The following is a 59,433-nucleotide window of genomic DNA, read 5'->3' as shown; positions in this document are numbered from 1 at the left end:
TGACACAAAGGCAAAATAAATTATTTCATATTATTTTTTGTGTTAATTAGACTTATGTATACACGATTAAACACTAATTATTGTTCAAATGATGAATATCATTTATGCACTGTCGGCGGTGGAGCATCTTTAAGAAAATTCAGAATTGTTCTACCCGAACAAGACCTGACATCGCGGAGAGCAAGCTCGGTCTCCGTCGTGTTGAGCAGAAATTGATAAGCGAAAACTTCAATTTCTCCATCGACTTATAACGCTACCAAACGATTACCTTACCAAGAAAGTATTCTTAATGAGTGTATATACCTATCTAAACGGCGATGTTCCGGAACAAAAAGGATTCATACCAGACATTTGTGATATCTAACAACTTAATGAATTTATTCTCTCGTTTTATCACTACCAAGACAGAGTTTCCATCAAAACTGAATTGGAAACTATATATTAAACACGCTACTAAAAACCGTGAAATTTATCTCTGGCTTGAAAGAATGAACAATCATAGTGACTTCAACAGATTCAGACACACATACACCAGCAAATATATCCCCATGGATTATGGATCAACGCAACATACACAGCAAATCTCGCTTGTGCGAAATTTGTATCTAATTCATTGACATATCTACCCCTATCTCACGAAAAAATAATAATTGATAATGCCTCAGATGAAGAATTTGTCCAAAATCTCTTTTGAAGACGCGACCCAAACACAGATCCTAGCAAAGACTTTGAGCTGATAGCGACATGCGTCTTCAGAGCAGCGTCCCATGCATTCCTCGCCGCTGAGGACAAGTTCTAACTTAAATGACTGTGTGAATTGTTATTTTGTTTTTGTTTCGCGATAACGTAATGTATTGAACTTTTTTCATTCTCTCTTTGAATTCATTGAACATTTATTGTATCTCTGTAAGAGAAAATAAAGATTGATTGAATGAATGAATGAATGAATGAATGAATGAATGAATGTATGAACATATGAATGAATGAATAATGATGAATGAATGAATGAATGAATGAATGAATCAATCAATCAATCAATCAATCAATCAATCAATACAAAAACAAACCAAGATGGCGGACAAAATAGCTCCAAATTCCTAAAAAAAATGATTATCCTTACATACAAAATAAAGGCATGTTGAATGTCAAATACATGGTTTAAGTAATAATTGGCAATATATATCTATTTTTGTTTTTTTGTTTGTTTTTTTTTTGGGGGTTTTTTTTTTGTTCAATATTGCATATTCACTTGACCTCTGATATCGCGAAGTTGCAAAAGTTTCAAACCTTATAAAACGACTATTTACATTAGCGTTATTTATTAAGATCAACATGGCGGACAAATACGGCCTTAAGCAGCTTAGGATATGTATTGCATATTCATAATAACAGGAGACGAGCCATTGTTGAAGCCTACATAGACGAGCGTCAGTTGGCCACCATTGTTTAGGGCAGCATTCTTTTACGCGAAGTGTTGTATAAAACTTGATACTTAAACAATTACGATAAGCATAAAAAAATACCTATTCTAATTCTTTTGCAAAAATTGTTACCATTTTAGTATCTAAATTGATAGTAGTTTTGATTGTAAGGTTTTGTTTAATTTTCAGCTACCTAGATTGATTTAGGGAATTTGGTATGATTCATAGCTATCTTTGAATATAAATAAGACAGACAGTACATATCGTAAGCTGTTGGTACTCATTTGTATACGTTATCTTTGAATTTCGTATAATTACAACATTAATGGAAATTTTCCATGTAACTATTACATCGATAAAGCGCAAACGTAACCCAGCCATATGTTTTATTTCGATTATTTCATTAGCCATCATTGATATCATTTTGAATATTTCAAAATGTTCTCAAAGATATTGAGTCAGAGCAAAACTCACTTGTTTGTGATATGACTATAAGTTATCATAAATATTGGCGCAATTTTTGTCCGCCATCTTGTTATTAGTAATTATTTTCACAATATAAATAGGTGTGATTCCTTCCATCTATTTCTCAAATTTGTATTTGACATCCAAACTACATGTATTCTTTTTAATTGCTGTTTAGTATTTGACGCTATTTTGTTTATTAATGACTATTTTACTTCCGTTAGTAACATTTGATCCGATAAAGTATATAGAGTTTCAATGATGTTTTATGGGATTTCCGAAGAAACTGTTCCAATATTCGGCCGTCATCTTGAATACTCAACAAACCTGGATCTTATTATATATATACCGATATGTAATAATCAACAAAGAAAGGAAACTATATAAGAGAATTTTGGGTTTAACCCGAGACGTCTAGACTATTAAGTAAATGTGTGTGCTACGTTTATTTCTCTGAAAGAGAAAAAAATCCTGAATATATCTGCATAACCAATTAACTGTTACAAAGAGTTTATATGAAACCAGGAGAAGACAAATAACAGGTTGTTTATCCAGATGTCCGACTTCAAACAAATCGATCAACAAAGCAAACAAATTCAGTGTATCTTTTTATGTTGTCAAACATCATTGTTTTACGAGATTCACAAATGTATCTGGTGGATTATTTGCTCATCCTGATATATTGTGACTGTATGTTTCGATGGCTGGTAAAATCAAAGAGACCGCTTTGTTTTTATTACACTTTTAATACTATTTCATAAATTGTGTCGGTTTTGCACTTGTGCGTCATTCCCTTGATATATACGCGGACCTAGCGATGGATCTAGCTACGACTTGATCCAGAGTAAAGTCTGTTTTCAATATCACAGTATTTAGTTGTTGAAGGAGGACTAACTTATAAGAGAATGTCGCTCTTGCAGTTGATACAGTGTCTTACTGTGGCATATCTTCTACAAACCGGACTTATCGTTGAAGGTAACAATCCCTTTGTATTCTGAACTTTTCAGTTTCAGTAAGAAGTGTTCCGGTTGAAATATCATTTTGGCCTTTTGAAAACTTCCCTTTTAATCGAATGCCAGTTTATAGATTTGTTTCAAACTAACTGAACGGGAGTGTAGTGGTATTTTATCGTAACCAATAATGACACCAGGTGCAAACAGTGCTGTGGTAAACACTTTTAGTTATACAAAATTACCAATAGCGTTCAATGTCAGTTACATTGTATCCACAATGTAGCTAAAATCATTCTAATGATAAAGTAAGTGACAATCCGCTGATGCCATTATTACTGTTTTTGCGCTGGAAGCAGGACAAAACCACATTGAATATGTCTAAATCACAGTAAATATTGATAAAGCTGAGGTTGTAAACATCGATCTGTAATGATTACAACGTCAGTCAAACTGATGACGGCAACTCAAACCCGCCAGGATTACTGCAATGATAAATTACAAATGTATAATTATACAATAGTTCCGTAATGGTACCTACCCGCAGTGCACGGGTTTTTATTGGGTTTTTTAGGTATTGCTTTTTGTGAAAGTGTTGTTGAACAGAAAATTATGTATTTATTGTTGCATGATGTCTGCATAATATAATATGAATTCATAATGTGAGTGGCGTGTTTTCCATGTAATAAAGCCATTTCGTCATAAATATTTATTACATGCGTGTAATATAACCTACAAGCATTGTGATCGGTTGATACAGACATAATGTCAGTCACACGCGTGGAAAATGACGTTTTTATTAAGAATTTTACAACGAAATCAGAACACTTGGAATGAACTTTGGACGATAAAGACTAATAGTTTTAGAATAAAACAATAAAAATACAAAGATTCAGAAAACTTATTTTACAGCAGTATAAGCTGCTAACAATATGTAAAGGTATTCTCTATACCAGTTAGCAAATCAGCCGAGACATAAACAGACAATCAGTAAAAAAGTGTCACCTGATTGATTAGTTAGCTGGTTATCTCCAAACAGGGCAAAACGAAGGCAATTATTAATCTGCTGATAAGTAGAAACTGTCATTCGTTTATTTTTAGATTATAATATGATACTTGCTTCGATTTTTTCTCATTTTTGTCCGCCAAAAGATTAGAAAAAATAAAAATTCTTCACTCAAAAATTTAGTATGAAGGAAAACTCAGGAAAAATATGTGTTTACTGTGTTTTTGTTGGACCCCCGAACGAACTGTTGGCTTCAGCCTGTGACAACAGTTTGATCATATTGTTTAACATGACACATGCATGTTGACTTCAAAGACTGTAAATACAGATATTTGATCCTATTTCTGATTGCTGTTTTTATTTACAGTTTTTCAGACGACCCACGGTAAACCCAATACAGTAGATGTCGTTAAACGGTTTCTAGGTCTGGGTAAGTTTGATCGGGGACAACTCTGATCAAAATGATTTTATATAATAACTAATGTAATGTAAGACTTCAAAACCTGGTTGCTAAATAAAACGTATGTTTAGAATATAATACATTGTAAATTAATGAACTATTGTATATTATACATAAATGTGTACTCGATAACGGTCATCAATTATTACATGATATCGTCCATGAATGTATTAGAAAATTAAAATGACAATTTAATAACTGCATTATTTTCAAACATGTGTAATAAAGCTACATGTATATTGGCGTTCGTGAGTAAAAAATAAAATTAAATTATGATTTGCTGAATTTACAACACACATTTTTGTATATATCTTATTCCTAATCTGACATGTTCTTTATCTGATAACCATGATGTAATCTATTAAACACGTTTTGATAAAAATAACTGTTTTGATTGAAGGTGTTTTCCAGCGAGGCGATTGTCAATTTGAAAACCCTAAACCTGTGCTCGGTAATCATAACCTTTTTACACTTACAAATAAACACATGTCAATGTTGTTTCAGATACTCCATATATTTAGCAGTTTCTGTATTTTGGCACTACACATATTTACATTACATTTTATATCCCCAACGTAACGACAATTATTGAAACATCTGGATGTCTATATTTTGACAAATAAGATGCTTCAGTAACCGTTTCCAAGGAAACATAATGGAGAAACTTTTAGTTGCGATTGTCTGAAACAATGGGATAAGTCATTGACTTAGATTTATCATTGATTTTCTTCTTCATTTTCACCAGATTCTTGTTCGACATGCTTCCCGAAAACTGTCGCATGGATCTTTATGAAACGTTGCACAAATATCCATTGTGGTCTAGATGTTGCATGCTAATTAAGATATTATACAATTATCGACCTATTTCAAGGTGGATACAATGAGTTATCAACCCGAGTAAGTGATATATCCCGAGGCCAGAGGCCGAGGGTTATACATGTATCATATTCGAGGGTTGATAACTCACCATATCCACCTAAAAATAGCTAGGTCAATAACTGTTTTATTATATGACATTTACAGGATACAAACCCTGCTATTCAAAAAGATAATAAACAGGATGATATTTGTAAATGTTCTTTTTACAAAAGTAGTTTATCCATTACATATAGTATATGGTAAATATCCAAATGCTTCTTACTAATGTTTTAGACTGGTAGAACCGGAGTATTTTATCGCTACATCAACTGCCCGTCTGGCACTCTTGAACGTTTTTCATAAATTGAAGTTCGCAGCTGATCACCGTTGATCTCAGTAAACTTGCTATCTTCCGCGATATATATGTTGCCGACTATAATAATGACGTCACAATAGATTATCCCGACAGCATTGAAATCCCGTTACGCTATATTTGGGTACGACTCGACGTCAAAAGCGATTATGACGGCATACCTAAAGGAAGTTTTCCTCGATCATTTTTTGGGCATCCCTTGTTTGTTTGACAATCAACCTTAGTGGATAGATACTGTACTTATTTTGTAAGGATGTTATCAGACTTTACCAAACTCGGCATCCACTGTTTGATTGTTTGACAACCATCCTTAGTGTCTAGATACTGTACTTATTTTGTAAGGATGTTATCAGACTTTATCAAACTCGGTATCCCTTGTTTGATTGTTTTGAAACATTCTTAGTGTCTAGATACTGTACTTATTTTGTAAGGATGTTATCAGACTTTATCAAACTCGGTATCCCTTGTTTGATTGTTTGACAACCATCCTTAGTGTCTAGATACTGTACTTATTTTGTAAGGATGTTATCACACTTTACCAAACTCGGTATCCATTGTTCCATTGTTTGACAACCATCCTTAGTGGCTAGATATCACACTTTATCAAACTCGGCATCCCTTGTTTTTATTGTTTGGCAACCATCCTTAGTGGCTAGATACTGTACTTATTTTGTAAGGATGTTATCACACTTTACCAAACTCGGCATCCATTGTTTGTTTGACAACCAACCTTAGTGGCTAGATACTGTACTTATTTTGTAAGGATGTTATCAGACTTTTTCAAACTCGGCATCCATATATTGTTCCATTGTTTGACAGGTCTGTACCCGACAAATGTCAAGTGTCCTCAGAACTACCATGGTAGGTATACACTGTAGTCAACTGGTGTCCGCTTATAATTAATGTGCTAGTATGTGAATTGATTATCACGGGACTAGAAAAAGTCTATCAATGGCGACTAGGTACCTCAATCGATAGAGAATTTAGCTAGTCGCACTTTAGTTTTATACATTTTTTTAACTTTTATTTCTATCAATGATTTCGATGTGTTTGTATGTGACGACCTTTTTAAATTTTCGTTTTGATACGCATTTCCAAAAGATAAGATCTGTATCCAAAGAACAGTACTTAATATTTGTTGGACTTAGGTAAGATCTACAAATACATGTAAAGGCTAACTCGTTACCAAACTCGGTTTTGTCAGAGTGCAGTAATAAGTATATTTAATTTACTGTAGCAACACTAGAGTAGGTTGATCGGTAATTAGACACCTCAATCGACGGAGGAATCTGACAGTCGCAAATTGTTTATTTTTTGTTTATTTTTCATAGCTTTAATTTCTGTTAATTATTCATATTGGGACATAAAATGAATGGAATGCGGCAAATGCTCCTCTCGTGTTTCAGAAATGATTTGTCATTGTCTCTCGTTATATTTAGGTGACTGTAGAGCTCAGTTATATCGGATTCCCATTGAATATCACGGGACTAGAGTAAGTCTATCATAGGCGACTAGGTACCTCAATCGATAGAGAATTTAGCTAGTCGCACATTATTTTTTATTGTTTATTTTCTTTTCTTTTTTTTTTTATTTTTCTTTATTTTAATCAATAATTTCTATGGGAATTTAAAATACGACACTCTGCTAGTGTTCGAAGGTACCGGTTTCGAATCTTGTTCTAGTCGCTTTAGTTCATCGGAGCTTGCTCCTCTCCTGTCATTATCATTGTGTTCCGTTACAGGTGACTGTAGAGACATCCTAGAGAGTCCTGCTAGTATTAACACACCTAATGGTTTCTACGGTCTGGAGCCGGATTCGGGTGAACCTCCTATATTCGCCTACTGTGACATGGAGGCCGGGGGCTGGACGGTACAATATCATAAATTTGATTTATTGAAGATACAATGGCTATGGTTAAAGATGCTCCACCGCTGAAAAATAGTATTTTTCACTATTAAAAACAGAAGCAGACGATTTAGTATTTTTCCTCAGTTACAAAAGTTACTTACTTTACACCATTACCACCATTGAAAAGTTTGAGCTTCTAATTTTACTTCAAGTTAAAAATAGAAAAAATAATTAATTGCATCCTGAAAAAAATTTCTTGGCACTATATCTTATATAGAATGAAGTAATGATTGCGTATGCACCAAAGGCGAAATACAATATTTTATGTTATTTTTGTGATAATTAGGCATATATATACACGATTAAACACCAATTATTGTTCATATGATGTATATCATTTATGCTCTGTCGGCGGTGGAGCATTTTTAACAATAACCCTTTAAAGCCCTAGATGGCTCTTAAGCAAATATTGTTATTTTGAAAACCAAACTTATCCCTATTATTATCATATTCCTTCTAGATATTTAATAAATCATAAAATGTGTTTTTAGTCAAATGGGTCAAATTAAACAACATAGATACAAACACATACAACAATGAATATACCGAATGATTAATGGAGACGAAATACTGTTTGTTCTTATACATGTGTTTATTCTTTGATAAGGTAATACAACAGCGTGTGAGAGGTAGCATCGACTTCGAGAGAAGAAACTTTAACGAATACAAACTCGGCTTTGGCATAAAGTATGGAAGCAAAGACTTCTGGATAGGTAAATTAACCTCAATTCTAAACATCTGGCAAATTTAGCCTCAATCGTATCAGAAATGTACGGCTGTCTTCTCAGAGAAATAACTTACATATTTGATATTGGTGTTACTTTCTTTTAGCATAAGCACATGTTTTTTCTGGGAAAAAAATAATAATTCCACTAAATCAAAATTATAAAAAATACTTTCAATATGTTTCGATATAATTATATCTATTATTTATTATAGAGTATAGTTAGTCGTATGAGTTGAATGATGTTTCTTATTTATAATATGTAGCATTCTTGATGGTAGTGTCATTGTTTATTCCTTATGTTTACGATATATATCTGTTTACGATATATATGTTTACGGTATATCTGTTTACGATATATCTGTTTACGATATATCTGTTTACGATATATATGTTTACGATATATCTGTTTACGATATATCTGTTTACGATATATCTGTTTACGATATATATGTTTACGATATATCTGTTTACGATATATATGTTTACGGTATATCTGTTTACGATATATCTGTTTACGATATATATGTTTACGATATATCTGTTTACGATATATCTGTTTACGATATATCTGTTTACGATATATCTGTTTACGATATATCTGTTTACGATATATCTGCTGTTTACGATATATCTGTGCACGATATATATGTTTACGATATATCTGTGCACGATATATCTGTTTACGATATATCTGTTTACGATATATCTGTTTACGATATATCTGCTGTTTACGATATATCTGTTTACGATATATCTGTTTACGATATATCTGTTTTCCCTAATGATCTGAACACTCTGAACTACTATTTCCGTGAATCGTAACTATTTGCTGACCTCTGTAGTTTTGATAATGCAATGTCGGCATTTTTACGTGAGCATTGCTAATCTAATTGATATCTAATAAACCTGTATTATGTTCAAAACATCGATTTGCCCTTAGTCTATTTTGTGAAAAGGAATTCCGTAAATTGTATTTGCATATTACAGAGTTATATGCCCTTGTGAGTTTCACTCACAAAATAATTACGTCACAATTGGATACCTACCCGCAAGGTAGGTAACTATGTAATATGCAAAAACGGAATATCTAAACACGATTGATTATTGTCTTTAGGCACAAGGCTCTAGAAACGGTTTTGCGAAAAGAAATTAAAGAAACATGTAACAGTATCTGTTTTAATGTAACACTGGCCAAGACAATAATCAGACCATCAGTTAAAACTAGCTCTTTTCTGTAATAGGACACTATCTTTGTGACATTAAAAGAATTTGTCTTTAATAAAGAGTATGGGTTTCGACAAATCAGGAATAACAGATGTCGACAAATCAGAGGTAAGGAATGTCGACAAATCAGATATAAAGTCGATAAATCAGAGGTAAGGGATGTCGACAAATCAGATATAAAGTCGACAAATCAGAGGCAAGAGATGTCGACAAATCAGAAGTAATGGTTTGTCGACAAAAAAAGTAGATGGTGGCGATAATTCAGGAATAACGGTTGTCAACAAATCAAGTATAAAGGGTGTCGAAAATCAGAAGGAAAATTTGTCGACAATTCAGAGGTAAGGGATGTCGAGAAATCATAAGTAAGAGATGTCGATAAATCAGGAATAACGGGTGAAGACAAATCGGATATGAAGGGTGTCGATAAATCAGAAGTAAAGTTTGTCGACAAATCAGAGGTAAGGTGTGTCGATTAATCAGAATAAGGGGTATCGATAATCATTTGATTCAAACCTGACCCCATAAAGTAGTTGTGTTCATCCAATTGCTTTATGGTATACACTAGTTTGTATTTGCTGGTTTCTTATTTTGGATAAATACATTGAGTTTGATTAACAGGTTTTTGAATATTTTCCATTTGTTTAGGTCTTGATAATATCTACCGGTTGACCGATGCTGTCAATTCGGGAAGCCCATATACCCTCCGGATAGAGCTGGATTACAGTACGGGGAAAACGTGGTTAGCGGAGTATTCGGACTTCAAAATATTAGACGAGAATACTAAATATAAACTTGTCATAGGCACTTATAATGGCACAGCAGGTACGTCCGATGACCGCTGGTGTTTCTACCCTCGAAATAATGTGTAAGGTATAGACTATGAAATCATTTGTTAGATACAGAAAGTGAAATCCTTTGTTATTTGTAAGTACAGACAATGAAATCATGTGTTACATACATGTAGGTACAGACAATGAAATAATGTGTTAGGTACAGACAATGAAATAATGTGTTAGGTACAGATAATGAAATCATTTGTTAGGTACAGCCAATGAAATCATGTGTTACATACATGTAGGTACAGCCAATGAAATCATGTGTTACATACATGTAGGTACAGACAATGAAATCATGTGTTACATACATGTAGGTACAGACAATGAAATCATGTGTTACATACATGTAGGTACAGACAATGAAATCATGTGTTACATACATGTAGGTACAGACAATGAAATCATGTGTTACATACATGTAGGTACAGACAATGAAATCATGTGTTACATACATGTAGGTACAGACAATGAAATCATGTGTTACATACATGTAGGTACAGACAATGAAATTATTTGTTAGGTACAGACAATGAAATCATTTGTTAGGTACAGACAATGAAATCATGTGTTAGGTACAGCCAATGAAATCATGTGTTACATACATGTAGGTACAGCCAATGAAATCATGTGTTAGGTACAGACAATGAAATCATTTGTTAGGTACAGCCAATGAAATCATTTGTTAGGTACAGACAATGAAATCATTTGTTAGGTACAGCCAATGAAATCATGTGTTATTTACAGACAATGAAATCATTTGTTAGGTACAGCCCATGAAATCATTTGTTAGGTACAGCCAATGAAATCATGTGTTAGATACAGCCAATGAAATCATTTGTTAGGTACAGACAATGAAATTATTTGTTAGGTACAGCCAATGAAATTGTTTGTTAGGTACAGACAATGAAAGCATTTGTTAGGTACAGCCAATGAAATCATTTGTTAGGTACTGCCAATGAAATCATTTGTTAGGTACAGACAATGCATTAATTTGTAAGGTACAGACAATGAAATAATTTGTAAGGTACAGACAATGGAATCATTTGTTAGGTACAGACAATGAAATCATGTGTTAGGTACAGACAATAAAATCATTTGTTAGGTACAGACAATAAAACCATTTGTTAGGTACAGACAATGAAATCATCTGTTAAGTACAGACAATGGAATCATTTGTTAGGTACAGACAATGAAATCATCTGTTAAGTACAGCCAATGAAATTATTTGTTAGGTACAGACAATGGAATCATTTGTTAGGTACAGACAATGAAATAATTTGTAAGGTACAGACAATGGAATCATTTGTTAAGTACAGACAATGGAATCATTTGTTAGGTACAGACAATGAAATCATCTGTTAAGTACAGACAATGGAATCATTTGTTAGGTACAGACAATGGAATCATTTGTTAGGTACAGACAATGAAATCATCTGTTAAGTACAGACAATGGAATCATTTGTTAGGTACAGACAATGGAATCATTTGTTAGGTACAGACAATGAAATCATGTGTTAGGTACAGACAATAAAATCATTTGTTAGGTACAGACAATAAAACCATTTGTTAGGTACAGACAATGAAATCATTTGTCATTCATAATCAGAATTGCCATAATTCTATCGACGATTACACGGTAGCCTACCTAGTCTAATTAGGACATTAATTAATCATCTGTTCATCAGTCACGGCCTGTTTTGTGACTTGCTATAAATCATTTTCAGACAGATTCCGTAATTACATGACGAATCTACGGGAATTCTTTGTATATTTATTGGTACTCCACGAGCTTCTTATTCATATTTCATCTCTGGAATGCGATAAGTTTGCTCAATTCTAATGTCCATTGTTCGACACGATATCAATTATACCAAAATGTAATAATAATGATAATAATCATTTTGATTCATCAGCGGAAAATAACTGAGTATAGAATGTAAATTGTATTCTCTTTTTATATGTAGTAATAACGAGATATGTTTATAGATACAACTGGCATCTATTTCATTAGAAATCATTTATTTATCTGTTATGCAAAAAATGTGGACATTTTTTTCGTGTATTATTTAATATAATGTGAATCTCTATTATTCAGAGAGGTACTTATTACTCAGCTCTCATACGCTCACTTCTCATTTCATTTTGTGTTGAAAAACCTATAAGATCATTAATAATGTAAATTATTATTTGCCATAGATATGATTCAAATAATTAAGCAATCAAACGATCACATTCTCTTCCATTTAACACTTGTCCAGGAATTATCAGCTGTACTGCGTTCCCTTTTTAGGTGATGCCATGGGTTCACAGAACGGGACAGAGTTCAGTGTCGGAAGTTACGATCATGCGAGAACACTCTACGACACATGTGACGTCACTCATCGGTCGGGTGGATGGTGGTTCACAAACAACTGTAACCATGCCAACCTGAACGGCGAATACAGACCAGAGTACAATAACCTTGGCATTGTCTGGGATACCTTGATCAACACCGGTCCAATAAGCCAGGTCAGGATGATGATAAGAAGGAAGGAGAAGTAACTACACACACAAGGAACACATCATAAATAAATGCAAATTTAATGTTTCTATGGTCTTTTAATTGCTTTCAATACTATAACAATATTTGAAGTTTAGCTGACTCTTGTATCGGGTATCATTGATAATTACAGAACGATTAATCGCCCATTTAATACATACTCAAGCGTTTGGATAAACACGTTTCTTTGTCTGTTATTAATTGTATCATCTTATTGTTAATAAATGTAAATAATATACATTATGTAGAAGTATTGAAATCAATTTGAGGAAAACCACCTAACAAGCATATGTCATGCTTCCCTATTTACAAATTACTGTAACAAGAATGGCGTCCAAACGTTTGGTAAATAATCGGTACAACTGTACTTAAATACATGTATCTCAACGCTGTAAAGTACATTCAACTCTTGGCCATTTTGTTGCGTTGCTTTATCTTAGTTCATTGAGCTGCTGAGCCTTGTGTTGCCAGTATGCGGTCGATTTCTCCTCCTCCTCATAGTCCTTCTCCTCTGTAAACAGTGTCATTTGTCCTACACCCATCACTATGGCGACCAAGAGAGAGATCGCGGCAGCAGTGGACGACAACAGAAGGGGCCATCCCGTCGTACCGTGACGCGTTTCGAGAGCCTCCAATGGCGTTAGACCGGCTTTCTTCTTCACAAAAAGTAGGACACCGATGAGAATCACTGAACCTTCAATGACGATTACATTAAATAAATAATAAGCTAATTAGCAATGGGGTCGTAAAGCAAATGATTCCAGCAATACACTGTCAACATTGCCATTTGACATATGCCCTAGATAGTAATTAGGCTACAATTACTTAAACACCTAAACATTATTCAATCACATATCGATATATGCTCATACAGAATACAGTATATTTGTGAAAACACTCCTAAAACTTATATATTCTTCTACCATAACAATCAATGTAAGCTATTATTCGGCACTGGAAACACCATTTATAGGGTAATAATTCAAGTTTGCTTGTTACGAGCATTTTCATGACATTTGCTTAAAAATTACTTTATCAGCCCATAAAGGACAAAATGACGTCGCAGTTTGTGATGTTGCTTCTGATTGGCTGAGATGATGGTGATTTCATAGACAAAAGAGTCCCAAAATGAATTTTGAGTATTGAAGAGATTATGTTTAGTAAATTGAATTATAAGGATTAATTTGAATAGATTTTTTAAATTATGGAGATATAACACAAAAAAATCTCAGTGGTTGATTTAGAGATATGCTATAAATGCCATCATATAAAACTTTCCCACATAATTATACATATAAAAAAATCGTTTACTTGATTTAACGTAGGTATGAACTGCTAGAAATATGTCTTCGTTCTTCTGTAATATTAACATTTGCCACTGTTTCTGTATCGATAAACTAAGTTGGAGCAAATCTGTTTGTTTCCCAATAACTTTTAGTGCAGATCGTGAACCGATTCGGTGCGTATGGATACATGTAAACATTGGCGGACTTCCTTTGACATTCTATAAAAATCACGTGTCAATGTTTATTAATATTACATGAGACAATCGGAGACATACAATTAAATAGATTGTTTTTAATGTGCTATGGCTATTTGACATGAATAAAATAATTGTAGTATAAGAGCTATTTTGTGACGTCATAGAAAAAAGGTGGATGAAGCTATCAGTCAACGGCGCGCTTTTTCTGAATGACAGTTGTGCACGGTTAAAAATGACGACAGTATAATTTTGATGGCGAATAGCACACGGTAAATGATTATATCTGATGTTCTGGTTGATTTTATTGTTTAAAGAAAATATAAGGATTAACCTTTTACTTTGTTCAGTTTATGGAACAGTCGGTAAACTGTACGTAAACGCTTCACGTTTACGCAATTTAACTCGTGACCATTGGCTTTATCAGCTCATAAACTAAACAAACTTACTTTGTTCAAATTATGAGGTGATAAACCCAATGGAGCAGTCGGTAAATTGTACGTAAACGCTTCACGTTTACGCAATTTACCTCGTGACCATTGGCTTTATCAGCTCATAAACTAAACAAACTTACTTTGTTCAAATTATGAGGTGATAAACCCAATGGAGCAGTCGGCAAATTGTACGTAAACGCTTCACGTTTACGCAATTTACCTCGTGATAATTGGCTTTATCAGCTCATAAACTAAACAAACTTACTTTGTTCAAATTATGAGGTGATAAACCCAATGGAGCAGTCGGTAAATTGTACGTAAACGCTTCACGTTTACGCAATTTACCTCGTGACCATTGGCTTTATCAGCTCATAAACTAAACAAGCTTACTTTGTTCAAATTATGAGGTGATAAACCCAATGGAGCAGTCGGCAAATTGTACGTAAACGCTTCACGTTTACGCAATTTACCTCGTGACCATTGGCTTTATCAGCTCATAAACTACACAAACTTACTTTGTTCAAATTATGAGGTGATAAACCCAATGGAGCAGTCGGCAAATTGTACGTAAACGCTTCACGTTTACGCAATTTACCTCGTGATAATTGGCTTTATCAGCTCATAAACTAAACAAACTTACTTTATCAGCTCATAAACTAAACAAACTTACTTTGTTCAAATTATGAGGTGATAAACCCAATGGAGCAGTCGGCAAATTGTACGTAAACGCTTCACGTTTACGCAATTTACCTCGTGATAATTGGCTTTATCAGCTCATAACTTAAACAAAGTAATAGCTTAATCCTTAATTCTAAATTGAACAAACATCAACCTGTAGTGTATTTTTGTGTGATTACAGTATAGTTTACACATTAGAGTAAACTAATGATAATAGCTTTGACTGGTTGAAAAGTGAAAAAAATGGACAATCTTCAAAGTCTCTTATATATAATTGTTTGAAATTATTACATTTAAGTCTTAATCGAGTGTGTAAAATTAAAAGATATCTACCTCCAGAGTTTCAATTATACCTTTTGTTAAAAAAACACTTGTACTAAAATCAATAAGTGGATTTTAACGAAGACCTGGTAACCAACATCATTAATATGTCTAGCTTTTTTACCTGCCCCTGCTGTCAGAATGACGACCAGCCTCCTCAAAATGGACACCACCTTTCCCTGGCGGACTAGGACCACATGTGTGGCTACGTCCAATACCAGTAAGACAGCCGCTATGGTTTCTATCACTGCAACACCTTGTAGCCAGGCTGAAACAAAGATGAGGTCCGTCCATCTTAGATCATTGTGCGGTAATCAGGACAAATTTAGGAGAATTTGGAGCTGGTATATTTTGAGAAATAATTTCATGAACACATATGAATGTTCGAGTGTAAATGTGCTGATATCCCTACAGATAGAAGTTAGAGCTTTATCTATGTGCCCCCATTGTTAAAGGTGAACCAATAAAGCATTCTATCTATGCATTTATTTCTAAAAAAATATCCGCTTTTTTTAACAAATCTTGCATTGCTTTTAAGCTGTGTTATTATCAATATTTAACATGTTCATCATTGCTATACATTAGCTTCCTAGAGAAATGATGGCATTTGACCCATTTTTTTTATATATTTTCCTGTCATTTTCGAATTGTGTTTTGAGCATTCGTGTGACATAAATCAGTTGTCATATTTTGGAATTTTCTTCTTTGAGTTTAAATAGTTTTAGAAACTATAGAAAAAAAGCATTGCTCTAATCGAGATATGATGTTAAATTGTTAGCGTTTTCAACCAATCGCGTGCTTTATGATCTCTTTTATCTCCTTTGTTCATCTGCAAGTACAGATATTGAAAAAGTCTGTGTATTTTCAGTATTTTTAATTTTTATTTCATTAAAGAAGAAATATAAAGAAATTATACAAAATGTCAAAAGTTCTAGACACTGCCCACAGTCTTCTATATGCTTTTAATTTTCATATTGAAAGTACGACTGAATTTACCCTAAAAAACCCCATTACATTTCCAATGTGTCAATTGAAAAAAAAAAGAAATCAGCTTGTTTATTTTCAATAAAATTACTTGCACATGCATACCAATATGCGACCTCTTTTGATAAATATACTACACTTTTCTTCATATCTGATTTGAGTAGATCTTATACTTCATATCAAACAAGTTGTTTTTAATTTTAAAGAAAAACATTTTATTGATGTAAATGATTTTGTTATCACGGAAAATGAAAGTCATCTCAGTTCATCATTTAGAAAAAGGTGTGTCGACAATTTTACCCTGCATTTCTATTCAAACATATTTTACATATATATGTACCATCGGATATGACACAAGTGATCACGTCGTAATGCCTTCTCCCAAAGATGCATTACAAATGATGTCTGAACATTTTCTATCTATAATGTAAATATATAATGCCAGATTTAAGGATCAATTGGCACTCTGAGATGTTATAAATATACGGTACAATATAGTGCTTGTTTGCCTTGGTTATGAACTGGAGGACTATTTCTGATACAGGTGTATATTTTTTATGAGATTAGCATTTTTGACAGGCAATCACAATTCACATTGTGGACTTTATAATGATGTTGAATCATTCTTAAATAGCTTTCTGATTTAATAGAAATACGCATTTTTTTAATGTGAGGGAAACATAATCTCTACAATATTCAGTAACTGTTATTTTATCCTGGTAATATTTTTCAAAACTCCCACATGTAACTGTTCAATCTTTTGATAATGTATAAAATAAAGAATTATATTATAATTGTAGGACTTCTTTGTCAGATAAGGAGATAAAACACACATGTACTAATAAAGCATTTTGTTAAAAAAATCGCAGGTTAGGCTGGTTTTACAAACCTTTTATTACAAGCTATACGGATGCTTAAACAAATAATGTGATAATTCAACGATAACATTTTAAAGGCAAAAAGACCTGACTGTATTTCCGATTTATGTAGTAGTTAAAGTAGTTTGATATTTTTTGTGTTTTATTTTAGTAAGGTTTCCTTTTGATAAAAATGGCGCTCAATAAAACGTGTTTCATAAATAGCCTTATCATGATCTTTCATTTTGAGCACTAATATTCCGAAGCAACAATAATACATGACTATCCTTCAATACACCAAATGCGGCTTTGCCGTCTGGTGAGGTGATAATAAACTACTGCGCGGTAAAAGAAATATATGACGACCCTCGCTATGAAAACTAACATTTAACATTTAATTTATTGTTATTAAGTTGTTTCGAAACTGATTATATGTACATGTATATTATCAACGGTAAGCTAGTAACATTTACGAATCTACACATTTATCGAATTAGCCTAACATTCCCATCTTGATATTGCTCCAAGTCACATACCTCTTGTACCCGATCTGTCTGATACAGACGAAACGCACGTGCCGTTTTTACACGTCACAGTTGCCCAGATTCCAAAATATGTGACGTCATTGGTACCGGTGTTGTCCGGATCATCGATATACCACCATCCCGGAAACACTAGCCCCAGGATGTGGAGACAGGTCCCCACCACCACTACGAAAAGTAGTACCGCGTCCAATATCCTAACGCGGACGGAGGACTTCTCTGATACTGTGTTGTCGGCCATTTTGTCACTTCCGCTAGAATGACGTCGAAATACAATTCTAAGGTCACAGGAAGTTCGCCAAATTATATAACGAATCGCACTCAAAATGGCAATTATTCCATGGTTGTTTTAGCTCCAATGTTATTTAAACAGGTTATATCCGAGTAACAGTAAAGAAAACACAAAATAATGACGTCAGTTTTGTTTGAATTTCTTCGTCTCCACTATAATCCAATCCCTGAGTAAATATATTAAAACTGTTTACGATTTATTTAAATGGTCTTCTACCCCACCATTTCAGGTTTCAACGTATGTTGTTTATTCTTCATGACGTCCCTTTGAAAGTGGTAAAAGCCCATGTTGTTCCGTCAAATCTATTTTCTTTATCGCTTGTCGACAGTTTTATGTATAGTTTTATATATATACTCTAGTAAGTTTGCGTCATAAATACTCTGCTTGTCTTTGTTGGTCTTTTAGGATCGACTTAAAGAGAACAGACTTCAAAAGTCATAATCAAAATTGAAATTGATATATTATTGGGAATCCGTAGAACATTCGACAAGTGTTATCCACTGTGAGAGGCGAGCCATCGTATTGTTAGATGAGATCAAAGAGCGCCCTCTTGTGATGACGATCAGATTTATACTACCTCGCCACTCCAAACGTGTTGTCACGAGGTTTATGGCCACCCTGAAGAGGACAACGTGTGTAAATTACTGAGTACGTAGATACATGTATGACGGACACGTTAGGCAAACCGAGAACAACCATGCACTGAACAGTCGAAGGTTTGTTTTTGATGTAAGAGAAGTAAATTGAGGACGTACAATTCGTTCTGATGTTTACATTTATTAATGTTTTTATACCTCAAATCGAGAATCAATACAATTCAAAAGGCGGTTATTTATCATAATTTTATAATATAGCATTGCATCTATATACGTCATTATGTTCAAGTTTAAAATATTTTTGCAGCCAATTAGATCATATATTGCTCTCAAATAGATATCAATGGGCGTTCAGTCGGTGTAGGGACAATCTTACAATGTTAGTAGATGATCCACTTGTGAATACTTGATGATGTAATATTGTGATATGTAAGCTGTATTCTAAGTATTGCTCAATACTTTGTGATGACTAATTACAGAATTAATTATTCCAAGTGGACAAATAAAATCAGCTTCCTTTCCACGAAATAAGGTTGAGATAAAAATATTCCGGAAAAAATTCGTGATTCATCAGATTTAGATAAATTTCATGTGTCGGAGTATGAGATTGTCATGCACGTGTATGTATATAATTATGTACAGTGTCGGAGTATGAGATTGTCATGCACATGTATGTATATAATTATGTACAGTGTCGGAGTATGAGATTGTCATGCACATGTATGTATATAATTATGTACAGTGTCGGAGTATGAGATTGTCATGCACATGTGTGTATATAATTATGTGCAGTGTCGGAGTATGAGATTGTCATGCACATGTATGTATATAATTATTATAGTGTCGGAGTATGAGATTGCCATGCACATGTATGTATATAATTATGTACAGTGTCGGAGTATGAGATTGTCATGCACATGTATGTATATAATTATTATAGTGTCGGAGTATGAGATTGCCATGCAAATGTATGTATATAATTATGTACAGTGTCGGAGTATGAGATTGTCATGCACATGTATGTATATAATTATGTACAGTGTCGGAGTATGAGATTGTCATGCACATGTATGTATATAATTATGTACAGTGTCGGAGTATGAGATTGTCATGCACATGTATGTATATAATTATTATAGTGTCGGAGTATGAGATTGCCATGCAAATGTATGTATATAATTATGTACAGTGTCGGAGTATGAGATTGTCATGCACATGTATGTATATAATTATGTACAGTGTCGGAGTATGAGATTGTCATACACATGTATGTATATAATTATGTACAGTGTCGGAGTATGAGATTGTCATGCACATGTATGTATATAATTATGTACAGTGTCGGAGTATGAGATTGTCATGCACATGTATGTATATAATTATGTGCAGTGTCGGAGTATGAGATTGTCATGCACATGTATGTATATAATTATGTACAGTGTCGGAGTATGAGATTGTCATGCACATGTATGTATATAATTATGTATAGTGTCGGAGTATGAGATTGCCATGCACATGTGTGTATATAATTATGTACAGTGTCGGAGTATGAGATTGTCATGCACATGTATGTATATAATTATGTACAGTGTCGGAGTATGAGATTGTCATGCACATGTATGTATATAATTATGTACAGTGTCGGAGTATGAGATTGTCATGTATGTACAAATTCTGTACAAGAATTAATATTCGAACACCAGGCTTTCTGTTCTCGTATGTGTGTAACATTAATATTCGAACACCAGGCCTTCTGTTCTCGTATGTGTTTAACATACACAGGGCGTTGCTTCCGACTAATACGAATCATAATTGTCCATTTGTTTAGATAGTACGTGATTGTGGAACGTGAGGACGTGATGACGAAGAGTCGAGTGTTACACTGTATATCGGGACATTGCATTCTGAATGTGTATTGACAATCTATTGCGAAATCAATGTCCCGATATACAGTGTAATACTCGACTCTTGGCCATCACGTCCTCGTCCACATTATACACATTTATAGGACTTATATTGTCGATGTAATAAAGATAAGTTGTTATTAAACTAAACACTCGTCTATAAGGTTTAGTCTATGACAGTCCGAACCATTTACTCTTATAGAAATTTTGGAAATCTTATAACAATCATGATCAATGTTAACATAGGAAATGCTTGATTTATTACATTTTTCGCAATGAGATGCAAGGTTTTATGGTGAAAATATAAGTAATATTTTCAGTGAAAATATCGCTTTTGACATACAGGAACGCAGCATTGATAATGAAAACATCATCTTATTTGTTATGTCATTAGTTTCCACACAAAAATGACGTCATATATTTGTATAGAATATGACGCTACGCTCACAAAAATACGACGTAACAATCGCAAGGGCAAATAACTCTGTAAAATACAAGTTGTTATGAACAGGTCTTCTGTAAATGGAAGCGATAAAATAAATGAAATAAATAAAATATTCCTTGTTTCTTGATGAATATCAGTAATATTTCATCTCGTGAGATGGAAACTTAGTTGTTTTTTTTTTCAATCGTTCTTCGCACCAGTGAAAAATATAAATGTTTCCACTTTACGCTATGAAATATAACTGGTATTCATCAAAAAAGGAATATACTCCATATATATTTTTGACACCGCGTGATGGATATTGATCCTATAGACTACCATGTAAGACATACAAGTACATAGAGGTTTCCGGATTAATATATCAGAATTATTCTGATCTACCAGCCAATGCGTGTGCAGTGCAGACTTCAGAGCTGTGATACAAATATGAACAGGGGAAGGAACTCCGGTAGATCAGAAACAAAGGGTAGCTTTCAGAGCTGTAATATCCGAAAATACCCTTTTTTTCAGTCGATATGGTGAATGTTGGATAAATGTTTATAATCTCAGTAACTCTACTATAAACGTGATATAGTATTGGTTTCTTTTAAGATGTCATTCAACGCATAAGAGGGATCGCTGGCTTATAATTTCGTGCAGTTTGTGTATGTGTGTGTGCTGGATACTTTTAGATGACTGATTTAATTCTCTAAAAGAATAGGTTTCCCATAATATTTCATAATGGGTTTTTTTTCGAAATTCTACTCTTACATAAAACAAGTCTTTTTCAGCATAGGGCATAACTTGCTTTGTCATTTTCAGTTTTAGTAAAACAACTCTTCAGCCACCAAATACAGACTGTTGTTGTCTACTGTTCATTATGAATTAATATACAATTAGTGTATCTAGAATTCAATGACAACAATTTATTTACGATATATATATTTCTTAATTTGGAAATTATGAAAAGGTAAACATGAAGCTAAAGAAATTAAAAATATATTTATAAGGTGTAAGATCCCGTTTAAACTAGCGAATTTTTGTATGCCTATATATATCATTTCTTAGGCGTAGTTGAACAGAACTATTGTGGCCTGGCGATGCTGTTGATATGTGTGCATGCTATTTTGTCATTCAATAATGCATATTTGATTATATATTTTATTGTTCTTATTTAAATTGTTAATTTTCACTAGAAAAAAAAACACGTAGAAATATCACAAGAAAAGGCTCTCCATATTTAATATTACAGCTTACCATGAAACATATCAAAACAAGTACACAAATATTAATTTTAAGTACCGTTTAAATACAACGACACATCTTAATTAAAGTTATCTGTACATAAAAATACAGCCACAGTTTACCAATGAAGACATATGTACAATCATTCACATTGCTATTGATACCAAATGTTGTTTATGTTGTTTCTATGTTACATGGAAATGCATTGCGTTTGGCTAGGGTGGTTGATGGGTTGAGCACGTTTCTATTGATACCAAATGTTGTTTATGTTGTTTCTATGTTACATGGAAATGCATTGCGTTTGGCTAGGGTGGTTGATGGGTTGAGCACGTTTTCACACATTAATGTTTCAAATTCTGTAAATTGACTATAAATAGAAAAAGGGAATTCCCCGTGTTATTTTTGTCCAATTGTAATATGGCATTGCCGATTTCTCGAAAAAAATGGCAGACGAGTCGACACTCCGGCATCATTACGAAAAAAAACTTTGACTGCATTTTGAGGTTATATGCATGATGTTCATGTAAAGAAAAAAAATACTAATTAAATATACAAAAAATATATCAACGAAAAACTGAATATTTCCATGGTAATTTGTTTATTTATATATCATCCTAACTTAAAACTTGTTGTCAATGACAAATCTTGTATAATAGGCGTCATGTTGTATAGCGGATGATATGAGTCTACGGCAAGCCGTTTGGGTTTTTACCTATTGATGTGAAGATATCTCTATTTAATTAAAGATATCTCTATTTAAAATGAAGATATCTCTATTTAGTTTAAGATATCTGTAATTCAAATAAAGATATCTCTATTTAATTAAAGATATCTGTAATTTAAATTAAGATATCTCTATTTCAACTGAAAATACAGATATCTTCTTTTAAATTACAGATATCACTATTTCAAATTCAGATATCTCTTTTTGAATTACAGATATCTTTAATCATAATTGAGATATCTTTATTTTAAATAGAGATATCTTTAATTATTGTCCAATTAAAGATATCTTTAGTTAAAATAGAGATATCACTATTTGAATTAAAGATATCCCTATTTCAAATAAAAATATCTTTAATTTTGTTTATATAGATAGGTCTTCATTTGAAATACAGATATCTGTAATTTAAATACAGATATCTCTATTTCAAATACAGATATCTCTATTTAAAATAAAGATATCTTTAATTGAATTACAGATATCTGCAATTACTTTGCAATACAGATATCTCTATTTAAAATAAATTGAATTGAATTAAAGATATCTGTATTTACACGTGTTTGCTCAGTACGAAGATTAATTTTGAAACACAAAGAAAATAATGATTACTCCCTAATCCTCCTGATCAATTTTAATGAAACGCTTTAAATTGAATTGGATTTTAAGAATCCATATGCATGTATGATAACTGTAGGTCTATTAAACCGATAAACTTGCTATTTGGAGGGGATTTCTTAAGATCAGGACATGGCAACTGCTCTCTGAAAAACAGCGAACTGTTGCAGCTATAATTGAATAATATTGAAAGCGGAAACGTTGTAACACCGTCTGCATTCCCCGCCATATTTTGCGTCACTACTGCTTTACTTCCGTCATGCGCAAAACGGAGAGTCAAGGGAGCAGTCGTTTTTCCTATTTGACAGTTAAATACAGATATCTCAATTTCATGTCAAATAAAGATATCTTTAATTCAAATAGAGATACATGTATTTGAAAGAAAGATATCTGTATTTCTACAACAATTAGAAATATCTGCATTTGAAATAGAGATATTTTTAATTAAATTAGAAATATCTGTATTTGAATTAGATATATCTGTATTTGAATTAAAGATATCTTTATTTAAATGCAGATATCTTTATTAACAATGAAATGCTGATATCTTTAATTGAATTAGAGATCTCTTTAATTGAATTAGAGATATCTGTATTTGAATTAGAGATATCTCTATTTCGTGTTTAATTAGAGATATCTCTATTTTAAATAGAGATATCTCTAATTCAAATACAGATATCTCTAATTCAATTAAAGATATCTCTAATTCAATTAAAGATATCTCTTATTCAAATACAGATATCTCTAATAGTTGTAGAAATACAGATATCTTTATTTTGAATACAGATATCTTCATTTCAATAGGTAAAACCCCAAACGGCTTGCCATATGAGTCTGGGGTGTTATAACTAACAACAGTCCAATATCTATATCAACTAATGTATTGCCATGTGTAGCTTTTACATAGGTATATTTACTCTGATATTACTCAGTTGGTAGTTTCTAACTGACACCATAAATATATAGTATCCTCAGCAAAATAAGCACCAGGGCTCAGTTGTTTAAAAGGTGATAAGGCTAATCACAGTTGAACGACAATTTTCAAATCAAGATAAAATAATTTACAGTTATACAAACTTTACCAAATTTTACAGGATTCTCAAGATCTCCATTCTGAACTTACTTGCTGATTTCAGTGCAGATATAATTACAAACATTGCAGCAAATAAGAACTGATTTTTATACTAATTATGTGATTAAGCCAATCATCTTTTGAACAACCGGGTCCAGGCATACTAACGCTTGACCATAGACACAAGAGCAATATCTCCAGGTGTTGATTTGCTTGAGTTACTTCCCTTTAGTTTGGGGTTATTATCAAACTTCAAAAGTGTGACAATGGCGGTGAAGACGCTGCCAAGGCCAGAAAAGAGGAAGAAGAAGATCACTACTGGGTTGTAACAAAGTATGGGATTGGTAGGGGTTAGGACTGTCGCACGTGCGATATCCCAGGCGTCCGATATCACGTGAAATTCCCCAATTAGCACCATTGACATCAGAAATGTTACCGATCCTGAAAAACACAAGCAGATAATACACTTATATTTTACTACAAATGATAACAATAGAATCATTTAATAACGTCATGTTTTGTTTATATCATTTGTATTTATGTAAATGGTATGTTTTACGGTATTACACAAAGATAATATGATTGGGGAATCATTCTTCAATATCCCCTTTTGGTCAATATGCGACGTCATAAATACATGTATATCATATTGAATGCTTCATTTCAGAATTACTACACCATTAATTTATTTTAAACGGGTTATGAAAACAAATAGTCTGCAAATATTTTTCCATAACTCAATAAAATAATAAAAATAGTAACATCAGTGCTGATAATTAATTTTTAGGACGATTTGATAAAATCCATTTTAATGTACGATTCCATTGATATTTCAAGAAATTATTTTTCCAAATCAATAGGCCTCATCCATGTCTCTATTATAACGCCACGATAACGTCAGGTTGTCAAAGAAGCCGTTTCATCAACATTGTGCAATAGTTTTCTCGTGTGTTTTAGCCAAAACTAATTTATCCTATGCAATTTTGTTTTATTAAATCAACATTTACAATTTGTGTTTTAGTTTTTTACTTGCCTTTTTTATCCTAATCTGTTAGATACAGTCCTTGTTTAAATCCTAATACTAATTCCTGTCTTATAGTTTTGCCCTAAATGACCTTAGTTGTCGATGGGCTGGTTAACTCAAACAAAAAAAAACCAAACAAACAAGAAATTCAAAGAGGTATTGTATTTATATCATAAATCACAATCATTAACATGATGAAGTAAGATGAAATAAAAAAGAGAAGTAAAAAAAACTTTAGTGTATATCTAAAACGTCCTGTATAATCCAATGACCATATTCTTTTGAATTTACAGGGCATAGAAGCTACCTAAACTGTTTGTAGGAATTGATGACTTCTGGTCACCTTGTCGGCAGTGCTAAATGATGATATAATCTTGAATTGTTCTAGAATACAAAAAATGGATGCTTGGTATCAATGCCATGGTGAGCTGAGGTAAAAATTGTAATATTGAAAATATCAATATTTATAAATGTATGTGTTTTTCATCTATCATTGCATTGTAAAGATTTACCCCAAGTTAAGCCATTGTCTGCTGTACTTAGAACGACACCTTTAATGAACCTAGACCGAAACTTGGTCACAATGATTTAATGTAACGAGCTATCGTATTTTTATTCCAAGATTAGGGATTCTGTGAATCGTCGGTAGGGATCGTCCCAACCACATTTATACTTTTCCCGCCAATCTATTACGATTATTTTTTTCGTAAGTAATTCTTATCGTGAAAATTAATAAATATTTGTATTTTTATAGAATCAGTTTTATGCTTAATAGTGTTTCGTAAGCCTTATAAGGCTGGTTGTTGATATTAGTTTTATGCCTTTGTATATTATATGCTCGATCGTTTTATGTACATGTACATAGTATGAACATGTAACACTTAGATAAATTATTATTGATTGATTGATTGATTGGTTAATCATATCTCACAAGCACTCGTAAGTAAAGCTCTTTATAGAAAATATACCTGTGTCATAATATTATTACGATGAGAATCGGAGGAAAACAATAGTATTTTATGCATGCAATTAGGTACGAAAGTGTCTTGAAAACCTCAAATCTGAAGATAGAAACAACATGCAATATATTACCATTATTAGTTTGGGAAATGGAAAACAACAGTCTTTTCACACTAAGAGTTTTAAGACATAAAAATTATTCACTATTTTTTATCAGAGCTATGATTTTACTGTGCCTTCATAACAGCTAGTGGTGAGATATGACACTATGTTGATAACAGGGACAGAGCCCTTACACTTACCATTGAAAATAGAAAACACGCCCGTGATGTAATTAAACAGTGTGTTTTTCCTCCATAGATACAACAAGGTACACAGTAAGGCTGTAGATGTGAGAAACAGACTCAGGATGCCGGAAAAACGAGCGAAGGTTAGAAACCCTGTAACAAAGATGGAAATGAATTTTTTAAAATTATGACGTGCAGAGCTACATATTCGTGTGTTATATCTTAATCACATGGCGATTTACTATATATCAAAAATAATAACAAAATTAAAGGTAACAAAAACAAGTGGTAATATCTACTCCGACGCTATATTTAGCTATTTCCACTCCAAAACCTGTCATCAACAGGGTCCACAGACAACAATTGCATCCCCTTTATTATATATCTATACCTACATGTAGCACCACTAATATGACAGCTGCTCTTGTGACGTTTATTCACTCTTTACATCCTCGATGGGTTTACCTACATGTATCTTCACAAGGTTATTAATTTCGTGAGAAGATGTGAAATCTGTCCAAAAAAACAATTTTACCAGTTACTACTTACCAGAACTATCGCCATTGGTCCTCTGACATATCCCGTAGGTACAGTCTACCCTTTCCCAAAGATCATAATGCTGCAGCGTTTCTGGTGAGTGACCGCTTGACCACCAGATTCTAAGAAAGAGTCCAAGGATAGTGAAGAGAACGGAAAGGAATTCCACTGGCAGGACCGCCTTGTGTTTTACAAAATCGATTTTTGTCGTCATTTTGAGTTTTTTCGGCAGTTTTAAAAATCGGCCTTGCCACTTACCATGGGTGGTAACGCCAAATAGAGTGGCGACCGTATCACAAATTAAACCTAAATTATAGAATTACAGTGTATAAAAGCGGCACATTTCCTTCCTTCGTTTAAATGTTAATCTGCCGAAATAAAACTTTGCCGGGATTAGGAAAGTCTAGTGTATTCTTCCGGTGTGTTGGGACGGACATTTGTTCCGGATGCCCTGATACTTTGTAGATATACATCGAGGCATTTGTTACTATAGCATATGACCAACATGTACTTTATACATCATGTAGATGTGGTTGTGTGCATTGATATACAGACCGGGCCTATAAGATCCGCTATGAGACTATCATACTACAAGTATTACACTACGGCATGTTCATACATTAACGATTAATAAGGTGATAAATTCAGTTTGATGTTTCCTAAACTGGCTGTTACAATTAACCCACCTCTAACTTGTTTACAGTTTTAATCAGTATGTATATATATACATATGATCATCGTCTTTTCCTACAATGAGTATCTATTATTTCTATTATAATATTAGAAGTAAACAGTATAACTAATCCACTGTAATACAGATTATATCATTAATGTTTATATTGCATGTGATGTATCAACAGACAAAATGGCGCTGGTTTGTAATTATGTAATAACCTATGATTTTTGGTTTGTTGTGATTGGCTGATACATAGATTATACGAACAACTTTATTGCTTTTTTACTCATATCCGGTCCCTCCCATCCTGAGGAATTGAGTTAGATTTTTTTTAAACTCTGTTATCTTTCAGTCAATGCTGTTTCTGGCCAAATTAAGTTTCAAGCCATGAAGAACTTGACTTTTAACCCATGTCGGGCTCTGCCTCTCATGTACAAACGTTGTTCTGCTGTCATCAAAGAAGTTTCTGGTCAAATTTGGTTACATTTGCTGTGGACTAGTAGCGATGTAAAGAAAATGTTGAAGGACTAACGATATAGTGACATTAATCGTACGATCCACACTAGAATCCATTATGTTACATACATGTATATCCATGTATTAGGGAACTATACTATAAACAAGGGAATACTGTCAGTATACGAGCACGTGTGCAATAAAATCACAGTTTCTCCCTTCCGTATACCTACAGTTGATGTGAAAATATCAATAATTTATTATCTTTATCAACTTCTTTATTATCCCTTCTACATGTATTTAGGATTTCACAAAAATACAGTTACCATTTTCCTACTCCACTTGTATATTACTGTCACAAGCATATGTAAGTCTTCCTTATTCGGTAATGTCTAGCTGATATTATTCATATCCAGCAAATCAGCCACCTAATTGATAACTAACATTTGATCATAGACGCACGCGTGATAGCTTCTCGGTTTGACTTACTGGAGTTACTTCCCTTTAGTTTTGGATTATCATCAAACCTCACAAGTGTTAGAATGGCAGTACCTACGCTGGCCAGGCCAGAGAAGAGTAAGAAGAAGATCGCTACTGGATTGTAGCGAAGAAGGCGACTGGTAGGGATTAGGACTGACACACGTGCGGAATCCCAGGCGTCCGAGATCACGTGAAACTCTCCAATCAGCACCATTGACATCAAAAACGTTATCCACCCTGAAACCATACAGGCAGATAAATACACTTTTTTAATGATAACAAAATAAAACAAAACCCCTTTTTCAAAATTTTGCACTTTCTGATCATTTTGTTGGCATCATTTGTAGTTATGAAGAGTAAATGATACGTTTTACGTTAATACACCAAGATATGCCAATGGGGTATTCGATATTTTTGTTTTTCAATATGACACATATCACATAGGTATATGTTTCATAATTTACTGAAATACTAAACACCATCAAAAACAAAAATGTAACAAAACTATACTGAGAAGCTTAAATCAGTTATATTTTTTGTTAATCTATTTTCTCTCTCGTGTCTATTTGAATGGCAATCAAAATGATTTGTTAGCTATATTCTCGTGTCTGAGTGGGGAAAAAAGATTGATCTGTTTGGAATATACAATGCTCATAACGTTTTTGGCAGTGCTAACACGTATTTCGAAGTGTAGTATCTAGTGGAATGTCAGTAAGCGACATGGTGAGTTGATGTACACACTAATGATATAGCGAAAAAACAATCTCTATCGATCTATCACTTATCCATCAATATGTAGTTAAACGTACCCTGTAAACCCAACATTTAGTCATTGTCTGTTGCAAAAACACCTTAATATTAAAATAATATACATTAAACAACTGAGATTAAAAAAATAATTAAGCAATGGAGATAGGTAATACAGGTATGGAAACACCTGGATCGGGTTCAAATATAAACAGCACATTGAGATTTGACATTGAAAACAGAAATCATAACTTTTAGCTTATAGAAGCTCTATAGAAAACAGCAAGATAATAACACTGAACATTGGACAAAATAATAATATCATTATGTGAGGTATTTTAGGAGACACCTTAACACATAGAACAAAAACATTCCATTTTGTAAATCGGAAACCTAGAAATAATACGTTGATAATGTATATTAGGAGCTAGATAAAACTACGCCTTCACGCTAACCAGCATACATACCGTTACAAATGGATAATAAACCTGTGATGTAGTTGAAGTATCTCTTTTGCCTCCATAGGTACAACAGGGTAGACAACAAGGCTGTAGATGTAAGAAACAGACTCAGGATGCCGGAAAAACGGGTGAAGATGAGAAAGCCTGTAAAAAACAACAAAAAGGTTATGACAGTTAATCAACAGTTAATCAGTTTTGTTTTCTTCATGGTTTATGTTAAAAATGCTCCACCGCCAACAGAGCATAAACGGCACCCATCATTTGAACAATAACTGATGTATAATCGTGTTTATATGTGTCTAATTAACACAAAAAATGCTTATGAAATAATTCGTTTTACTTTTGGTGCATGCACATTCAGTACTTAATTTCATATAGGATATAGTGCGACGGATATTTTTCGGGATGCAATTAATTATTCTTAATATTTCTATCTTGAAGTAAAATTAGAAATTCAAATTTTTCAATGGTGGTAATGGTGTAAAGTAAGTAACTTTTGTAACTGAAGAAAAATACTAAATTTCCTTATCCTGTTTTTGATAGTGAAAAATACCATTTTTCAGCGGTGGAGCAAGCATCTTTAAAGAGGGAGAAGTAATATACAGTAAAACCCCTATAACTCGAACAGCAGGGGACCAGATCAATAGTTCGAGGAATACGGGGTATTCGACTCATCCGAGGTTGGTCACGATCAACATTCAAAATGTCCGGTTTCAAACTATGACAAACAATGCACGGCAATGACATTTTAATTACCCTATCTTTCAGCATTTTGGATTTCTTTATTTAAGTGTTTTATTGATAGCAATATCAAGTTGAAAAATGTGTATAACATAAATTTAGCGTTTGAAAAAGCTAACGAGAAAGCCCTTAATCAAATATCATTCACATCAGAGTAAGCGATCGTCATCTAGGTTAATGTACAATCCGTATAGGTCAACAAGAAGTACATTTTCTATTATTTGATTATCACAAATCATTCAAAACATTTACAAAATACATACTCACAATAAAATTATTAACCAGCATATTTACGGACATAAGAAATGATATCTATAGATGACTATTTAATAAAAGCGTAACGTTGGGTTACATGTGTTTACGAGTAAAGTTAAAAATACAATTTACGGAAAAAGATACGGAACGCACTGATAAAATGTACTTTGCATATATTGTTTGATATCGTTTACATCTTTCGGCAAATAACATTGTGTTAGTCTGTCGAATTAAACCAACAAAGAAATTTTAAAAAATAAACTTTTATAATTAGGCGGGCGTCAGCAATATCTTCCGCCTCTTTTGTCATTTCACAATGCGTACTTTCTATTAACACGGATCAACAACTTCCGTATTTTCGTATCTACAGTGAAGATTATTACGAGAGAAATATCAATAACTTAATGCCTTTTCTGAAATATTTAAATAAAGTTAGCATCAAACAACGACTTGCGATCGGGTAGGTAGGTAATAATGACACCGTTAATCCCTTAATTACAAGGTTTGATACGTTACTTGTATAAACACAAGATCGTGATCCATGTCGGTCAGTGCAGTCAGGTGTGACACAGGTAAAAAAATCTCAAGGGCCGAACACCTGTTCGACGAATACATGGGTAAATACTATGTATTTGATGAAACGGGGACATATTTCTGTTCGAGGAATAAGGGGTATTCGACGAATAGCTGTTCGAGCTATCCGGGGTTTTGTTACATAGATTAAATAGAGAGATGGTCGGGACCGTACGACCAGTTCGACGAATAGGGGGTATTCGAGGAATCCGGGTTCGAGTTAGAGGGGTTTTACTGTATCTCTTGACTGTTATACCAGGGATAAAACAACCAAAAGAATGGTGCCAATAAATAAAACCCTTCCAACACAGAAAGAGACGTAACAGGACGGTACAGTTCATCCTCCTATGACGCACGCCCTTCTAGAACCAATCACATCAATTGAATCATGTTGATTTTACTGCAGATATAACTCTACCCGTTAAATCATTTGCATTACATCACTGTTGACTTGCATACTATGTATGTTTTATGTTCAAAATTGAGACAACCATATTCAAGCTCCGCAAACAGACAATAGTTATACCCCCTTTAAATGATGCCGCCTTTTTTAACGTCATTCGTTCACCTAATATATTAACTGATTTTGATATGTTTGAAGACGTTATTAATTTAATAAGAAGAAGATGTGAAATTTGTCAAAAACAATTTTACCAGTCACTACTTACCAGAACTATCGCCATTGGTCCTCTGACATATCCCGTAGGTACAGTCTACCCTTTCCCACAGATCATAATGCTGAAGCGTTTCAGGCGAGTGACCGCTTGACCACCAGATTTTAAGGAAGAGCCCAAAGGCCGTAAAAAGAACGGCGACAAATTCCACTGGCAGCATCGCCTGGTGTTTTACAAAATCGAATTTTGTAGTCATTTTAAGTTTCCTTTGCATGTTCAAAACTCGGCTTTGCAGTTGACGCTGACAACACCAAAAAAAGTGTGACGATTGTATCAAGAATTAAATCTGTAATGACAAAAAACGTCACCTTGCCTTCCTTCCTTTTAAAGTCAAATCCGTTGAAATGAGACATTACAAGGATCAGCAAAGTCTAATGACACTTCCGGTTTGATTGCACATTAGTTCCGGCTGCACTGATGGTTTGTACAGATATACACCTGGGAATTTTGTAGTTTTACAAAAGTGTATAATCATAATTTACAATACATGTAGTTTGATGAACACGAAATTTCATAGATACACCAAAACAGCATTGTGACTTTAACTGTGAGATATACTACTAGTAATATACCGCTGATGCTAACAAGAATTAATTAGAACGTTCAGTGATTTATTTCCTGATGTTTTTTGTTGCAATAATCACATGCCGTTGATAAAATTCCTTTCGATCAACATCTGAGCGTCATTCTACCCAATTTTCTACAAACGAATATTAACGTTATTTCTACCACAAATATAACAATGTAACCGATGCATTACTTTTTTGTGTATCTATGGAATCATGGTTTCCTGTATGCCACGAATGTCGTGTATATCATACGAACCACTTCATCCAATTATTGATATCAATAGAATGCTGGTTCACATAAGAACTCATGAGTAAATGTGTATTATCATTTTTATTCTTTACTTTCCATATCATGATAAACACATGACCCTATGCGCTTTGTTGTACCACGGAGTACCTGTGTTGTACCACGGAGTACATGTGTTGTACCACGGAGTACCTGTGTTGCACTACGGAGTACCTGTAATGTATCACGGAGTACCTGTGTTGTACCATGGATTCCTGTGTTGTACCACGGATTCCTGTGTTGTACCACGGAGTACCTGTTTTGTACCACGGAGTACCTGTGTTGTACCACGGATTATTGTGTTGCACCACGGACTACCTGTAATGTACCACGGATTCCTGTGTTGTACCACGGATTCATGTGTTGTACCAAGGAGTACATGTGTTGTACCACGGAGTACCTGTTTTGTACCACGGAGTACCTGTGTTGTACCACGGATTATTGTGTTGCACCAAGGAGTACCTGTGTTATACCACGATGTACATGTGTTGTACCACGGAGTTCCTGTGTTGTACCACGGAGTTCCTGTGTTGTACCACGGAGTTCCTGTGTTGTACCACAGAGTACCTGTGTTGTAACACGGATTATTGTGTTGTACCACGGAGTACCTGTGTTGTACCACGGAGTACCTGTGTTGTACAACGGATTATTGTGTTGTACCACGGATTATTGTGTTGCACCACGGAGTACCTGTGTTGTACCACGGATTATTGTGTTGTACCACGGAGTTCCTGTGTTGTACCACGGAGTACCTGTGTTATACCACGATGTACATGTGTTGTACCACGGAGTACCTGTGTTGTACCACGGATGATTGTGTTGTACCACGGAGTTCCTGTGTTGTACCACGGAGTTCCTGTGTTGTACCACGGATTCCTGTGTTGTACCACGGATTCCTGTGTTGCACCACGGATTCCTGTGTTGCACCACGGATTATTGTGTTGTACCACGGAGTACCTGTGTTGTACCACGAGTACCTGTGTTGTACCACGGAGTTCCTGTGTTGTACCACGGAGTTCCTGTGTTGTACCACGGATTACTTGTGTTGTACCACAGAGTACCTGTGTTGTACCACGAAGTACCTGTGTTGTACCACGGATTATTGTGTTGCACCACGGAGTACCTGTGTTGTACCACGGAGTACCTGTGTTGTACCACGAAGTACTTGTGTTGTACCACGGATTACCTGTGTTGTACCACGAAGTACTTGTGTTGTACCACGGAGTTCCTGTGTTGTACCACAGAGTACCTGTGTTGTACCACGGATTATTGTGTTGTACCACGGAGTTCCTGTGTTGTACCACGGATTATTGTGTTGCACCACGGATTCCTGTGTTGCACCACGGATTATTGTGTTGTACCACGGAGTACCTGTGTTGTACCACGGAGTTCCTGTGTTGTACCACGGAGTTCCTGTGTTGTACCACGGAGTTCCTGTGTTGTACCACGGAGTTCCTGTGTTGTACCACGGAGTTTCTGTGTTATACCACAGAGTACCTGTGTTGTACCACGGAGAACCTGTGTTGTACCACGGAGTACCTATGTTGTACCACTGAGTACCTGTGTTGTACCAAGGAATACCTGTGTTGTACCACGGAGTACCAGTGTTGTACCAAGGAATACCTGAGTTGTATCACGGAGTACCGGTGTTGTATCACGGAGTACCTGTGTTGTACCACGGAGTACCAGTGTTGTACCAAGGAATACCTGAGTTGTATCATGGAGTACCGGTGTTGTATCACGGAGTACCTGTGTTGTACCACGGAGTACCTGTGTTGTACCACGGAGTACCTGTGTTGTACCACGGAGTACCAGTGTTGTTCCACGGAGTACCTGTGTTGTACCACGGAGTACCTGTGTTGTACTACGGAGTACCTGTGTTGCACTACGGATTCCTGTGTTGTACCACGGAGTACCTGTGTTGTACCACGGAGTACCTGTGTTGTACCACGGAGTACCTGTGTTGTACCACGGAGTACCTGTGTTGTACCACGGAGTACCTGTGTTGTACCACGGAGTACCTGTGTTGTACCACGGAGTACCTGTGTTGTACCACGGAGTACCTGTGTTGTACCACGGAGTACCTGTGTTGTACCACGGAGTACCTGTGTTGTACCACGGAGTACCTGTGTTGTACCACGGAGTACCTGTGTTGTACCACGGAGTACCTGTGTTGTACCACGGAGTACCTGTGTTGTACCACGGAGTACCTGTGTTGCACCACGGAGTACCTGTGTTGTACCACGGACTTCCTGTGTTGCACCACGGATTCCTGTGTTGTACCACGGAGTACCTGTGTTGTACCACGGAGTACCTGTGTTGTACCACGGAGTACCTGTGTTATACCACGGAATACCAGTGTTGTTCCACGGATTCCTGTGGTGTACCACGGAGTAACAGTGTTGTACCACGGAGTTCCTGTGTTGCACCACGGATTCCTGTGTTGTACCACGGAGTACCTGTGTTGTACCATGGAGTACCTGTGTTGTACCACGGAGTTCCTGTGTTGCACCACGGATTCCTGTGTTGTACCACGGAGTACCTGTGTTGTACCACGGAGTACCTGTGTTATACCACGGAATACCAGTGTTGTTCCACGGATTCCTGTGTTGTACCACGGAGTACCTGTGTTGTACCACGGAGTTCCTGTGTTGCACCACGGATTCCTGTGTTGTACCACGGAGTACCTGTGTTGTACCACGGAGTACCTGTGTTGTACCACGGATTCCTGTGTTGTACCACGGAGTAACAGTGTTAATTACACTTAAATCATATAATCAATCATAAAGACAAACATACAACTTGTACAACATTAGCCTTGTTTGTTGTTTATTTGCAGGAAATTCGTCGATTGTTATAACTTTTTGATTATGTACATAGCGAAATTCCCTAACCTAACATTGACAACGAGAAATATTGACCTGGAATGAATTGACTAGATTTTTTTGTTGTTGAGCAATTTGACTTGAAAGAGTAGAAGAATCAATTTTAGATTAAAAAGCTGACCCCAATTTCATCGGAAATTGACCAGAATATATCTAGGTCATTTCCAAGTGAAATCCCTAACTGAAATATACCATGATTTCATATGATTTTGACATGATCAGAATGTGACGTGAAGTTCCAGGTGAGGTAGTTCAGAAATTCATATGAATGTCTGGTCAATCATAGGTTTAAAAAATGTTTATATGATAGAACAAAACTTTAAGTGTTTATGCTGAGGTCCAGTTTCCCATACCAACATTATTTATTTATACTTACATTTTTGTTGTTAGCTCTTTAGGATATACAGTAAAACCCCTCTAACTCGAACCCGGATTCCTCGAATACCCCCTATTCGTCGAACTGGTCGTACGGTCCCGACCATCTCTCTATTTAATCTATGTAACAAAACCCCGGATAGCTCGAACAGCTATTCGTCGAATACCCCTTATTCCTCGAACAGAAATATGTCCCCGTTTCATCAAATACATAGTATTTACCCATGTATTCGTCGAACAGGTGTTCGGCCCTTGAGATTTTTTTACCTGTGTCACACCTGACTGCACTGACCGACATGGATCACGATCTTGTGTTTATACAAGTAACGTATCAAACCTTGTAATTAAGGGATTAACGGTGTCATTATTACCTACCTACCCGATCGCAAGTCGTTGTTTGATGCTAACTTTATTTAAATATTTCAGAAAAGGCATTAAGTTATTGATATTTCTCTCGTAATAATCTTCACTGTAGATACGAAAATACGGAAGTTGTTGATCCGTGTTAATAGAAAGTACGCATTGTGAAATGACAAAAGATGCGGAAGATATTGCTGACGCCCGCCTAATTATAAAAGTTTATTTTTTAAAATTTCTTTGTTGGTTTAATTCGACAGAATAACACAATGTTATTTGCCGAAAGATGTAAACGATATCAAACAATATATGCAAAGTACATTTTATCAGTGCGTTCCGTATCTTTTTCCGTAAATTGTATTTTTAACTTTACTCGTAAACACATGTAACCCAACGTTACGCTTTTATTAAATAGTCATCTATAGATATCATTTCTTATGTCCGTAAATATGCTGGTTAATAATTTTATTGTGAGTATGTATTTTGTAAATGTTTTGAATGATTTGTGATAATCAAATAATAGAAAATGTACTTCTTGTTGACCTATATGGATTGTACATTAACCTAGATGACGATCGCTTACTCTGATGTGAATGATATTTGATTAAGGGCTTTCTCGTTAGCTTTTTCAAACGCTAAATTTATGTTATACATATTTTTCAACTTGATATTGCTATCAATAAAACACTTAAATAAAGAAATCCAAAATGCTGAAAGATAGGGTAATTAAAATGTCATTGCCGTGCATTGTTTGTCATAGTTTGAAACCGGACATTTTGAATGTTGATCGTGACCAACCTCGGATGAGTCGAATACCCCGTATTCCTCGAACTATTGATCTGGTCCCCTGCTGTTCGAGTTATAGGGGTTTTACTGTATATATATTTACATATCGTATTTATATAGGTTTACTAAGTCTAATGTATCCTTCCGATACGTTACAATATCACTTTTACATACTGTTTGTGATGAATAAACATGACCCTAAAATAATGTCGAACATTTCTACACAACCGATAATATAGTTATGGTTTAGTCCGGATGTCGACGGGGAGGTACCAGGGCCGTGCAGCAGCCGGAGAACCCATGTATACCTGTGTACAGACAGAGAACATTCAAATAAATGTCAAAACACTGAGGAACAGAAGCAAATTGTTCTTGTTTCAATTGTCGAACAACTGTTTTGTGACATATTATTATTTGGTATATTAAATAAAACAATAAGTTTTTTTTCTATTATTGAGCAATAAAAGTGCTTATTGATATGTTGTAATGCGTTTATTTCTGTTATTAGACATAATATTATCGATATCACCATTCTATTATAAGGTCATTTATTTACATTCATGTCTACCGAGCATACCTAAAAGGCGAACTATACAGTGTCTAGCCTCCCCTGTCATCTCCTGAAATCTTTCTAGCTTCTGTTAAGCGACTGTAACGCAGTATATAGCTACCTCTCAGTACCCTTAATACCCTTAGATAAATGTATAACTTCAATCTTAGTGCTAGACATTTCCTATTCAAATTTTGGATCCCTAATTTCAGCGATTTGCTGAATTTTTCAAAAGAAATTTAAGAATACCTATTGTGGGTATCAACTCCCGTAGAGAGGAGTAAATGTAGAGTATAAAATATATAAACCATTGCAAAACAGTTATCAGGAGAAACGTATTATCAACCCTTGTAATTAAACAAAACTGATATGTTTTATTATAATCCTGAACATAAATACTGTATTTACAGAACCCTGCCACACACAGACTACCTACCGGGCCATGTTGCGGACATGATGGTGGGATATCGAAAGCTGAAGACGGAACACCACCTCCTGTGATATTCTCGTAGATCCCAAACGACAGCAGATAATCTGAAATGACAAGGTTTTTGTTAGATTTTCAAAATATTTCTACTTATTTTCGTGCAATGTACAATAAATTATCCTACAACAGTTAGGTTCGCATGTGGAAATTCCAGTATTTCTATCAGACAGATGTGTACCTGGTCCGTTAAGAATACTGAGGGATGTTTCCGTCACTAGGAGGCAGTCGTCCTTGGAAACGGTAGACCGGATGTTCCCACCGTCGCTTGTCTCCTTGTACCAAACTTCGACCGGAAGTTTGTAGATAGTGTGGGAACCAAAAGATGAAGCGCCATCTTTTATGAAAAGAAAGAAATTAACATAATTGCATGTACATTTGGTTATATTACACAGGCATAAGAACCTTTGGAATGATTATTATAATGTACTTTGTATCCATCGCATTTAAACTGCTGGGGTGATATACGTGATTCAGTATTTGATTTTTATATACAACTGACATAGCATGTTAATTAATATGAGGCAAAAGATATAATGTAGTGTGATAGGGACAGAATATCGTGGCCTGTTGTGGCTTGTCTGCAATTCTGATGTAGGTGTCAATAAAATAACTCACCAAGGAAACATGGAGAAGGCATTGCTCCTGCAATCTTGTGACGCGTACACACTTGATCGACAATTCTCCATTCTAGGCCCTGTAATGGTAAGGTTTAAACAGAAGTTTGTCATGCCGGCTAATAGTGGCATTTGAACACAAATCTTGGAGGATTGTTGAATGTTATTGAGACAATTATAGCAAAAGTTTCTCTTTCAGTATTTTTATTGATAAGAAGTCGTTTAATAGTATGATGTTTTTATTATACTTTGTTCTACATAAAAACATTAAAAAAAAATATGTGCATGTAGATTTTTTTCTCCAAAATTTTAGTACTACATATAGTACAGTACTACATATATTAAAATTCACTAAAATTCTCATTTGCCAAGGAAAATATAACCAGAGGAGCGTGCTGAATTCGTAGTAATGCAATAACCGGAAGCAGTTCCCCGTACCTTGCTGTAATTGATAATGCGATGAACAGACGAGCTGTTACCGGAAGTCTGGTTGTACACGTCATGTCTGGTGGCGAGTCGGTGTCCCGGGTGGTCGTAATAGATGTAGGTACTGATGTCAGCTTTAGAGGCCGTGTCCACCGCCCTGTTATACTCACCAACGTTCTGTAACAGGTGGCCAATCCACTGACCCGGGGAACAACATGGACTCTCGCCATTCGTTACCCCAAACAGGAAAAGTGTCACAAAGCTAACGATATACCCAGTATCCATTGTGTGTTGGGTCGTTTGTATATGAGTAACATCTATGCGTGTTATCAGGTTTTCATGATCTGATATGATAAAATCTTACCCGACCTTAACCTACTTCTATATGTGGACACTTATATCTGGTCCTCGTGATATTCTGATGATACAGCTTTTTAAGAAATAGTAAGGTTTTGGCAAATCTTGCGAAGTTGTAAGTCTTTTATAGTAACTATTAAGATACATACAAATATAAGTTTAACACATGTGTAGTTTGTATTGAATTTTGGCATAACGATTTCTTTAATTCAACAAATGAGGAAAAACTAATCGTGTGTATGTGTTACCTTAAAAGTGGTGTACCTTGTTATATGATTTTATCAATATTTGATTTGACCAATAAAGCATTTCTACCGTTATTTTAATTCCATTTATAATGGTATTATTTTCTTTTATCGTTATATCAATAAATTTTGTCATTATTTGATTTGGTGACATACATGCATATACTTAAAGGGACAATTCAGTCTAAGAGAACATTAAAATTTGTACATATATCGTAAAAAACCAGTTTTGATAAAAAATTAGATCAGTCGGTTTTACGGTGATATACCAGAAATGTAGAACAACACATCTATGCCATATTTTGCTACTTGGTTATGTAAAAGAATTAGCTTGAGTGAATTGTCCCTTTAATTTACATATATCATTGTTATATTTGCCAAAGGACAATAACCCCGGTCAAAAGATCAGAATCGGAGTCGCATATACGCTTACAGTCACTCATATAAACATGAAAGATTACAATTATACAATAAAAATGCACATCTATACAATGGAAAGGTATTACCATACTAAGTACATGTGTCTATGCAATAAAATAGTGATGTTTGGGAATAATGTACTTAATTAGAAATGTAATAAAGAAAAATCATTCATTGGTAATAGATAATCAAATAACAATAAAATTAAATCAAATAAAGATAAAATCAAATAATTTTACGATAAATGAAAAAAAAATGTAATGATAATCCCAAACAAAACAATAAATGTAAATCAGATATATATGTCACCAATTCAAATAACGATGAAATCGATTGATATAATGATAAAGGAAAATAAAACAAAGACAAATGGAAATAAGATATTGATAAAATTCATATATTGATAAGATTAAATAATGTAATGACAAAACCATATAATATAAAGAAATAAACACAAATTGATCAAGGACGTATATGAGTCTCACTTATAAATCCTTGAATTGATATAGTATTTGAACCGTACGAGACAAAAATGCCGATGTTTTCACAGATATGTCATTACAGTATCAGACAGAGTCGACAACTCCGTGGACGATGGTTTGTTTATCGTTCCCTTGACTCCTAATAGGAGACTTTAGACGGTTTTACTTTATTACAATTGTAATAGGGAGTGTTTCCCAAGAGACCCGGAGGGACGATCCGACTGTAGCTCCTGTTATATGTCAACGCATGCTCCATATTAAATAGTCAACTATTGACTGTTGACATGGTCCTCTTAAATAGTAACCCCATGTACTATGTAAGGACTAGTTCTTTCGATACCTCTCGGATCACATCTCATACCGAGTGTGTTCCGAATATATATAGTTCCGAGTGTGTAGACGACCGCCATTTTTCCGACCCATCACTTTTCGCTTCGTGCACATAGAACTAGGAATAGTAAGAGAGAACCGTCTGATAGCTGATCACTTCATGGGAAACAGGTGGGTATATATGTAGGCCTTATATAATGTCATGAAATTCATAAGAATAATCGATTACGATATAAAAATAGGCATAGGAAAAAATCTGATATGTCAAGACCTTGGGCTACATGTATGATTCATGTCGCTGTTTTGCCGTCTGGAACCTCCAAATATTAGCCAGATGCTAATCAGTACCAATACAAGGGTTTCAAGATATGAAAACAATTCTTACCTAGTATGTAAAATTATCTAAAATAAGATTTACAGAGATGGACCTTTAATTAGTCAAATCATCCAGTGATTGTGTCCAATGTGACAAGATATTTTGACATGATCATGATCTTTTTGTTGTCACAATTGATAAGTTCTGCATTGTTTATATTAGCCCGAGATACTCTGGCCCTAACACCAGACTTAGACATTATGGCAGATACATTGTATACGTAGATGTCTGGCGTAGGGCCAGAGCGCAGTAGTACTCGAAAACCTGGAATAAGCCGACACCGTTTGGTATCGGGCCAGGTCATCTCCGATTCAGACTTACAAAAGATTACCACCGAGAATCGCCACTTACCTTAGTTTTTTCAACAAATGAATAATCTATCTACTCCTAGCCATCAGTTTCATCACGCATGCATGTTCTATAGTGTCAACACAGTAGTTTCTTTTCCGCAACTTTAAATTTCCCTCGTCGTTGTCGCCATTTTCTCGTAGTATGCATATCACCTTTATCTTGACGGATTGCTATATTTGGGTAGATATAATATTCATTTGTTGAATAGACTAACGTTAGTGGTGCTTCTCAGTGGTCAGTCTGAATCGGAGATGACCTGGCCCGATACCAAACGGTGTCGGCTTATTCCAGATTTTCGAGTACTACTGCGCTCTGGCCCTACGCCAGACATCTATCTGTCATAATGTCTAAGTCTGGTGTCGGGGCCAGAGTATCTCGGGCTATGTTTAATTAAGTATATTTTGATACGACATTTGATATAAGGTGTGGCTACATATATACAGCCTGGCGATCAGTCAATCAACGAAGGGTAGGACTAATCCACTGTAAATTGCAAATTACACAGGGGCAGATGACTTGTTTATTAGTCTATACATGATAGGTACACGCATATTTGATACAAAAGTAATTGTTATATGGAAATGTTCCTGTCAAAATGTTAGTATTGTGACATTCATTGATATGGGCATTTCAACCACAATTTCAATAGCTCACAGGGCCAAGGGGGGAACATGGTGACATTGCAAAATAGAGAGGGCATCATACTGTCTGTTCACAGAATAGAAACATATTTTTTCTAGCATAATTGCAGTACAACTACATCAAGTTTTGTATCATTATTAGCAAAAAAGCGAAGGTCATATGTGCCTATGTGTATGTATATATAATACATGTGTATAATATGTGTATATAAGATCCTAAGATGTTGGAATCAAGCTTGTATATGTAAAATCCAGTTCCCCTCTGTGAATAGCTAGTTTTTGTTGATGAGTGGATCAAAGCTTTTACATGGGCAATCAAATTATGCAACTAAATACCTTTTTCGCTCTCTCTCTCACCTGATATTTATGTGATAAAATTAATGATGTGTTCCATTGTGATTCAGGTTGTTTTTTGTTTTCTAGGGAGAAATTTACCTCTGAAATGGCACAGATGACTGACAAGAAGGTCAAAAAGAACTGGAAGGTCATGAAAGTATCACTAGAAAAAGTGGCTGCCATTCTATATGAATAAAAGAAAATATTAGTTGTAAGGTGAAGGTCAAAGTATAGGGGACAGCAAGGTAAATGTCAAAGTACAGGGGACGGTAAGGTAAAGGTCAAAGTGTAGGAAAGGTCAAAATGTAGGGGACAGTTAGGTATAGGTCAAAGTGTAGGAAAGCATAAAGTAATATCAAAGTAAAGGGAAAAGGAAGGCCAAAGTCAAAGGATAGGGGACAGAGTAAGGTAAAGGTCAAAGTGTAGAGTACAGTAAGGTAAAGGTCAAAGTGTATGAGACTAGAAGGTAAAGGTGAAAGTGAAACAGACTAGAAAATAAAGGTCAAAGTGTAGGAGACTAGACGGTAAAGGTCAAAGTGTAGGGGACAGTAAGTTAAAGGTAAAAGTGTAGGAAAGCATAATGTAAAGGTCAGAGTTTAGGGGACAATTAGGTAAAGGTCAAAGTGTAGGAAAGGGTAAGGTAAAGGTCAAAGGGTAGGGGACAGTAAGGTAAAGGTCAAAGTGTAGGGCACTGTACGGTAAAGGTCAAAGGGTAGGAGACAAGAAAATAAAAGGTTGAAGTGAAGGAGAATAGGTCAAAGTGTAGGAACGCATAAGGTAAAGGTCAAAGTGTAGGGGACAGTAAGGTAAAGGTCAAAGTACATGGGACATAAAGGTAAAGGTCAAAGTGTAGGAAAGCATAAGGTAATGACAAAGTGTAGGGGACAGGAAGGTAAAGGTCAAAGTGTAGGAAAGCGTAAAGTAATGTCAAAGTAAAGAGGAAAGGAAGGTCAATGTCAAAGGATAGGAGACAGTAAGGGAAAGGTCAAAGTGTAGGAGACCAGAAAGTAAAGGTCAAAGTGTAGGGGAATGTAAGGTAAAGGTCAAAATATAGGTGACAGTAAGATAAAGGTCAAAGTATAGGGGACAGTAAGGTAAAGGTCAAAGTACAGGGGACAGTAAGGTAAAGGCCATAGTGCAGGAACGCATAAGGTAAAGGTCAAAGTGTAGGGGACAATTAGGTAAAGGTCAAAGTGAAGGAAAGTGTAAAGTAATGTCAAAGTAAAGGGGAAAGGAAAGTCAATGTCAAAGGATAGGGGACAGTAAGGTAAAGGTCAAAGTGTAGAGTACAGTAAGGTAAAGGTCAAAGTGTAGGGGACAATTAGGTAAAGGTTAAAGTGAAGGAGACTAGAAAATAAAGGTCAAAGTGTAGGTGACTAGAAGGTAAAGGTCAAAGTGTAGGTGACTAGAAGGTAAAGGTCAAAGTGTAGGGGACTAGAAGGTAAAGGTCAAAGCATAGTGGACAGTAAGGTAAAGGTCAAAGTGTAGGTGACAGTTAGGTAAAGGTCAAAGTGTAGGGCACTGAAAAGTAAAGGTCAAAAGTGTAGGAGACAGTAAGGTTAAGGTCAAAGTGTAGGAAAGCATAATGTAAAGGTCAAAGTGTAGGAAAGTGTAAGGTAAAGGTCAAAGTGTAGGGCACTGAAAAGTAAAGGTCAAAAGTGTAGGAGACTAGAAGGTAAATGTCAAAGAGTAGGAAAGCGTCAAGTAAAGGTCAAAGTGTAGGTGACAATCAATCATATCTTATATCAAACATCATATGAAATTGAATCCTACTTTAACATGATGTTAGTTTCAAGACCAATCAGATAAGCTTTGAGAAAACTTTCTATTTCTACATTACTGCTCATAAAGCTTATAAATAAACACCTTTTGAACAACTGAACCTTGATTATTAATAAGACCTGACCTATATCCTTCTAGAAGCAAACTTCCTTAAAATACATAAGATGAAACATTAATATCAATCATTTCATATTTTTGATTACTAATTTAAAAGGAAATACTCCTGAAACCAGATATTTCATTTCATTTAGAATAGAAGTGTCTTTTGTATAACACTTTGACTTGAATATGATATTGGATAACAGATATCCTAAATCTAAGATGGTGTTCACTTATCGCTAGATAATTTTTACTCTCATTACAGGATGTTATGGTGATCGTGAAAATTTGTGATCATGATGACATGCTGACCAGACCTTCTTCAATGACAAAGGCACTGCAACCAGAGACATCAGTAGAGGTAACTGATGTTGAAGGTACTTTATAATATGGTAAATTTGAGATATGTTTGTTGGTCACTGCCAGGTTAATATCTTACTCAGGCCAGATGCATTAATTCATTGATAGTTATTTATACTAGTTTTTGAACTATTGTCACTCAAAGACACCTAGTTAAAGGCCCACTACCTTACCAAAATGGCTTTTGATTTTAAAATGGAAATGTAAAATGAGATTGATACTTTTGTAGACTTGCACAATACTACACATATCACCACCTTCTGAACAGTTTGATTAAAATAGATAAAATATTAAGTTTAATAATACGGGTCGTTTATGTTTCCCGCCGTCATCCTAAATACGGCGCGGTAGTTGACTATCACTGCGCCGGACGGCAAAACAGCGAAATGACTCTCTACTGTTATCATATATTACGGAGGAAATCTTGCATATGTTTGGTATTGTAAGCTCATCTAAGGCCATCGGCATATATTTTATGATGTTATTAATGTTTTTAAGAGACCTTAATGTTTTACTCAGGAAAGGTAGTGGGCCTTTAATAAAATATTGGATTTTTTGGAAATTTTGCCGTTTCGACCATGTACACAAGAGATTAAAGCCATAATTTCCTTATGAGGTGTTTGATATATGGATGTTTGCAGAATTTATTTTCCAGTGGCCGTCTTTAAAAATATACCAGTTATAATTAATTAGAATCATATTTTCAGAATAGAAATGTAGCTTTAGGACAAAATTTGCATCTGGCAACTTGCTACATATATTGTTTGATTTTATTTTAAATCTGTATAATCCGGAAATCTGTCCATACCAGCCAATTATGCTTGTTCTGATGACATGCGGTTTAGATAAGTTATACTGTATATATAAAATGCAAAAGTGGATCCAATATCCTTCTGGGATGATAAATCATGGCTGACTGTCCTCTCCATTTGTGGCACAGCTAATTTGGAACTATTAGGATTTGACAAAATTGGTGGTAACCAATTTAATTAATGACATATATTAATGTATATACAGGAATATATATACATTGGGTTATATTTACACAACATGAAGCATGTACATTGATGTGATGCCATCGGGAAAGTCACTTGAACACAGCAGTAATAGATCACTCGCACAGACAGCATGTTATAGGCCATATTTCTGAGAAAGCCTAATTGGTGAAGCTCAAGATGGTATGGATATATTTTCAACTTATTTGATGACAAAAACATTGGAAAGTCATGCATTACAACACATATCAATCTGGTAAACTTGATATGCAGAATGTATATATACCAGGTACATGGAATTTGATAATTTGGAAAGGGCTTGCATGTTAATAGGCATATCCTAGACCTGATGTCCAATCCATCTGATGTACATTTGTATGTAAAAACTATAAAATCTTCTTGAAATTGAAATACATGTTGTCAACCACTATGTAAACAAGCTTAAGTACCTATATCATGGATATCAGAAATATTGTTTGCTTTCATCAAGAGATTTTGCATATTATTGAAACTTATTATCTTTGAATTAACAGAAAATCTTCAGAAACTGGAAGGATAGCGACAGTAGATGCTCGGGAAAATTACATCACCAGTTTACTGAGCTACATCTGTGTCCTGCCCATTTGGTAAATAACTTAAATTGTATTGAATGTATATAGTTGAAATAATTTTGTTCTTATATCCCCTGCAACAGAGTTAGGGTATACTGGAATCATTACTTCCCTGGATGTCTGTCTTTCCACCTAGATGTCTGTTATCTGCAAATATTGTCCTGACAACTGAACTGTACCAATTCTAATGAAGCTTCACAGTAATGTTGGGGACCATGTGTAGATATGCAAGAACACTTTTTTTTCCAAATAAATTGATTGCTAATGTAACCAGGTCAATATACACAGGTTTTGTAATATACTGTGAAATCATTAATTTTTGTGGGGGTTTGATTTTAATAAATGTATACCAATGTCATGTAAGTTTATGCGTTCATACATTGTAGCATGACAAGTTCAAAGATGGAAAGTATTCTTCAAACAAAGATAGTTTTCAAAATTTCGTAGACTTTATCTACATGTACCAAAGTATAAATTATTGAGTATATCTTGCATCAATCAATATGACACAATAATTGTTTGATGGAAACGCCTGTAAAAACTCTGGTTGAGTACCGCCTCTAGCACAGGGACCTGGCACGAAATTTTTTTAACCAATAGTATACATACTTACTTACTTACTTTAACCGTCACCGCCATGTTCATTTGTTCTTCGGAACGCTTCTCGAGTTTACCGACAAGCACAACATAACATAATTTGCATAATGTAGTCACGATATGTAAAGTCGAGAAGCGTTCCGAGAGAAAAATGAACATGGCGGTGACGGTTAAAGTACGTGAGCTACACGATGTTTAAATGGAGTTTCAGCAGAGTACGGGCCATGACACTTCCAAAGGAGATTGTGGATGAACACAGTTATGGGTAGTGTTTAGCGCCACAAGCGTAGATTTTGTGATTTTGGCTTGGTTTTTGAGGGTACCCATTAGAGCCGAGACGACATTTCGACCGGACAGGGAAATGTCTACCTAGCATATTTTTCGTAAATTTCCCGATTCATCAAGCCATAACTTCGTCAATACTTGGCCAATTTTGTTCATCAAGCACTCAATGGAAAGATAAATTATTTCTCTTTAGGGTAAGATATCAGTCAATGTTGTATAGAACCCATTTATTAAAATAATCATGGTTTAAAAAAAAAATAGGTCCGTTTTTCTCGACCGCCGAGTTCATACCCTTGATACAATATATATATACATGTATACTGTTAGTTTAAAAAAAGTCGTGCCAGGTCCCTGTGGCCTCTAGCATGTGACTGTATCCACTTGGGCGATCAAACAGTACAGGTGACAGTGTCGACTGTGTATTTTAACGGTAATGTGTGAGGTTTTCTCCACGAATTTAAGTGCCAACAAATAGTAAAATTTTAGAATCTATGAAAATTGAGCCCGACAAAAATAGATGATTTCACAGTAGACAATAAATCTTAGACTAATTAAATCAATCTTGTTTAAACCTGGTGGTCAAATAATGTAACACATGCATATGGATGCCTATAATTCACACGTCACATTGTTTAATAAAATCATTGTTTAATATTAATAATGGTTACCTTGGAAACACAGTATACATATACCACATACATTCACAAGTATAAATGAGGTAAATGCAGTTCTAGTTATAAATATAAAAATGTTTTGTGTGCTTGTTGAGTCACTATGGATAAAAAATATATTGAATTAAACTTTGCCTTTTGTCAACATAGGTATACCTATGCATATTTATTTATTTATTTACAAGCATGCAGATTTGAAGTGCTCCTGGATGAACATTTCAAGCTTCCCAAGACTGACACTACTCTTTGCTGAAGTTGAAAATTTTGTTCAGGAGCAGTCTACCAGGGTGATCAATTGTCGGTCAATTAAGAGATGTGGCTCAAGGATGTTTCGGAGGATTCCATTGAAGAAAGGAATAGCACATTTGGTCTTTTCTCAAAACTATAGATATATATTATGTAACGTTATACGGCAAATACAAATAATATGAATGCTCACATAGTCACAATTCACCCAGAATTACATTTGGTTAATTTCAGAATAATATCAAGTACAAATTTCTTAAAAATAACACAGTAGGTTAAAAAGTTGTAAAACAGAAACGTAAAACTATTTCTGAAGAAAGTAGATTAATACAATGGATGAAGCCTGGGTGGATAATGTTATCTGTACTTTGAATAAGATATCAAGAAGAAAAGCTATAGAGCTAGAAAGAAATTTTTACATAGTCTTATCAATTGTGAAGAGAAGGTTTATTTTCTTTGTCAACTGAACATGTCTCAGCTACGATGGCCAACAGCGGCTGGCAAAAAACAACTCCTACAAAACGTTTTTCGTACTTAAATAGTCATTGATATTTAAGTACAACTTTTATTTTCTAAAAATATTTTTTTGTCATGAAAAATAATTATGTACAAAATAATTATGTAGTTAAGTTAAATGGATATTTAAACCTTTGGTATATAAAGATATATAAAAGGGATAATAATTAGGCAAAAAATAGAGATTATGACCTGTTTATTACCGCTTACATTTTGTGACTTTTATGAACTTTCTCAAATATAGATAAAATTAAGTCCACTAAGAAACCAGTATTAATTCATTGTCTATGACACAGTCTATGTTTTAAGCAAGCCAAATGGAACATGTATTCATTGTTGAATTCCTTATCTGAAAGATTAATTGTACACCTGAGAATAGGAAGATTCCATTTAAATACAGGGTTTAGCATCAGACCTGGTTTTTTTTTACATAAATATGTGATAAAAATTTGTCACGACAAAAAATATTTTTAGAAAATATTTTTTGTACAAAATTATTTTTCATGACAAAAAACATTTTTAGAAAATAAAAGTTGTACTTAAATATCAATGAATATTTAAGTACGAAAAACGTTTTGTAGGAGTTGTTTTTTGCCGGCCGCTGTCGGCCATCGTACTCAGCTGTATAGACTGGGTGTTTTTAATGTCATTCCTGTTTGTTCATATAGGCCTAGTTTCCCAAGATTCAACATTTTTTTAGTCCACTATATCTGATTCAAATTGTGATTTGTCCATGATCTGTTCATCTGTCCTTCCTTCTGTCTTTTCTGCCATATTAAACAATTCTTGTTATAACTATTTCCCAGAAAGTACAAAAGAGGTCTATCTCAAATTTAATATGTAGGTTTGCCTTGGTGACTAGTTTTGCATATTGTATTTTATTACTGATTGGATAACAAAATGGCCAACTAGCAGCCATTTTGGATTTTGACAATTATCACTATTTTTCAGAAAGTATTGAAGGTATCTATCTATCTGCTAAAAATTTAAACTTCTTTAACATATATTAGCATCAGGTCATAGATAATAGTTTTTTTTATGTCATATTTTGTTTTTAAAAGTTATTTGCTATAGCCATCAAATGTATAATTATCATAAGAGTCAATATTATTCTATTATGGCCCTTTCCCTCGGGAACTGTTCTCCTATAGTGTTGTCTGGCGAGGTATAGTCCCCGAGTCGAAGACAAGGGCACTATACCTCGCCAGACAACACTATAGGAGAACAGTTCCTGAGGGAAAGGGCAATAATAGATTTAGTACGTCACATGACATTCATTATGACGTCATATATTTGGTCGCGAGTTCATTCCCGGGGGACTATACTTTGGTATAGTTCCCGTAGTCAGGTATAGTCTCCCGTAGTCAAGAAGGACAGGGAACTGTCGCAAAATAGACCATGGCTGTTATCCAATCGCATTCCTAGTAATTATCATGTGATGTACTAAATATATATAATTCACATCTATAATAAGAACCCTGTCTTAAATTTACCCGAAATAGTTCGTTTTATTTCATCAAATTGTAAAATAACTCATTTTTTTCAACTATACTATCATGTTTCAATTTATAAACATCTCATTAATTTTCTTTTCCAATGGATGTGTGGAGTGCATACAGTCTCATTTGAATAATATGTTTCATATAACATTATGTATTATATTGTATTGATAGTCTGAGTATAAATCCCATTTGATATAGTTATACATGTAGTTGACCATTTTGCAAACGTAACATGTTATATGGTTAGTTTTGCACATTACCTATCTGTCTTTTCCTAAGTGAGGGTGTGGGACGAGGGTGCTTTCACAGTATTTAATCATTCTTCAGTGACGCATAACTTAATTTGTACATTATTATTACATTATGTAGTTGAATAAACTATAACTAAACTTATTACAAAGTCTTTGTATGTTTGTATAAGTATTAAGCCACTACATTTGCATATAACAGAGTAAGCTCCCTTGCGGGAAGGTATTTTTTGTTATGTCATTATTTAAGTATAACAGAACGCTTGCAAACATATGACATCTCAATCAATACCTACCCACAAGTGCATATAACTCTGTAATATGCAAATAGAGAATGCAACGGTTATAACAAACCTTTGGGGACCACCTGATTCACTTCGATATACACATAGATTGTTATACACATATTACAGATAACTAAAAGGAACCTTGAAACGAAAATTACTATAACATGGAAACATAGACGCATGAATTCACTGTAAGCAAGTTCATTATTAACGTGGTTTACACTATATTAACCTTATGCAACCAACTTCTAGAGGTTATAATGGAACAAAGAAGATCAATGAAGATCCGTCTGCGGTGACCTAAAAACATCAAATATAGATGTTACAGCTTATTAGTTTAACGTCTTATTAAAACCAGGGTCATGTAAGGACATGCAAGGTTTGTTGATGGAGGTAGGCCGGAGTACCCCGAGAAAAACCACCGCCCAGTAGTCGATTTGGTGGTAAACACACCTTATTAAGATCAAATACAGACATCATGTGGTGACAAGTCGTTGTGGTGGTATACACACCTTATTAAGATCAAATACAGACGTTGTCATGTGGTAATAAGTCTATATGGTTGTATACAAAGCTTATATATTGTATACAAAGCTAAGATCAAATACTGACGTTATCATGTGGTGACAAGTCGATGTGGTGGTATACACGCCTTATACACACCAAATACAGACGTTATCATGTGGTGACAAGTCGATGTGGTGGTATACACGCCTTATTAAGATCAAAAGCAGACGCAATCATGTGGTGACAAGTCGATGTGGTGGTATAAACACCTTATTCAGATCAAATACAGACGTTGTCATGTGGTGACAAGTCGATGTGGTGGTATACACACCTTATTAAGATCAAATACAGATGTCATGTGGTGACAAGTCGATGTGGTGGTATACACACCTTATTCAGATCAAATACAGACGTTGTCATGTGGTGGTATAAAAATCAAATACAGACGTTATCATGTGGTGACAAGTCGTTGTGGTGGTATACACACCTTATTAAGATCAAATACAGACGTTATCATGTGGTGACAAGTCGATGTGGTGGTATACACACCTTATTAAGATCAAATACAGACGTTGTCATGTGGTGACAAGTCGATGTGGTGGTATACACACCTTATTAAGATCAAATACAGACGTTATCATGTGGTGACAAGTCGATGTGGTGGTATACACGCCTTATACACACCAAATACAGACGTTATCATGTGGTGACAAGTCAATGTGGTGGTATACACGCCTTATACACACCAAATACAGACGTTATCATGTGGTGACAAGTCGATGTGGTGGTATACACGCCTTATACACACCAAATACAGACGTTATCATGTGGTGACAAGTCGATGTGGTGGTATACACACCTTATTAAGATCAAAAGCAGACGTTGTCATGTGATGACAAGTCGATGTGGTGGTATAAACACCTTATTCAGATTAAATACAGATGTTGTCATGTGGTGACAAGTCGATGTGGTGGTATAAACACCTTATTAAGATCAAATACAGACGTTGTCATGTGGTGACAAGTCAATGTGGTGGTATACACGCCTTATACACACCTTATTCAGATCAAATACAGACGTTATCATGTGGTGACAAGTCGATGTGGTGGTATACACGCCTTATACACACCAAATACAGACGTTATCATGTGGTGACAAGTCGATGTGGTGGTATAAATACCTTATTAAGATCGAATACAGACGTAATCATGTGGTGACAAGTCGATGTGGTGGTATACACACCTTATTCAGATCAAATACAGACGTTATCATGTGGTGACAAGTCGATGTGGTGGTATACACACCTTATTAAGATCAAATACAGATGATGTCATGTGGTGACAAGTCGATGTGGTGGTATACACACCTTATTCAGATCAAATACAGACGTTGTCATGTGGTGGTATAAAAATCAAATACAGACGTTATCATGTGGCAACAAGTTGATGTGGGGGTATACACGCCTTATACATCAAATATAGACGTCATGTGGTAATAAGTCGTTGTTGTGAAATACAGACGTTGTCATGTGTGACAATTCGATGTGGTGGTATGTACACACCTTATTAAGATCAAATACAGACGTTGTCATGTGATGACAAGCCAACGTGGTGGCATACACACTTTATTAAGATCAAATACAGACGTTGTCATGTGGTGACCATGTGGGGCAGTTGCCAGGTACTGACCGCTGACAAGTCGATGTGGTGGTATACACACCTTATTAAGATCAAATACAGACGTTTTCATGTGGTGACAAGTCGATGTGGTGGTATACACACCTTATTCAGATCAAATACAGACGTTATCATGTGGTGACAAGTCGATGTGGTGGTATACACACCTTATTAAGATCAAATACAGACGTTATCATGTTGTAACAAGTCGATATGGAGGTATACACACCTTATTAAGATCAAATACAGACGTTATCATGTGGTGACAAGTCGATGTGGTGGTATACACACCTTATTAAGATCAAATACAGACGTTATCATGTGGTGACAAGTCGATGTGGTGGTATACACGCCTTATACACACCAAATACAGACGTTATCATGTGGTGACAAGTCGATATGGTGGTATACACATCTTATTAAGATCAAAAACAGACGTTGTCATGTTGTAACAAATCGATGTGATGGTATACACATCTTATTAAGATCAAATACTGACGTTATTATGTGGTGACAAGTCGATGTGGTGGTATACACGCCTTATACACACCAAACACAGACGTTATCATGTGGTGACAAGTTGATATGGTGGTATACACATCTTATTAAGATCAAAAACAGACGTTGTCATGTTGTAACAAGTCGATGTGGTGGTATACACATCTTATTAAGATCAAATACTGACGTTATCATGTGGTGACAAGTCGATGTGGTGGTGTAAACACCTTATTAAGATCAAATACTGACGTTATCATGTGGTGACAAGTCGATGTGGTGGTGTAAACACCTTATTAAGATCAAATACTGACGTTGTCATGTGGTGACAAGTCGATGTGGTGGTATACACACCTTATTAAGATCAAATACAGACGTTTTCATGTGGTGACTAGTCGATGTGGTGGTATACACACCTTATTAAGATCAAATACAGACGTTTTCATGTGGTGACAAGTCGATGTGGTGGTATACACACCTTGTTAAGATCAAATACAGACGTTGTCATGTGATGACAAGTCGATGTGGTGGTATACACACCTTATTTAGATCAAATACAGACGTAATCATGCGGGACAAGTCGATGCGGTGGTATACACACCAAATACAGACGTTTATGTGGTGACAAATCGACGCTAGTGTTATAGTCCCAGATATGTATGGTGTTAGTTTTTCAGTACCAAGATATGTATGGTTCTAGTTAGCCCGATAGATGTCTAAGCCAGACATCTATCTGTCATAATGTCTAAGTCTGGTGTCAGGGCCAGAGTCTCTCGGGCTAGGTTCTAGTGTTATAGTCCCAGATATGTATGGTGTTAGTGTTCTTATACCCAGATATGTCTTGTGCTGGAGTCCCTCAAGGCTCAATACTCAGTCCTCTTCTTTTTGTTATCTTTCTGAACGATATTACTGATGAGCTTTTAATTGAATGTTCTACATGTCTTTTTGTGGACAATACAGCTATTAAAATTCTCATCTTCATGCAGAGAAATTGAATATGCTCTTACCAGTAAAAGCGATTAGAAAAGATAAATAGGTAGGAAAAAGCATTGATGAAGATTTAGATTAGATTTTTTGATGACATTATCGACATTTGAGTTGACATGCCACATCGTTTTAACACACTATACAGTACAGATAACTTGAAAACAGTTTACAACAACTATATCATTTATTTGTATTTGTGAATAAATTCCATAACATTTAACATCTTGCAAGATTTCACATGATTCTAGGATAAATTGAAGTTAATTGATAAGAAGCACTATGTTAAAGTCATTCATTTGAATAAACTTTGTAGCCTTTCATCCCAGCACGTCACAGCCCCAAAATCAGGTTCGTAGGTCTCATAGTTATTCAAAAGAAGTCATTTAAAGATTTTAGCCTACTTGGGTCAGATGACTTAAAAATAGGAACTACTTCATATCAATTTCACAAATGTCATCTGATCACACATATTACTCTTCTTTGTAAAATAAATACAACAGCTATTATATATAAGTTACAAATGTCCACAGAATACCTATAACAATAAACTTTCAATAGAAATAACAACTGAATTATATGGAATGCATTTTATGCCAAGCTGGTCTCCATAATTAATATTTATTCTATAAAATTAATTGAAAATAAATACTACTTCAATAAAAATAAGTATTGTAGTCATATTCATGAATGACATTTTATGTTAAATATAACTTGAACTCTATAAATTCATGTTTTATGAAAAACTCCAAACTGATTCTGTCACCTTAAAGTCATAAAAGATGTTGACTTAATAAAAACACACAATAGCAACTATTTTCAAATGATTAACAAACATCTCAACTAAACATTTCATTTTCTTAAATAAACATAGCTGACTAGCTGCAAATGACACCAAATATTCATAAATCTTTTTTTCATTCTGAAAAAAATATCAACTGTTTCTTAAACTATTAAATTGACAAACACAACTTAATAAATACATACCGACTGTTCATGATCAAGTCACATACATGTAAGAACACATCACATATCATTTCATATGAACAAATCATAGTACAAGTTAAATTCAAGCACTAATTATTCTCTCAATTCCATTTGGAAATCTGAAGATTAGTGATACATATTATATTTCCTTGTTGCTGTGTTTGTCAGCTTCAAGATCTCCTGGATAGGTTAAAAGGTACAGCAAAGTCATCAGTGTGATGAGATTACACATTTTCCCCATACTGGCCCATGACCAGGAACCAATCTAGGAAGTTCAGAATTCAAGTGTAATCAGTCAGTGCATCCTCTAGTTTGGTTCATTGATTGATTGATGGGGTTTAACCACCTTGATGTCCTTGTTACAGTTATAATGGAGCCCAGGACACTCTCTAGTATGGGAAAGTCCTCCTGGGAACTTCCTGGCAATGGCCATCACATCTATTGGTGTGTCATCTGATCTTGTAGCAGGGTTAAGGTAACTCAACTTGGCGACGACTGTACCCTCAAATGGAAATTTCTTGATCATCTTGTCGACAACAGTGCAATAGAATTTCCTGACAGACCTTTTAGAATAAAAAGAAAACAATTACCTGGTAGTGTCAAGCTTTTCTTTGGTAGTTTATCACAAATGAAATTGAAATTTCTTTTAAGTAATTATTATTGATAATAAATTATAACAAACTTCTATCATTGGTATTATCCTCCTAGAAATACATTTAATTCAGATTATTGCAGAATTTGAAATATCCTTGATTAATCATTTAAAAATGTTTTACAAGTTATTTATAATACATATTCATGATTTATACACTTATATTGTTTAACTTACCCAAAAAATCTATTGATCAAGGATGGGGAAATGCTGTCTTCATTGTCGACTACATATGCCTCAGGCACAATGGTCCAATGTCCAAAAATTGTTGTGTAAAATAATTAAGAATTATCAATGATTAAAACATAAGGGTGTGACATTCATATAAAAATATAGACTTTATATTAACAAGAACTACAATCATACACATGATCATATACAAATTAAAATATTCTGTCATACTTTTTTTTCTTCAAAATAATTGCTACTTTTCATATATATTAGAATTATAGTAATACACGAAAAGTTGTGTTAAACCGTTTGAGTGGCTCTAGGATGAAAGCCAGAAAACAAGTAGTACATTCTCATCTTGGGAGATGATAGTTGAGCATCAATTAACCTCTTGATTCGACCAGACTTCGTCACCACATCATGAGAATTGAAGTACCTGTAGCTCTGGAGGGCTGGCCAGTGATCTAGCAGGCACTTCACTTCACACACTTCTCAAGGCTCAACCAATGGGTAGAACAATTTTCAGTATCTTGGTTGGCATCCCAAAACTTTGTAAATTCTTTGTACTTCTCTTTCCTGCTTGAGCTTAAAATTTATAAATTGACATATTCCTCAGTTAAATAATTGAATAATTAAGGATCCTTCTGGCCAGCCCTAATATATTGTTCATGGCCCTATATCTACCCATACCTGTCAGTGTGTGATAGGTAGGTAGATAATTTATTCTTTTTATGATAAGACATCAAATACCTCATATTATTAGTTTTCTTTCTAAAACTGAAGTTGCAATAGTATAGAATTTTGAAATCAATTACCTCAAGCAGTATGTATAATTTATATGAACCTGTTATAGAAATGGAAGTAGGTGTCCACCAACAGATCCTCAATGGGCATAGGCAGGGTCTTGACAGCTGCTAGAATGCACAGGTTGGCCAGGTGGCAGTTACATCCAACATAAAAAACATGTGGTTGTTTTTCTTTGATGTGGGTCATCACAAAGTTGTTCGTAACGGAGCAGTTGTTTGAGGCAAAGGAAACAACGTTCTTCCAACAAATATCATGATCTCTGCAAAAAAAAAAAAAAAAAAAAAATCAAAATCACACTAGTCTTAACTAAATATGTACTAGCCAGTTAAGCTCAGCAATATTTATTGAATCTATAGGAAATTTATCATTTGAAATGAAAAATAACATATCTGGATATAAGTTTCTAATTTTTGATAATTCACCGTAATTTCCTGCGAATTGGCCATGGGGTATACAATTTTTTTACATCAGAAGATGCCTAATGCGACTATCTGCCAATATGGGCTATCTGTGAATACTATTACCAAATTTGAAAAATATGCGGGCTTTATGTTGGAAATAGCTCAAGTTACCCTCTTACTATTCTAGAATATTATCTCATTAGCTTTTATTTCTTGCATTTAAAACCTATTTCCAAAGAAAAAATATGCTATTGATAGCTTAATTTACATATCTTCGAATAAAATTATACCCCTTTTGTATATACCGCTGGTGCTAAACCTGTAGTGTCCATATACCTCTGGTGCTAAACCTGTAGTGTCTATATACCTCTGGTGCTAAACCTATAGTGTCTATATACCTCTGGTGCTAAACCTGTAGTGTCTATATACCTCTGGTGCTAAACCTATAGTGTCTATATACCTCTGGTGCTAAACCTGTATATATAATGTTCTGGTGTTAGACCTGATGTGTAAGTATACATCTGCTGCTAAAGCTGTAGTGTCTATATAACATATACCTGTGGTGCTAGACCTGTGATGTCTATATACCCTTGTTTTAGACCTGTAGTGTCTGTATTAAGCATGGTGTTTGACCTGTAGTGCTTATATAGCGGTAAGCCTGGTGCTAGATCTGTAGTGTCTATATAACATATACCTGTGGTGCTAGACCTGTGATGTCTATATACCCTTGTTTTAGGCCTGTAGTGTCTGTATTAAGCATGGTGTTTGACCTGTAGTGCCTATATAACGGTAAGCCTGGTGCTAGATCTGTAGTGTCTATATAACCCTGGTGTTAGACCTGTTGTGTCTATTTACCCTGGTGTTAGACCTGTAGT

General features: G+C 34.7%; 5 protein-coding genes and 1 long non-coding RNA gene across 12 annotated transcripts; 2 read left to right on the top strand and 4 right to left on the bottom strand.

The window, feature by feature from the left end:
- The first annotated feature begins 2,725 nt into the window (after positions 1 to 2,725).
- Positions 2,726 to 13,007, top strand: LOC138329605 (fibrinogen-like protein A). Its single transcript, XM_069276695.1, has 8 exons — positions 2,726 to 2,861; positions 4,210 to 4,272; positions 4,703 to 4,753; positions 6,353 to 6,394; positions 7,275 to 7,402; positions 8,049 to 8,154; positions 10,038 to 10,214; positions 12,519 to 13,007. Exons 1-8 carry the CDS (start codon positions 2,792 to 2,794, stop codon positions 12,767 to 12,769), a joined length of 888 nt encoding a protein of 295 aa, XP_069132796.1. The 5' UTR covers positions 2,726 to 2,791; the 3' UTR covers positions 12,770 to 13,007.
- LOC138329607 (uncharacterized) lies at positions 12,795 to 19,651 on the bottom strand. Its single transcript, XM_069276697.1, has 3 exons — positions 18,058 to 19,651; positions 15,805 to 15,948; positions 12,795 to 13,461 (listed from the first exon to the last, which is right to left on the bottom strand). Exons 1-3 carry the CDS (start codon positions 18,302 to 18,304, stop codon positions 13,199 to 13,201), a joined length of 654 nt encoding a protein of 217 aa, XP_069132798.1. The 5' UTR covers positions 18,305 to 19,651; the 3' UTR covers positions 12,795 to 13,198.
- A 2,852-nt stretch (positions 19,652 to 22,503) lies between these two features.
- Positions 22,504 to 28,109, bottom strand: LOC138329609 (uncharacterized). The gene is made up of 3 exons (XM_069276699.1): positions 27,756 to 28,109; positions 27,222 to 27,359; positions 22,504 to 25,376 (listed from the first exon to the last, which is right to left on the bottom strand). Exons 1-3 carry the CDS (start codon positions 27,955 to 27,957, stop codon positions 25,099 to 25,101), a joined length of 618 nt encoding a protein of 205 aa, XP_069132800.1. The 5' UTR covers positions 27,958 to 28,109; the 3' UTR covers positions 22,504 to 25,098.
- Positions 28,110 to 28,307: 198 nt separating this feature from the next.
- Positions 28,308 to 33,410, bottom strand: LOC138329608 (uncharacterized). Its single transcript, XM_069276698.1, has 3 exons — positions 32,801 to 33,410; positions 30,570 to 30,707; positions 28,308 to 29,592 (listed from the first exon to the last, which is right to left on the bottom strand). Exons 1-3 carry the CDS (start codon positions 33,018 to 33,020, stop codon positions 29,315 to 29,317), a joined length of 636 nt encoding a protein of 211 aa, XP_069132799.1. The 5' UTR covers positions 33,021 to 33,410; the 3' UTR covers positions 28,308 to 29,314.
- A 3,063-nt stretch (positions 33,411 to 36,473) lies between these two features.
- Positions 36,474 to 40,426, bottom strand: LOC138329606 (uncharacterized). The gene is made up of 5 exons (XM_069276696.1): positions 40,154 to 40,426; positions 39,717 to 39,795; positions 39,280 to 39,435; positions 39,051 to 39,148; positions 36,474 to 38,372 (listed from the first exon to the last, which is right to left on the bottom strand). The coding sequence occupies exons 1-5, from the start codon at positions 40,424 to 40,426 to the stop codon at positions 38,304 to 38,306; spliced, it is 675 nt and encodes a 224-aa protein (XP_069132797.1). The 3' UTR covers positions 36,474 to 38,303.
- Positions 39,964 to 51,730, top strand: LOC138329610 (uncharacterized). 7 transcript variants are annotated; one of them, XR_011209479.1, is made up of 5 exons: positions 40,467 to 40,585; positions 43,767 to 43,924; positions 45,826 to 45,921; positions 47,449 to 47,541; positions 49,265 to 51,730. It is a non-coding gene; the product is annotated as an uncharacterized lncRNA (long non-coding RNA). The 7 variants fall into 7 exon arrangements; XR_011209475.1 differs by having other exon boundaries at positions 45,826 to 45,937; XR_011209476.1 differs by having other exon boundaries at positions 45,826 to 45,952.
- The last annotated feature ends 7,703 nt before the right edge of the window (positions 51,731 to 59,433 follow it).

Source organism: Argopecten irradians, chromosome 8 (assembly GCF_041381155.1).
Source record: "Argopecten irradians isolate NY chromosome 8, Ai_NY, whole genome shotgun sequence".
Taxonomy (NCBI): domain Eukaryota; kingdom Metazoa; phylum Mollusca; class Bivalvia; order Pectinida; family Pectinidae; genus Argopecten; species Argopecten irradians.
This window is presented reverse-complemented; position numbering and strand designations above follow the sequence as displayed.

What these genes read in the sequence shown, in the direction of transcription:
- LOC138329606 (XM_069276696.1), bottom strand. Translation starts at nt 40,426, where the DNA reads ATGGATACTGGGTATATCGTTAGCTTTGTGACACTTTTCCTGTTTGGG. An exon ending in GCATTATCAATTACAGCAAG is followed by an intron (nt 39,796 to 40,153) that starts GTACGGGGAACT and finishes TTACCATTACAG; the next exon opens with GGCCTAGAATGGAGAATTGT. An exon ending in GCCTTCTCCATGTTTCCTTG is followed by an intron (nt 39,436 to 39,716) that starts GTGAGTTATTTT and finishes TTTTCATAAAAG; the next exon opens with ATGGCGCTTCATCTTTTGGT.
- LOC138329607 (XM_069276697.1), bottom strand. Translation starts at nt 18,304, where the DNA reads ATGGCCGACAACACAGTATCAGAGAAGTCCTCCGTCCGCGTTAGGATA. An exon ending in AGACAGATCGGGTACAAGAG is followed by an intron (nt 15,949 to 18,057) that starts GTATGTGACTTG and finishes TCTTTGTTTCAG; the next exon opens with CCTGGCTACAAGGTGTTGCA. An exon ending in CATTCTGACAGCAGGGGCAG is followed by an intron (nt 13,462 to 15,804) that starts GTAAAAAAGCTA and finishes TCGTCATTGAAG; the next exon opens with GTTCAGTGATTCTCATCGGT.
- LOC138329605 (XM_069276695.1), top strand. Translation starts at nt 2,792, where the DNA reads ATGTCGCTCTTGCAGTTGATACAGTGTCTTACTGTGGCATATCTTCTA. An exon ending in AACCGGACTTATCGTTGAAG is followed by an intron (nt 2,862 to 4,209) that starts GTAACAATCCCT and finishes TTTTATTTACAG; the next exon opens with TTTTTCAGACGACCCACGGT. An exon ending in TAAACGGTTTCTAGGTCTGG is followed by an intron (nt 4,273 to 4,702) that starts GTAAGTTTGATC and finishes TTTTGATTGAAG; the next exon opens with GTGTTTTCCAGCGAGGCGAT.
- LOC138329608 (XM_069276698.1), bottom strand. Translation starts at nt 33,020, where the DNA reads ATGCAAAGGAAACTTAAAATGACTACAAAATTCGATTTTGTAAAACAC. An exon ending in GACCAATGGCGATAGTTCTG is followed by an intron (nt 30,708 to 32,800) that starts GTAAGTAGTGAC and finishes TGTTTTTTACAG; the next exon opens with GCTTTCTCATCTTCACCCGT. An exon ending in TTTATTATCCATTTGTAACG is followed by an intron (nt 29,593 to 30,569) that starts GTATGTATGCTG and finishes GTATGGTTTCAG; the next exon opens with GGTGGATAACGTTTTTGATG.
- LOC138329609 (XM_069276699.1), bottom strand. Translation starts at nt 27,957, where the DNA reads ATGACGACAAAAATCGATTTTGTAAAACACAAGGCGGTCCTGCCAGTG. An exon ending in GACCAATGGCGATAGTTCTG is followed by an intron (nt 27,360 to 27,755) that starts GTAAGTAGTAAC and finishes TCTTTGTTACAG; the next exon opens with GGTTTCTAACCTTCGCTCGT. An exon ending in CGTGTTTTCTATTTTCAATG is followed by an intron (nt 25,377 to 27,221) that starts GTAAGTGTAAGG and finishes TGTGTTTTTCAG; the next exon opens with GATCGGTAACATTTCTGATG.